The sequence below is a fragment of the Balaenoptera physalus genome (assembly GCF_965194825.1).
Source record: "Balaenoptera physalus genome assembly, chromosome: 9".
Classification (NCBI taxonomy): domain Eukaryota; kingdom Metazoa; phylum Chordata; class Mammalia; order Artiodactyla; family Balaenopteridae; genus Balaenoptera; species Balaenoptera physalus.
This window is the reverse complement of record NC_138888.1, coordinates 70,501,557-70,573,645: the sequence shown is the minus strand read 5'-3', so window position 1 is coordinate 70,573,645 and position 72,089 is coordinate 70,501,557. Positions and strand designations below refer to the sequence as shown.

Sequence of the window (72,089 nt, the reverse complement as noted above, 5' to 3'; positions counted from 1 at the left end):
TATCATTCCCATCTTTGTTCAAAAACTGCTAGGAATGCTTCCACATGGAAAGAAAATGGATTTCTCTCTCCACTGAATATATGAATGTCCTTTACTGGTTAGGATTCAAGCTAAGTTGCTCTCAAAGAAGAGACCCCCAAGTATAGTAGTTCAAACAAGCTATTTTCTTTCTGTCTCACATGACAGTCAAGAGGTAGGAGGGCAACCCAGAGTGAGCAGGAGACACTGCTCCACGATGTTCTACAGGGACTCAGGTCTTTCCATTTTGTGGCTCTGCCGTCCCCTCAAGGCTTGTCCTCATCTGCATGGCCAAAGCTGACTCACCATCACATCCACGTTCCAGTCCATAGAACAGAGGAGAGAGAAATGGAGAGCAATTTCCTTTTAAGGAAGTCATGTGTTAATTGTACACATTTACCTCTCCTTATCGTCCATTGACAATAACTTGGTCACATGGCCACACCAAGTGATAAAAGAGAATAAAGAGCGTGAATGTCTAGGTGGGCAACCATGTGCCCTGCTAAAAGTGAGAACTTTATAATAAAAGGAAGCAGGAGAGAATGGATACAAGGGGCTAATGAGCAGTCTTTTCCACAAGGGGATATTGGTTTCTGTATGTGCAGCTCAAATATTACAAGGCAAGTCAGACAGTTGTCCAGCTAATGGTGATCTATGTACCAGGATGTTGAGATTTAAATTACAGGTGATTTAACTGAGATTGTGCCTATGCTGAAAATCTAGTATTTATCATGACTGTAATATCTATAATATCTAAAAACTATATGGGCAACTCACTTGCTTTCTTATCACCCCCCATGTGTCATCATTGAAAATTCTTGGCGATTATAAGAGTTTAAAAATTTTAAGAGTCTAAAGAAATAAAAAACAAAGAAGCAGAAGCATAACTAATTTTCACTTACTCATTTTCACTAACTAGATAAATTTCATTTCTTATTTACTAGATAAATCCTAATTAAATACATTTTCTCATACCTACCCACCTCTGCCCTTAGCAAAGAATCTATATATGTTTCCTAGTATAAATCAAACCTGTTGAAAAAAATTCTGTTGTTTGGTTTACTCATTTAACTGATAGGGCTAGCTGCTATTGACCACTATTGCCCCTTTAAATTAAAGCTTGAGTGAAGTAACAGTACCTTCTGATATGGTCGGTGTTTCTAGGGTAAACATTAGCAGATTAAAAGTAAAACCCAGGGGTGACATTTCAATCACCTCCATTAACTAATAAATCAGGACTTCCTGGTTTGTGTACTTGGTAAAAGAATTCTTGGACATGTCACTCCCTTGGAGACCTGGTAGATGCTTTGGTTGTAACTGGTGTCGGTAAGTACCCCTAGTAGCACTGCTACTACTATCTGCTTTGAATAACTGTATAGACCTTCCACAGTTATGAACTTCAGTTTGCAAACTCTGATAATTGTGTACAAGGTCAGCTGCAGAGCAACATCCAGCAACTAACTCTGCTGGTTTCCTGCACAAGTCATTTTAGTTTCGACCATCACGTTGGTCTTAGTCTACTCATGTGTGTTTGCTTATTTGCTGTGTTTGCTTAATTTTTAAGGCCTTCTACACATAACTTCATTATGTACAGTATTTACAAAAACAGTGAGAACATTAGAAAAAAACAGCAAAAAGGAGTATATGACTACAATAGAAATACAAATAAAGGTAATTTTTAAATTAAAAGTGATGAGACAGTGACAACCATTGCATATGAGAATGGGATGAAATCTTTTTCGGTTTACAAGGGCCACCAAGAGCAACATGTGAAAAGGCACTGTGCCTAAAATTATCAACTATAATCAGCAGGAAATAAGGAAAAGTGATTAATGAGATGGGAACAAGTCTGAGCATCACACAGTGGTTCTAAGAGGTATTTGGGAATGTGTGTGAGCACATTTAGTTATCTCAGTAGAGAACACCAGTGGCGTTTTGTAGTAGGAGACAAGGAGGCTAAATCCTGCAATTAGAAAAAAGCCAGGACTTCCCTGGTGGTCCAGCGGTTAAGTCTCCACGCCCTCAGTGCAGGGGGCCTCGGTTCGATCCCTGGTCAGGGAACTAGATCCCGCATGCTGCAAATAAAGATCCTGTGTGCTGCAACTAAGACCCGGCGCAGCCAAATAAATAAATAAATATTTTTAAAAAAATAAAAGCCAGTCCCACTCAATAAAGAACTGCCCCACCCAGAATACCATTACCACCATTATCACCACCTGCGGAAAACCCCAGGTGTATCAGCATCAGCGTGGGGATGCTCAGGAGCCTAATGTTAATTCCGGTGTTGGCTTGGGGATATTTGAGAACTTAAAGACTACGCCTGGTGAAAGTGCTGCCTATGAACTTTTATTGTAAGCCATGGAGGGTTTCAGAGGCTCGAGACTAATTTGCATCTGCCAATATCAAAATGGGGGTCAGGCCAACACATACAGACACCACATTGGGTAAAGAGTTTCCTGGGACACTGGCAGAGATCACTAAGAAAAGGGACCCAATAAAACGTCTATCATCCAAGAGGAGATATTGATGCTTCAAAAGGACTAACTCATATCCTTACCTGCTGGAAATGTTTTTGAAAACTGAAGTCTCACCTAAGTCACCTCAGGCTTAGAATTAAAAGACAATCTCAGGGCTTCCCTGGTGGCGCAGTGGTTGAGAGTCTGCCTGCCAATGCAGGGAACACGGGTTCGAGCCCTGGTCTGGGGAGATCCCACATGCCACGGAGCAGCTAAGCCCGTGAGCCACAAGTACTGAGCCTGCGCATCTGGAGCCTGTGCTCTGCAACGGGAGAGGCCGCGACAGTGAGAGACCCGCGCACCGCGATGAAGAGTGGCCCCCGCTCGCCACAACTGGAGAAAGCCCTCACACAGAAATGAAGACCCAAAACAGCCAAAAATAAATTAATTAATTAATTAAAAAAAAAAAAAAAGACAATCTCAGACACCTGTCAGTAGGAAGAATAGCTATTTCAAATGGTAGAAAGGAAGATACTGGATGTTCCTGGGACCCTTAAATCATCCAGGATCCTTAAATTATCCTCCTTTTCGCCCCATAAACCCTGGGGAATTCACAGCAGGCTTCAGCCTTGCCATAAAAAAGGGTTGAAATTATTCCCTTCATAATAGAAGGGAATCACTCTGAGGGGAGAATTGCTTCAGGAAAGTAATCTGTTGGCTCCCTGGAAGCTCCCAGCACCCAGCACAGAGGGTGGTACGTAGTAGCATTCAATTTATATAATTTATATGTCTGTTGAATTTAATTGAAATGAACACATTGATTACAGACTTTAAGAAATTCAGAAGCAGAAGTATGTCCTGGGTAAGGAGGGTCCCTTCTCATGCAGAAGCGGAATTGTCAAATATTTATAAAGAAAAGAAGGCATCAGGACAGTGATGATACAAAAGAAACAGCAACAAGAGGAGCTGGAAAATAAGATCAGCAAAGTCTTAGGTACTCAAAGAATATTGACTGACCATCTGCTATGAGTGTGGGTAGATTATGGAAACTTTTAATTGAAAAAGAAAAAGGTATAACAGCAATGATATGAAGAAAGCAAGAATACAGCAATGGAAAGAGTAGAGGTCAGAAGATAATATTGGTGATGGTTTTGGGTCCACAGACACCAAGTGAGAATCTGGCATGAGTTTGACATCTACCTAAGCACTGGGATCTCTGTAAGGGGAAAATAAAAGGGAAAAGAGGGCAGAAAATCTAGGTGGAAGACTATGAGACCCTGGTCTTCAGGGCAGATTTGTAGAAAGCAGATTATATTTATTTTCTATTTGGATAAAATAGCATTTTAGAGGAATTTATAAACATTGCCTTTGCTAAGAGGATGAGGGAAAAATGAGGCAGAGGAGAGCATTTTGCAGATCTGATTCTTAGGGAAAGTGAAGGTGATACCAGAAGCTCTGAAGAATGGAGAAGAATGAATGGTTCTTCAAAGAAAATGTATGAACAACATGCAACATACATACAACATACACACAACAACATACAACAAGAAATAAGGTCATATGGACATGTTTTTCCAGTTCGTGTGGTATCAAATAGTCATATGTCAAGGGATGATTTAGGAAATGCCAATTTATGAAGACATCCAAAGGAATGGCGATGGAAACAGTTCTCTGAGGAAAATTTAGACTTGTAAGCAGCCTAATAATAAACAGACCAGTGACCCCAAGTGTTTCTGGTTCATGGTTAAGCACTCAATAAGAAATTGTCAAATGAATAAATCAATTACTCAGTTAAGCAATCAAGCCTGAGTTGGAATTTGGATAACAAAGGAGAACAAGTCGGGCAATATAACAAAAGTATTTATGCAGGTCAGTAAAAAAAAAAAAAAAGGATGCTGATAAAATACACATTCAGAGGCATGAAGCAGTGATATAAAAAAGCTAAGGCTGCAAGTTGAACCATCAGCCATCCTTTCTAGCTGTACTTTGAGGGTGGGGGAAAAAGAGGTGTTTTATAGAGAACAAGAAGAACATCCAGGGACTTCCCTGGTGGCGCAGTGGTTAAGAACCCACCTGCCAATGCAGGGGACACGGGTTCAAGCCCCGGTCCAGGAAGATCCCACATGCCGCGAAGCATCTAAGCCCGTGCGCCACAACTACTGAGACTGCGCTCGAGAGCCCACAAGCCACAACTACTGAGCCTGCGTGCCACAACTACTGAAGCCCGTATGCCACAGCTACTGAAGCCGACACGCCTAGAGCCTGTGCTCCGCAGCAAGAGAAGCCACTGCAATGAGAAGCCCGCACACTGCAACGGAGAGTAACCCCCGCTCACCACAACTAGAGAAAGCCCGCACACAGCAACAAAGACCCAATGCAGCCAAAAAATTAAATAAATAAATAAATAAATTTATTAAAAAAAGAACATCCATAAGGTAAATGGTGTTGACATAGACTATAAAACTTTTGAGGCAGCATGCGTCTTCTTACCTGACAACTTTACTTGAATACTTCTTATCAGTTTCTCACTAATGGAGAACTAAGGCCTGACTTCCCTTTCTAATCACACACACACACACATACCCGTAGAAACAAAAACAATGTCCTTTCCTTTCCACAGTAAGGAAAGCAAAGGTACGTTTGATACAGGCAAGTGTCCTTGATTGAATGAGTCCAATTAGAAATGCAACGTCAGGTGTACCATGTATGCACATGTCATTTCATGTACGATTGTTGGATACAGTACAAACTGGAACAGGAGCCTATGAGGATCTCAGCCTCACTGGGAATACCTAGGAGAAATCATGATCAGAGTTTCCAAAATATGTCTATACCCAAGACATCCTGCCTTAGAACACCTGACTTGCCCACAAACTCCTTCTAAATGTGTTAGGAGACACAGGCCCAGTTGAGTAAAGCAGCTCTAGGTGGTTCTTGAACCACAGTCCACCATGTGGTACCATGTGACACCCCCTCCCCTATCATCTGTCAGCTGATTGGTCAGGGCAGCAGGCACCGGCCCCAAGAACAACTGTGTCTACAGGCTGGCTGTGTGCTATGGGGTAGCCTGGTACAAAAGCTCCCCCCAGACAGAAAGTGATCAGTTGCAACGATGACATTCTTACCTCTCAGAAATTTGAACAAAAAATATATGAAGAGACATTCCGCTGTCAAGGGAAGCAGGAGTAGAAAGATAAGCAAAGGGAAGTTGAAAAAAAAGAGTAGCCACCTCGCATCCATGGCAAAGGGGTAGAATGAAGCTCAGTTAATTCCTGCTGCCAAGGAACTAACAGTGTCACCTGTCATCAAGAGCTGCTTCTTATAATTCCTGACAGCCTTCCGGTCCCCAAACTATGCTCCAGATCCTTGAGGTTTAGCTGTAAGAATGTTCCAGAGACTCCTGTCTCTCTTTTAACAGCAGTTACCATCACAGTCAATCACCACCACCTGCCATAACCTGCACTGTTCTCTCTTCCAACCACAGGAGCCCTGTCACACAGAGCTCCCAGGCCTCTGAGCCAAGAGCTTTTGGAACAGGCACGCTGGCTCCATTTGGACAGTAAGTGCCGTTGGACCAGGTTCAAGTCTTTTCTTTCCAGTGACCTTCCTAGGGTGAAAATGTACACTGTTTCCATTACTCCCTGATACCCTTCAGTTACCCTCACGAAACTAAATTAGTTTTTACTCCATGGATTTCAATTCTATCCATTATAGGTTTTTTTCAATTGTTGTTGTTATTTGTCTTTTGTTTTGGTTCCTAGGATAAAGTGACCTACTCTTTGCCCAAGGAGCAAGTGATGTTGATTTCCTTAAGTCTTAGCCTTGGGAATGGAAAGTAGTAAGGAAGGGCACGGTGGGAGGGCCAGTGGGCAGAGAGATCAAAGTAAAGTCTTAGTTCATCAGGGCTGCTACAACAGAAATGCCGTAGAAACAACAGAAATGGTTGACTTATAAACCACAGAAATTTACAGTTCTGGAGGATGGAAGTCTGGGATCAGCTGAGTGCCAGCATGGTCAGTTCTGGTGAGAGCCCTCTTCTGAGTTACAGACCGCAGACTTTTCCTTGAATCTTCATATGGCAGAGAGCAGAGGGAGAGACAGGAAGCAAGCTCTCTCATGACTCTCATAAGGGCACTAATCCCATTCGTGTGTGATCCATCCACCCTCTGATCTTCATCTAATCCAAATTACCTCCCAAAAGCCCCACCTCCCAATACCATTGCATTGTGGGGGAGAGGGTTTTGATATATGAATTTTGGGGAGATGCAATATTCAGTCCATGACAAGCACTAACAGGCATCTTTAAAGGGTTTGTGGACCAGGCTTCACTGATTCCACTTGTATCTTCTCCGAGTGTTTTGAGGGCTTTGGGGAGCAGAGTTATGACATTAACAACCACTATGTACTCAGCCAGGCTTAACAGTCACAACCATCCTAGGGGAATAGAATCACCTTCTTTCAACTTAAAAAATGTTGGAAGTCTGAATATACTCCAGCAAATGGGCATATTTCCAGTGAGATGAGCCATTTCTTAATAAAAATAACCAGGAGAAATTACTAAAGTCCAGCAAGGGTGGGTAGGGATTTAGTTTACTAAAAAAAATAATGTGAAGATTAAGTTTATTCAATCAACTAACTTTTATTAACATCTCTGTGTCAAGCTTTGCATCACATTGTGTTGTGAACAAGACACAGTCCAGCCATTAAGGAAAATATGATATATTGGAAGAGAAAGTGAAGTAAACAAGTAAGTGATTACAACAGAGCGTGATGCGTTGCATAATAGATACATGTACAGTGTGGTATGTGAGCAGAGAAAAGAAATAAACAGTTCTGTGGGAGATAGGGGAGGGGAGCCTTCCCTCCAGATTTGAACCAGAACATGATATGAGCTCACTAGGCTGACAATTTATTCAGAGAAGCAGCATGAACAAAAGCATGGAGATACAGAGATGCAGACGGTGTTTGGGGAATGAGATGTGGTGTGTGGTGGCCAGAGTGTGGGTTAGGAAGGAGAGTGACAGGAGAGGAGGCTGGCCGGGCAGCCAGGTCCATGAAGGGCCTCAAATCCCTCTCTGAGGACACTGGATCTCATCCTGCAAGCAGCAGAAAAATGCCTGAGGATTTTAACCAAAGGAGAACATGACCAGGCCTGCAGTTTGGAAAGCATCTTTGAACGAAAGGGGTTGGAAGAATGAAGACTAGGTAGACAGGTGTTGGAATAGCCAGAGAGTGGTAAGGGGGAGTCTGTACCAAAGAAGAAAAGAAAGTGAGGGGGAAGAGAGGGTGGGGAGATTTTCAATTTCAGAGATAAAATTGGAGGACAGACAAATCAGTAGATTTAACTGGAATATGACCGTTTTCAATCAAAAGAGAGCAAAGTTTCAGACTGCCAAGGGGCAGATCATCAATCTCACAATTTGAGGATACAGTAGTAGGAGAGAACAAGGGTCACTTTCTGTGCCAAATGGGCCAATCCTTTTCACACTTTGGAGGTTGTCTACCTTCGCTTAATCACAGTCAACTGGGCAGAAAATCTCTTCTGGGAAATAGCAACAGGATCAGAGGTGCTAATTACACACCTCATTTGTCTGCACTGTTAGCATTACTCCTCAATTGAGCCCTTCTAAACACACTGGTTACTTAACAACTAGGTTAAGCAAACAACCATTACTCTGCAGATATCCATTCATTTATCATTCAGCAAACATTTACTGAGAACCTACTATCTGCCAAGAACTATGCTAGGTCCTAGATATTCAGCAGGTGAGCTAGACAATACAGATTCCTTCCCTAGCTGAAATTTAAGTCTAATGGAAGAGAGAGACTTTAAGTAGCATTTTCAATACCGTGTGTTAAAATGCAGTAAAAGCCCGTTTTTCTCATATTTCTGATTTGGCAGGTCTGGAGTGAGTCCTGAGATTGTGCATTGCTAACAAATTCCCAGGTGATACTGATGTCACTGGTCTAGGGACCACCCTCTGCATGATGCAGAATCATGTAACTCAGTCCAGAACATTCTCAACCAAAACCATCTGAAGAGAAACTGGCAGGAGGATGAAATCTCCTGCATTTCATACTTTGAGCAACAGCAGGTAATAACATAAAAAAGAAATAACAAGCACAGTACCAGCATACATGCAGAACTCTGATGACACTGAAGCAGAAAATCTGAGCTCATCCTCGAGCAAGTTGGAACAGAAAGACAGTGGAGATGAGTGTCCACACTTGGGACCTCAAGCAGACGTGGAACCAGTGCCATGAAAGTTTAGAGAACAAGGAACAAGGGCCAGGACAGAGCACTCACCTCATCGCTCAGGCTCTCTCTGTCTTTTTTGTTTGTTTGGTTTTTGTTTTTTGCCCACAGCACGGTGTAGAGGGATTCGATGGCCCCAAATTGTGACAACAGTATTTTCAAAATAATTTCTCTGTGTGTAGTTATGCTTGAGTTAACTCTTCTATCAATAGATGCACTTTATCCCATGGGTTCATATCTTTTCAACTAATCCTTTTGTTGTCCTAATAAAATCTGTAGATCTTAAAGATCCCCCTCAGGCAACAGTAAAGAGAGTGCCTGAGCATGGAGAATTTAACTAACCTGGATCCTGAGACCATGTAAACCATTGGGCCCTTTGTCTTTTCTTGTTTGGTTGTTCTTTTTGTTTTGTTTTTGGCCGTGCGACATGTGGGATCTTAGTTCCCTGACCAGGGATCGAACCCACGCCCCCCGCATTGGAAGCGCAGAGTGTTAACCACTGGATGGCTGGGGAAGTCCAGGCACTTTGTCTTTTTAAAGGAAATGAAAAGGACAAGAGAAATGGAAAGGAAATGGGAAAAGGCAGAAAGTTGCTCCTGTTAATTTAGTCAGCTTCTTTCCCACCTGCCTGCACTGGACATTGCAAACCCAGAGTCCAACAGCAAGACACAGAAACATAAAGCAGGCCATAAGGAGACATTGAGAAAAGAGGATTTTCCAAGGAAATGCTTTTTACTTTGCATTTTAATCTACAAAACGTGCTTAAGTTCCAAAACTGACACCACCATTAACACAAGAGATTTAAATGTGCACCTAAGTCATCATTCTGAGAAACGGCTCACCTGACTCCCTGAGCACCACCAGACCATGTTCTGTGAGTTTGGTACCCTCCAGGAAGCTGTGATTCCCAGCCCTGTGTGTCCTGTAAAAGCCTCAATACAGGGAGTAAGCCCCAGATGCGGAGGCACATCATCCCTCCTCACCGAGAGGACTGGCCCTACACTGTCAAGAAAAGCCAAGAATCTTAGTTTTGCTTGGTTTTGTTACATTGGTAGCCAAAAAGTATCTGATGGGATATTTCTGCAGTTCTACCCTTAACACGCCTAGACTCTTTGGGTCTTTCCTATACTTGCTCTTGGTTACATTCATTGACTGGCCCCAGGAGAGGAGTTAGATAAGTGAAGTTTGTTTTCTGTGTTCCTCACTCCTTTGATAACCATCAGACACCCAGGTCCTCCTGTTGTTCCCGGGCTGCCCACAGACCTGCCCTGAGGCACCCACCCTGGGCCAGCAGCCCGTGCTCAGAAACCATTTTACTTCTCTTTTCTTCTGGAAACAGTTCCCTCAAGAGCATGGAGAATTTCCCCTGGAACCCACTTCCTGTGGCTCCAGGGAGGCTTTCAACTACAGCAAGCACTGTAATACCACCCCCAGAGAGCAGCAGGCACGTGACCAAGGCCTGGCCAAAGTCCTTCCCTGGGATTCATGCATGGTCCCTGGGGACTGTAAAAAGAGGAAGCCGGTGACCATATGTTCTGCTATTTGAAGGAGCCTGAGCCAATGAGACCAACACAGGAGATGAGATGAAATAAAAGCTGGAGAGGTGGGAAAAGCCCTAAGTGTTTTTGTTAATGGGGAATTAGAACAGCTAATTCCTCCCACCTCTAAAGGCTTATGATTCTTGAAAATATATCCATGAATAGTTACAGCTTAATAAATTACTCCTCTCAAGTAACATACTGGGAACTGAGTCAAGATTTACTCTGGTGGACTGAAAAGAGAATGTGGAGTAACAACCTAGATTTAAATTCCCACTCCAAAATTACTGCACGACATCGGGAAAAGCTGCTTAGTCTCTCAGAGCCTCAGTTTCTTCATCCGTTAAAAAAAAAAAAAAAAATATATATATATACATACATATATATATATATATATATATATATATATATATATATATATATATATATATGTATATATTTACTCCCCAGGTTGTTGTCAGACTTAAATGACATAAAACTCAAAAAGGTGCCTTGGTAAACTACAAAGCCAGAGAAAGAAAGAGATTGGAGCGGGTAGGAAGTGAAATTAGAAAAATCTCTAAAACTGTGTAAGATAATGCAATGCAAATAAGGGTTCTATTTCGATAAATAATGCTAAGAAATCAGTCATGCAAGGTCCAGAAACTGCATGGCACGTTCAATCCAAGTTCTGGTTTGATCGAGGGAGCCCTCCAGTGGCTGATAGATAGGACGGCTCTAAATTCTCTTCGCGGTGGTGTTCCCAGATGAAGAGACTCATTGTCACATTATGATACTGTGTAACTAGAAAAGACCTTGGAGAGCACTTCCTCTATCTTCCACATTTGAGATGAGGAGACAGAGATGCTAGGAGGCTGTATATACATATTTTGAAAGTTAGAAATCATACCATTTTAAAAAATATTTAACCCTTTATATTTTTCCTAAGAATGTCAAAATTCAACAATTTCCATTTCAACATAAGAGCTACTCTTATTTTCAAAATGTATACCTAAGGCATGTCTATAGTGACCAAGACACAAAATGATCACTCGGTAATGTAACCATGGTGCTTTAAACACATTTACATCATGGAATTATTTCAGTACAGATGCTTCGGCTGAAATTGTCCTGCAATTAGAACACCAATATTTCTACCTCTTCAAAACCTGTACTTGTGACCATTACTTGACGCCCTCTACTGGCCATAATGTTATTATCCAATGTTCAATACGAATTCTTTCTGCGTGCTCTACTAATCTACTTCATAATATGCCAGAACATTAGAAAAGTTAACTTTGGGGATAAACAAGTAAATAAAGGAACAAGGGAATATACAAATTGCAAGAATATATCAAAAAAATAGGTAATGAAATAAACCCAAAACAAATCATTACTGGAGTAAATTTTTGGAATGTTAAACAATTATGACATCAACTAGTTTCACCTAATGTTTGAGCTTCAAAATATAACTAGGCTGTCAATTTTGTTCTCAGTGTAAAATTTTCCTATTCTGCCATTTTCTATAAGGATGTTCTATTGAACGATTTATTACTGAATTTGACACAGAGCAACAGAATTGTTTAAAATTCAGTTGTTAACTGTTGAGACATGCCATGTTTAGAAGTGCAGGCAGGTCTTTTGTCTCCTTAGGTAGGTTTATTCCTAGGTATTTTATTCTTTTTGTTGCAATGGTAAATGGGAGTGTTTTCTTAATTTCACTTTCAGATTTTTCATCATTAGTGTACAGGAAAGCAAGAGATTTCTGTGCATTAATTTTGTATCCTGCTACTTTACCAAATTCATTGATTAGCTCTAGTAGTTTTCTGGTAGCATCTTCAGGAGACAAAAGACCTGTATGCAGAAAATTATAAGACACTGATGAAAGAAATTAAAGATGATACAGATAGATGGAGACATATACCATGTTCTTGGATTGGAAGAATCAACATTGTGAAAATGACTCTACTACCCAAAGCAATCTACACATTCAATGCAATCCCTATCAAACTACCATTAGCATTTTTCACAGAACTAGAACAAAAAATTTCACAATTTGTATGGAAACACAAAAGACCCCGAATAGCCAAAGCAATCTTGAGAAAGAAAAACGGAGCTGGAGGAATCAGGCTCCCTGACTTCAGACTATACTACAAAGCTACAGTAATCAAGACAGCATGGTACTGGCACAAAAACAGAAATATAGATCAATGGGACAGGATAGAAAGTCCAGAGATAAACCCATACACATATGGTCATCTTATCTTTGATAAAGGAGGCAAGCATATACAGTGGAGAAAAGACAGTCTCTTCAATAAGTAGTGCTGGGGAAACTGGACAGCTACATGTAAAAGAAGGAAATTAGAACACTCCCTAACACCAGACACAAAAATAAACTCAAAATGGATTAAAGACCTAAATGTAAGGCCAGACACTATCAAACTCTTAGAGGAAAACATAGGCAGAACACGCTATGACATAAATCACAGCAAGATCCTTTTTGACCCAACTCCTAGAAAAATGTAAATAAAAACAAAAATAAACAAATGGGACCTAATGAAACGTAAAAGCTTTTGCACAGCAAAGGAAACCATAAACAAGAGCAAAAGACAACCCTCAGAATGGGAGAATATATTTGCAAACGAAGCAACTGACAAAGGATTAATCTCCAAAATTTACAAGCCACTCATGCAGCTCAGTATCAAAAAAACAAACAACCCAATCCAAAAATGGGCAGAAGACCTAAATAGACATTTCTCCAAAGAAGATATACAGATTCCCAACAAACACATGAAAGAATGCTCAACATCATTAATCATTAGAGAAATGCAAATCAAAACTACAATGAGATATCATCTCACACCGGTCAGAATGGCCATCATCAAAAAATCTACAAACAATAAATGCTGGAGAGGGTGTGGAGAAAAGGGAACCCTCTTGCACTGTTGGTGGGAATGTAAGTTGATACAGCCACTATGGAGAACAGTATGGAGCTTCCTTAAAAAACTAAAAATAGAACTACCATATGACCTAGCAATCCCACTACTGGCCATATACCCTGAGAAAACCATAATTCAAAAAGAGTCATGTACCAAAATGTTCATTGCAGCTCTATTTACAATAGCCAGGACATGGAAGCAACCTAAGTGTCCATCAACAGATGAATGGATAAAGAAGATGTGGCACATATATACAATGGAATATTACTCAGCCATAAAAAGGAATGAAACTGAGTTATTTGTAGTGAGGTGGATGGACCTAGAGTCTGTCATACAGAGTGAAGTAAGTCAGAAAGAGAAAAACAAATACCATATGCTAACACATATATATGGAATCTAAAAAAAAAAAAATGCTCATGAAGAACCTAGGGGCAAGACAGGAATAAAGACACAGACCTACTAGAGAATGGACTTGAGGACGTGGGGAGGGGAAGGGTAAGCTGGGACAAAGTGGGAGAGTGGCATGGACATATATACACTACCAAATGTAAAACAGATAGCTAGTGGGAAGCAGCCACATAGCACGGGGAGATCAGTTCGGTGCTTTGTGACCACCTAGAGGGGTGGGATAGGAGGGTGGGAGGGAGAGGCAAGAGGGAGGAGATATGGGGACATATGTATATGTATAGCTGATTCACTTTGTTATAAAGCAGAAACTAACACACCATTGTAAAGCAATTATACTCCAATAAAGATGTTAAAAAAAAAAAAGTGCAGGCAACAGAAAAACATGAGTGAATGCCCTATCTACTCAGATAGCCTTAAGACTACAATAAACTTAACTAAAATATATTCCTTAAAGATACAGTTTTATGCACACTCCACACAGCATAAAATCATACTTTGATCCAAAGAAAAATCACAACCCCTAATAATAAACCAAATTATGCCATAAGCAGTTAAATCACTGATGATCCACTCCTACCTTCACCACCTCATCATCTGTGGGGTCTCTGCCTTCCTTCTCCAGTCCCTCAGAGGTGAATCTATCAATACATTTCCCACATAGAGGCGCACCGGGCTCTACCTCTACCTCCTAAATAACTATTTTTGACCCCTCCCCAGTCCTGTTGCATATCCTAAGGGGGGCTGTGTTGCTCCCTGGGTCATCTTTGCTGTCTATGCTCCCAGCTCTTCTTGGCCCTGTGCACCCCAACTCCTAGCCCAGCCTCTTCTTTGGTTCTTACCTGCCAACCTTATTCTACTGTCCCCCTATCCCAGCTCAATGTCTGTATTTGTTTCCAGGGCTGCCATAACAAAGTGCCAAAGACTGGGTGGCTTAAACTACAGAAATTTATCTTCTCACAATTCTGGAGGCTGGAAGTCCAAGATCAAAGTGTCAGCAGACTTGGTTTCTCCTGCAGCCCCCCACCTTGGCTTGCAGATGGACACCTTATTGCTGTGTCCTCACATGGTCTTTCCCCTGGTGTCCCTGCGTGTGCTCAAATTTCCTCTTCTTGTAAGGACACAGTCAAATTGAACTAGGGCCCATCCCAATTGCCTCATTTTAAGTTAATCTTCTCTTCAAAGGCCCTATCACCAAATACAGTCACATTCTGGGGTACTGGGAGTTAGGGCTTTAACATATGAATATTAAGAATGTACTGTATAGCACAGGGAGCTCTACTTAATACTCTGTAATGCCTATATGGGAAGAGAGTCTAAAAAAGAGTGGATATATGTATATGTATAACTGATTCACCTTGCTGTACACCTGAAACTAATACAACATTGTAAATCAACTATATTCCAATAAAATTTTTTTAAAAAATATGAATCTTGGAGGTGGGACACAATTTAGCCCATAACACGGATGGATGCTTAATAAGCCACAGGGAGCAAGATCTCATGCCCATGTGTGATTGAGGATCCCCAGCTCTGATGCTCTGCCCATAGACTGAGCCCTTCCTATCTGCCCACAGAAGCCAAGGTTCGGACTCTTGTTTGACTCTACCCAAGGAGTCTTATCAACCTTGGCAACATCTCCACAGTTCATGTTGACCATTATCTCAGTTACTCTAAACTACTGTGTGGGTCTCAGACGAATCACAGGTTCATCTACCTCCTCATCTATATCATGTTGCCAGAATATTACTACTACCACTTATAATAATAGTAGTTAAAACATTTATTGAGTTCTAGCCATGTTTCAGGCACTTCTCATGCTTAATTCTCACTATAATCCTGTAAATTTGGTACAGAATACATGGGAACTAACTGTATTATCTTTGCAACTCTTTTGTGAATCTAAAGCTACTCTAAAATAAAAATTTATTTTAAGAGAATAAAAAGAATAACTGCTAACGGTTCTACCAAATTTTCACTGTTATTTACAAAGTTTTGGTGCATTTCCTTCACTCACTTATATATATACATATTTAAAGGTAAACTCAATTAACAATCTCATTATCTTAGATGTGACACAATAAACCCAAGAATCAAATGCTACTTGATGGATGTGAATGCTTTGCTAAGCTGTACTCTTTAATATGTTCCCTGTAATTTGTCACTTCATGTACATGTCCTATAAAAAGCTCTCAAAATAGGGGCCTAGGTAGCATATGGTGTATTTATTATCTATGCTTAGCTGTCCCTAGCATCATGCATTGCAATGCTCACAATTATAAAACATATTTTTCTGTCCTGCTTTTCTACCTTGATTATAAGTTGCTGATGGCTTATATTTAGATTTCATCGTGATTAATCTTATGTCAATTCCCTCCCCTTCTCAATTCCACTCATTAAATGGGACTTTTCCTAATCTCAGCTGAAATGAATAGGTGTCATATGTCCCTACACTCTAAAGAGAAGTGCCAAATACACATTCAGGACTGGCTAAGAAGCATCCAAAGAACTGAAAACTATAATCCTTTACACCTCAGCAATCGCCAGGATATTGGAAAGGAAACTAAGAAATCACTTGAGGTTATTGGTGAGGTAACTGAACAGAATTGTCAGTGTTATATTCCCACCCCAACCTGTTAGAGGAGCCCCCACTCCCACCCCCAGCCAAAGGACAGGGCTTCCAGAGAACTACTCAGACAGAACGGAGGATGAAGGGTGGACCTCAGAGGAGGGCGCCCCAGGGGGATGTTTGCTGAGAGGCAGGTGTGTGTTAGTCTGCCTGGCGCCTGGGAAAGAGTTTAACCCATGTCCTCTGGGGATGGAGAGTGCAGACACTGGGGCCTGCTCTTATCTGGAAGATCTTACAGAGAGAAGCTGGCTGGAATGCCTTTGGACTGCAGGGCAAGAAGAGAAGGCTGGGATGAAGAAACCTGCGCTTGCACCCACAGTGGGTGGAGGAGACATGTTTTCTAAGGGCCAGAGTGGGCACAGCAGAAGATAGGCTTGAGTGACCTCTGAGGGACCCTGTCCCAGGGGATGGCTGGAGAGATGGGGTGAGCCATGCAGAAACAGGCCGAAAGGGGTCAGCCAGGGCACACATAGCCAACTTCAGGAAATGTTGAAGGCTCTCAGCCAGAGAGCAGGAAGGCTGTCTGAAAAATCCATAAAATGCGCCATGAGATAAAGAACCAGCATTTAGGCATAATCTGGTTATGACAGAGAACACCAATTCCAGGCTGCAAGCACACCTGGTGAGGCAGAATTGCTTCGGTTCCAAATGACCAGAACTGATCTTGAAACTACAGTAAGTATCCTACTAAAACAACATTTTTTATTTATTTATATTTGGCTGCGTTGGGTCTTCGTTGCTGCGCACAGGCTTTCTCTAGTTGCCGTGAGCGGGGGCTACTCTTCGTTGTGGTGCGCGGGTTTCTCATTGCGGTGGCTTCTCTTGTTGCAGAGCACGGGCTCTAGGTGTGCGGGCTTCAGTAGTTGTGGCACGAAGGCTCAGTAGTTGTGGCGCACGGGCTTAGTTGCTCTGTGGCATGTGGGATCTTCCCAGTCCAGGGCTCGAACCTGTGTCCCCTGCATTGGCAGGCAGATTCTTAACTACTGCGCCACCCGGGAAGCCCCTAAAACAACATTTTTTAAAAACCTGAAAACAAAACATCTTAATAGGTTCTGCTTGAATTAATAGATTTTTTTTCTATTACCAAGAGATTAAAACAGGTAGCAGTTTGAAAGGGAGGGAGGGAGGCAATATTATTATTATGCCTCCTGTGGCACAAATAGTTTCTGGCAGAAAAACTTTAACCTTAGAATCACACAAATTGAATTTTTAAGGGAATGGAAAACCTGAAAGACTGCTAGGAAACGTAGGTGAGAATCACCTTTCAAAATCATATTGATTCTCCCTGGAAACCAACTATTATACAAAATGCAAACTGCAACACAGGTCTGTTCAGGAGAAAGGGCTTGTTGGCATAGTATCAAATAACGCCCATCAGCCAAATGGCAATCTACTCACTACACAAATAGATGTGTCAGTCCTGTATTGTCAAGAGATAAGTCACTCACCAACTTAAATTAGAACCCGTGAATCAATACTGTTTTAGGAAACAGAACTACTCTCATCTGCACAAAAGTGCAGGCTTCCTCAGAGAAATTTTCTCATGAATTTCTCACCCATGATCAAAATTTACAATAGCCCTTGCTAAGGTTTTGTCAAGAAATGATCCCCTGACACTTGAGAACTGTATGTACACGAGGATGACAAAGTCAAGATCTGGAACCTCATTCTTTAAAGTAATTCTAATAGAAACCTGCAACCCCAGATGCTTACTATGCCTAGAAATCAGTTACGGACAGCAAGGCATATTAAGCAGCTGTAAGCCCCAGCACACGTGCCTAATGTCCTTCATTTTGAGGGTTACTGTCTGTATTAGTCTGCTCAGGGTGCCATAACAAAGAACCACAGACTGGGTGGCTTAAACAACAGAAATTTATTTTCCCACAGTTCTGGAAGCTAGAGGTCCAAGACCAGGCATTGAAAAATTCAGTTTCTGGTGAGCTCTCTCTCCCCAACCTGTAGATGGCCCCCTTCTCACCGTGTCCTCAATGGCTTTCCTCTCTGCTCACACAGAGAGAGTTCTTAGGTGTCTCTTTCTCTTCTTATAAAGACATCGATGCTATCGGATCACGGTCCCACCCCTATGACCTCTTTTAACTTTAATTATCTCCCAAAAAGCCCTCCAAAATACAGTCACTTTAAGGGTTAGGGCTTCAACATATGAATTTGGGGGAGAGGAAAACATAGTTCTGTCTATAACACTACCTTTTTGGTAATAACAGCACATTGATTAATGTTAAGACAGCCTGAGATAAAAATGCATAATTTCTACTGTCTAGCTCTTCAGAGTTCTAAGATAACCATTCAACATACGTAACACTTTATTGAGTTAGATACCACTAATTTGAAGTTGGCGTTGTTTGAACTGGGGAATCTGAAGCTTCCAGTGGTACCATATATGCAAAAGGTATTACTGAGGCAATTGCAAGTATTAACAAGATTGCAGAATTGGGGAACCAATAGAGAAAAAATTTCAACTGCTGTCATTGATACATAAATAATGAGCTGGTTACTAATTACCGTTATCTGGTCGTAAAAGCAGTTTGTGGGCTCCCCCTTCAGGTACTCCTTGCCCATCTTCAGTCAAATAACTATAAGTTCAGTGCTCTAATACTAAATATATATTTAACATTAAATATATATATATATATATTTCTTTTCAAACATTTCTGAGTCTCTAATGTATACAAATCACACTCAAGATCCTCATGGATAATCAAGGCCCTCCTTAATCCAGCTCTATTTATGTACCCAGCACTGGCTCCAATTATTCCCCAGTATAACCTCTTCTTCAGTCAGGCTACTCTTCCTCCGGCCCTTGGACATCCCATGCTAGTTTGACCCTGGCTTGCAGGGCTGGTTTGCCCCTTCTGTCCTTGGTGCTTCAGGACCTTGGAATGAATTCTAAAAGCAGAATCTAGGAAACAGATGCTTCCCAACCTTAGGGCTCCAACAGCTATGATTTAGGGTCTCAATGCCTCAGTCACTTTCATGTTGAGAATTTCCACTTCCTATAAGTTTCACTCAAGTCCCACTTCCTTGAAGAAAGACTAATTTTCCTAGTAATTTTTATGGAGTTGCTCATCTCTGAATTTCAAGATCCATTCCACCCACTCTAGCTATGCAGTACAGCTTTTCTTCCTAGTCTCTTTTTTTTTCTTTTCATAAGCAGTTCTTGAAATGGAGCTTCAATTCCTTCAAGTCAGGTACCGCTGACTTTCACTGTTTTTTTAAACATCCAAAGAGCTCAACAGAGTGTGGAAACATCATTCGATAATTTTTTTTTTCTTCAGAGTAGCTTGGGTTCAAACCTTTCACTGCTTCAAATCAATCCTCCGAAGTAATGCTAATTACTGAGGCTGTGCTGCATCTAGCATTCTATTCATGCTTGACATCACAAACCAATTCTGGAGCAACAGGTATGTGACAGCAAGAAAGAAACATAAAAAGAGGGTTGAAAATTGACAAATTCCTTAAAAGAGATGGAAAGAGTCACTGCGCAGTAGTCAAAGAGAGAGTCACTTAGGGAAGTTTTAATGCAGAAAAGAAAGCTCTTATTTGACATACTAAGTGGGAAAACAATTTAGTTTATGTACATTGGTGCTAATTATTTAGATGATAAGAACTAAATTAGTTCATTTTCTTAAAACCAAATAAATTCAAACCTCTTGAACTTCCTGAAATACTAAAGCAAAGTTTTGGGTAGAGTGGGCTAGAATAGATGGGGTGGGGAATATAATTGTATTTTATTTTTTAGATGAATCCTATCACCTAGGAGCAGTTTCTGCCCCTTTCCAAAAGTGAGTGATAGGGGTCACACTCTGGCCTCACCCTAATATTAGGCAGTGATGGAAAAATGCCTTTTTCAGCTCTCTGAATCAATAATTCTCAACCTTTTAGAACTGCAATATTGTATTCTAACTTGCCTTTACGACTACCGCTTCACTAAAAGTCATCCGTGCTATAATTATACACACGTTAAGCATATAAGCTAAAAATACATACTTTACTAAAATTCTAGACACAAAAGGATAGGATGGGTTGCACTGAATTATCTAAGATAGCCATTCTAGAACCCAAGCAACAATTCTCAGCATTTTCTAATACAGACTACAGTGATTCTGAGCAGAGAGAGCTCATAATCCCTTCTGACTGAATTTCATGATGTCTGATCAGCCAAATGACGTTCCCAAAAGTTTTTGGACAAAGTATTAATTTTAGCTGAACATATCCTGTCTTTGACCAAATCTCCAAAATATTTTTTTTACATGACAGATTTTGAGTTGTGCCAAAATTATACAATCAGGATTCCCCACGTAATTCAATGGTTGATCTTACTCAATAAACCATATGTGGTAGGTTGGGAAAAGCTGGCCACACATGCTTCATCTCTTTGTATTCATACCCCCTTTGTCATGGAGGTTTGAGCGCCCTCAAACTTGACTCTGAACTTGGCCATGGGACATGTTTAACCAATGGGATGCTAGCAAACATGATGCAAGGACTGAAAAACACTTGTGCTTTGGGGCTTCCCCTCAGACCACCACCACCACCACCACCACCACCACCATATGAAGAAGCCCAAACGAGCCTATTGATGATGAAAGGCATGTGGTCCAGTCAGCCTTGCCACCCAAGCCAAGAGCTACCCCCACCCCCAGAAACAGAGCTGACCAACAGCTAACTGCAGTCTTTTATCTGCTGGTAAATGAGAGCCAGCCTAAACCAGAAGAATCACCCTGTGCATTCCAACTCCCGATGCAAAGAAACAAGAATCAATTAAATGGCTGTTGTCTTAAACCACTAAGTTTTGGGGTGATTTGTTATTCAGTAAGAGCTAACTGACACACCATGAGATTTCAAATAATAGCCTACCATTTTCCTCACCCCTTGCCTTCAACTCCAATGATCCCTTTTTTAAATTGGCCATTGCTAGATCTTTCATTTTTTCCTAAACACAATGGGATTATGGGATTGCAGTCTGGAAACCAATTCAGAGATTTAAGAGATTGTCTCATAAATGGGAGAATGGGAGTGCAATAATTTTCACCAGCTGGGTTTTACTAATATTCAGCTGTCCTATCTCTGAAATGTATTCCAAATGGCTGAAATACACTGATGGCTGAAATACAAGCACCAAAGTCCAGCATCTTTTACTCACAAAGTTACTTGAAATGTAGTGAAACAATGAAAGCTTTCAAGCAGAACAACAGTTTTTCTCTTTTTTTTTTTAATACACCAAGCAAGTGGCATACTATAGCCACAAAACCGGTATTCAAATTTCAATCCATCTCAACAGAAATTGGACAGTTATTTGGCTTCATCATGGATCAAAGCCCCCAGATATCTGTAGTTTTTGTACTAGAGATTCCAAAATTGAACAAGGGAGAACCATAAAACTAAGTTGTAGCCCATCCAAAATAAACCGTTGGTTTATGTCACTGATAAAAATCATTGTTTTAATGCTATTATAGCTACAATTATTATGGCATCTATTTTTTTCTGATTCCTATCATATGATATTTTTATTTTTGCATATTTAATGACTATTCTTGCTTAACTTTAGGACATTTGGATAGGCTTCCCCATAAATTTCCAGACTGAAATCCACCTTCATACCAAAACTCGTACTGAATTATTTTTCTCATCAATCAGTGAGGAGGCAAAAACTGACAACTGATCAATTATACTTCAATTTAAAAAATGGTTAAAACCAAAAAAAACCGGTTAAAATTAAAAAAAAAACAAACAATAAGATTCTTGGATGTTAAAAACACTGACAACTAAAGTGGAGACTCATTGCAAACAAACAGGCTGGGGGAGGAATCCTTTTAACATTTTCAGAGTGAAATCTTCAGATGGTGTTATTTCTAAGTTTTCTTTCCTGCCGTTTTTATGCTTGTTGCATTTGGGGCAATTAAAAGACAAAAGAGCTTTAAGAGACTAGGCTTGGAGACCCTTTAGAGGCTTTCCCAGTGTTCGAGAAATATGATGGGAATGGGTTAAATGTCTTCATTGAATGTAAGCGAGTGTCTGGCCTGGAGCCAGTCACTGTTTGGTTCGACCTGACCAACACGTAAACCATGTATGAGCGACGCGACTGGGGCTGCAAGGACCGAGAGAAACACGAGGAAATGATGGATTACCTCTCATCGCTGAGGAACAACAGCTCAGTCCATGTCGCCTTTCCTCTCTTCCGGTTTGACGTGGTGTGCAGGGACGAAGTCCTGTACCACTACGAAGTCCAGATGGAGAGCAAGGTGCGGCGGAAAAGCCTGGGCAAGCTCCTCATACAATCCAGCAGATCACGGCCAGCAGCACACAGAGGAAGAGAGTTATGTTAGCTGTATGTAAGCACAATCGTGGCGCCTACAGGTTCTTCAGAGAAGCGCTGCAATGTGAAATCGACGACTCTCCCCCAAGCGTGTCCGGGTGCTGCTCCAATGGGGTCCTGAGCCGGAGGACGAAGTGTGGGGACAGCCAGCACTCCCACGCGGGCGGTCACTCTGGTGGCTGCTGTCCCTGCACTCCCAAGCCAGAACACTTCTCTCAGGCCTGTCCTCTCCCTGGTCTCACGCCGCTTACCAGGTGCCCTCAGAGCTGTGGCCTCCTCAGCCCTCCCCGTGCCAGGCTGCACCCTGAGAGCACAGAACCTTGGGAAGGAGAGGGCCACGCTGCCCCTCCCGCTCTCTCCTAGAAGAGCAGGAGGCCAGGACGGAACAACGGGAATAAGATGCTGTGGGAAGCCCTGGCGGATGTCTGGGCACAGGGCGCATGCTCTCATAGTTGCCGCCCGCTCATTCGGCTCTCGGCTCTCGCGAGAGTGAGAACCCTTCCGCGTAGCGTTCCTTGACTTTCCTCCAGCGGAATGCCAGAGGCGCTCACCGGCACCACTATCACCACCACACGCTCACAGTTGGACAATGGAGTGTTTATACCCACCTTTCTGAAAGTTCTGGAGCCCTGGGTCAGGGTCTGGCTGCTTCCCAAAGAGAAATGGACTCGGTGTAGATTTGGGCGTTTGGGCGTGGAGAGAGGCTTCGGAAAGCCTCCCGTTTCGTGGATGGGATGCTCGGATGGAGACCTTGGGAAGGTCTTTGGTGCCGCGACACAAAGAAGCGAGGGAGCTCCTTATGGCTGTGCTTTTATGGATCCACAGTTAGAGCAGAGCTGTGGCAGGGGACCAGACGACTCTGGGAGGAAGGCTATCTCCCTCACTCCATTGCTGCCAGTGAGGGGCTGAGAGGACCAGGAACAGGTGTGAATGGGGCCTACCACGAGGACTCTGGCTTCTCCGGGCTTTTGGACTTGGCTACATCCTGACCTTAATCTCTTGATCTCATGGCAGAGACTCGAGTTTTTCTTTCATAGAAAAAAGCCGGAGGCTCTGCCTGCTCTTCTCCGTCACCTCTCACCACTGTTTCTGCTCCTGCCTCTCACGCCACCCCAGATACCCAAGTTCTTACTCTCAAGGGGAGAATAACATCAGGGAGCCCCTCGTCTTCCCCCAAAATGGCCCCTCTTTCCTGGCATATTTAGTGCTGTTTCCTCTCCTATCTTGGCGCTGATAGCTCTCTGAAGGTGGGTATCCCTCCCCACTGCCCTGCCCATCCCCCCGCCTGCTTAGAGAGCCCCCAGTCAGCAGCGGGCCCCTCTGCCTGCACTCCCCAGCCTGGCCCCTCGCTGCCACACAGAGCCACCAGTGCCACTGCCCTGGCCGGCAGCGCAGGGTGCAGCGGGAACGCCTCTCAGTGGCCAAACAGCTGCTTTTCTCTCCAGTATCACCTGTGGCAGCAGGTGGCAGCCAGGAGAAGGTCTTCCTCTCCTCTCGTGGGATAGAGAGAGTTCAAACTCACCCTGATCTCTAGGGCGATCTCTTCCCTTGTTCCCCTTCCAGGGAAGAAAATGACCAAATCCTTATCCAGGAAGAAGCACCTAACGCTTTCCCTTGGACAACCTTGAGCTCTGCTTTAGGGAGTGTCCCAAAGGTTCTGCCTTCGTGAGGTTGCTCGCGAGGAGGCCTGTCCGTCCTTCTGACCGCTGTCTGCTCACGTCCCACCCTCTGCCCTGACTCGGGCCGCCCGTGCTGGCAGATCTCTCGGGAGCTGTTCCTGCTTCTCCCCCCCGCCTCGCCTCCTCCACACCCACCCCCGTTCCCGCCTGTGCAGGGGGGCCTGTATACACGGCCTCCTTCCCCCGGCCCAGCCCTGCGCTGTGCGTTGCTCTTGACTAGCCAGCAGTGGACGTGGCCTTGCAGCTTTACACAGGAATAAGCCCACCTTTGCCCCTACCCTGCTGGCTCCCAGGGGATTTTACCCAAGGGGGAGAGTTTTAATGGCTGGGAGGGGATTGGAGGGCTCATTCCAAGAATGACAGAAGCATATTTAGGAAAAGATTTTCCTCTGATCCCTGCTGTGTCTCAAAGGACACAGGATGATAAATATTTACTGTATTAGATCATGGATTTCTTTTTTTTATTTTCCTTTAAAAACCAAAACAAGTTTATTAAAGTAAACTTTTTTTTTTTAGAGATCATGGATTTCTGATGCCTCCCACTAAAGGTGTCCGAAAGGGACCCCAGCGTAAATCCCACATAAGGTGAGTTCAGTGTACGTTCTCTCTTTCTGCTCCCTGGATACCTGGCAGCGAGCCCGCTGGTAGATGGGCGCTTTGTGCTGGGCCCTGCTGGTCCAGCTGCCTCCAAGGGCTGCTGTCGGGGGAGGGGCTGCCTGAGACCTGCGGGTCACCCTGTTGTTGGTTTTGAGCCCATTCAGTTCTCAACTATCAATCTTTCTCCATTTCCCCAATGTCTTGGTTTTGAGAAACATAGCAGGCCTTTTGTACCAGGCTTTTTTGTTTGTTTCTTTGAGGGATGTTAAAATATTAATTTTGAGGTTTTTTTTTAGTTGTATCTACCGTATTTCAGGTTATTTTCGTTGATGTCAGATAGATGTGTGTATGACATGTTTATGGTTTTTTTTTTAACCCTTCCTGGTTTGTTTTTTTTAGAGGAAACTTTGAAGATAAACTCCTTCTTGATATATATATTTTTTTCTTTAGCAACTTGTTATCACTGGAAGCAAAGGGGAAAAGTGACCTCTTTTTGCATTGGTTATATTTGTTTTTTGTTTGTTTGTTTGTTTTCATCTATTTATTTATTTATTTTTGGCTGCATTGGGTCTTCGTTGCTGCTCGCGGGCTTTCTCTAGTTGCGGTGAGCAGGGGCTACTCTTCTATGCTGTGCGCGGGCTTCTCATTGCGGTGGCTTTTATTGTTGCGGAGCACGGGCTCTAGAGCGCACGCTCAATAGTTGTGGCTCACGGGCTTAGTTGCTCCGTGGCATGTGGGATCTTCCCGGACCAGGCCTTGAACCCGTGTCCCCTGCATTGGTAGGCGGATTCGTAACCACTGTGCCACTAGGGAAGTCCTGTATTTGGTTTTTGGGGGTTTTCGTTTTTGTTTTCCTGGGTTTTTTTTTTTTTTCTTTGTTTGTTTGTTTGTTTTGGCTGCGCCGTGTGGCTTGTGGGATTTTAGTTAGTTCCCTGACCAGGGATTGAACCCGAGCTCTCAGCAGTGAGAGCGTGGAGTCCTAACCACTGGATTGCCAGGAATTCCCTCATTGGTTGTACTTGTATGTCACAAATAAAAGATACTTTGTTCAGCTGAAAAAAAAAATTTAATATTCTCTGTGGAATCTGGAGTGAAGTACTGGACCTCTCCTCTGAAGGATATATTTCCACCAGGGTTTCAGAAACTGTTCATGTAATGCCAAAATGAACTGAAGTAAGAAACACTCCCTTTAAAAAGCAGGTGTCTGATAGGCAGGTCACTTAGCTATAAGAAGTTTCTGACTACAAGCCAGTCATTTGTTTTTTTTGAAAACTAGAAGCTTGGTGGAGTAAATACAGAATTAACATTCTCAAGTTGAACAGACTCAAATCTTTATATTAAAACAGTAATTATCTTGCTTGTGTGCTGGATGATGAAAGGTCATTGAGGAAAAAATAGAGGGAATATTGAAGGGCATGTGCTTAATAAAAATGCTCACCCCATCATCTAATGATTAGATATTATTTAATAGCTTATTAGATCCTGGGAGAGAACAGACTAAGATTAATTTCATGATTATAAGAAACCAGTACCGAGACTTGCAAGAGGAAGTTTGTTGAAAATTATGCTCTAGCTTTTCTACGGTTGAAACACTATAACTTCCTGTCATTTAGATAGTGAACTGGGCCTTACATGATCACAGGCTTGGGTTCACATGATAAAAATAAATAATCCAATGAACCTCCTTCCTGAGAGAAAATCTTTCAGAGCTAGAGGAAAAAGAGAAGGCTTAGTCTGTGCAGCCTGGGGTTTCTGTGGTTTACATTGTACATATGCAAACACAATCCCTCAGGACACTTAACAAGTAATAAGTAATTATAACCCCTTTATTCAGAATCCAGTAACTAGGCTGACAGTAAAGCAGCTCTGTGGGGCTTTCTTTTTGGTGGGTGTGAGTTTATGACAGCAAGCATAACCTTTTCCAAACTTTGAATCGCTATTGACCCTGTATTATATATTCCACATGCCTTACCTAACTTAATCTTCACAAACAACTGTGCAAGATAGATGAGAAAATTGAAGTTAAGGAGGGACTTCCCGGTGGTCCAGTGGTAAACAATCAGCCTTCCAATGCAGGGGACGTAGGTTCAATCCCAGGACAGGGAACTAAGATGCCACATACCACAGGGCAACTAAGACCTCGCACCACAACTACTGAGCCCGCGTGCCTCAACTAGAGAGCCCACGTGCTGCAAACTACAGAGCCAATGCACCCTGGAGCCTGCGCACCACAACTAGAGAGAAAAATCCCACACGCCTCAACTAGAGAGAAGCCCACGCGCTGCAACGAAGAGCCCGCACGCCGCAACAAAGATCCTGCATGCCACAATGAAGAACCGATGCAGCCAAAAAAATAAAAATAAAAAATGAAGTTAAGGAGAAAAGATAACTTGCCTGTGATTGTGTAGTTTATAAATAATGAAGACAGGATTTGGACCAAAGAAGGGTTTTGCCAATGACTTCATTTTTAGCCAGTACCTTCCTCTTAACAAAAGAAGTAGCAATGAGGAAACTAGAAGATCCTAGGTTTTGTGGCTGTAACTCACTTTTTTTAAAAATATGGAACACTTCACAAATTTGCATATTCGTGGAGTGCATTGTGTATGGTCAGGGGCCATGCTAACCTTCTCTGTATCGTTTCAATTTTAGTGTACGTGCTACAGAAGTGAGCACTGTAATTCACACTTGGCCGATAAAGAGAGACCAAAAACGGTTGATTGGCACTACAAATAAACCCATGCAATATATTAGACCTGACCCCTAGCAATATTTTCTTTACCTGCCTTCAGTCATTAAGCTTCAACACTCTTAATCAATGGATACGTATGTCAGCTGGGTTTATTGCATATGAAAAATGCCCAGGAACAAACAAAAAATAATATGTTGTTCCCAGGAGCAAGTAAGAGATTATTGATCATGATACATGAGAGTTCACTCGGGTGCTTTGACGTAGTTGAGTGAGCAAGAGAAAAGAAGAACAGGTTGGTGAAATAGAGCTCATATAAAGAGGTGGATATTCTCCATGCTTTTGACAAACTTAGTTTATGAGTAGAAATCTGTGCCACAGAGCTTGCCACCCAGCAACCACACAAAACCTAGTAACGCTTACCTGGTAAGCAGAATAACTTAATTCTCCTGTTTTCAAAGCTAGTAATATGAGACACAAAAGGAAAACATAGGGAATCTAAAGAAATTACAGGGAGATGGAATCTTTGCCAAGGCTGGACTTAGTATTCTGGCAAAGCTTTCTCTAATTAGGATAGGATAGGATATTTTAATCTATAGGATAGGATATTTTCCAGGATAATTTTGAATACACTATTATTGTTAATAATCATTGCTTATGAATTCATTAAGTAAAGAAATTTATGTGTGTTCTGCTCATAGAATTTCATACAAAGTCTTCATGGCAATATCCCAATATCTCTACTCCTTCTCAGCATTCTTCACTGGTTCCTCTGCCTCTGCTCACATCTTACAATTGGGACCTCTGAAGTATTTGTCCTTCACTCACCTTTCTTTTTCTCTCTCCCTATTCTCTTGGCTTCAGCCATCATGTCTATGGATTTGATCCCTCATCTGTATTACCAGCTCACATTTCGCTCGAATTCTAGGCAGTTTTTTCCATCACTGTGTCTGACATCTTCATTTATCAATGTGTTTACTAGTTTCTTTTCAAAGTCATTAGAATGGCCTAGACTAGTCTCGTCGTTGCCCTTTGAGTATGCCAGGCACATTCCCACCTGCAGGCCTTTGCATCCGCCGTTTCCTCTGGCTGGAACACTGTTCCCCTGCATAGGCATGGCTTGCTCCCTTACTTCCTTCATGTCTTTATCTAGTGTCAATGAGAGCTTCCTGACCACCCTCTTTAAAACTGCAACACAAACTACGCTGGACCCCTGTATTCCCTGTTCCCTCTCCCTGCCTTACTCTTCTCCATAGCAATTAGCACTTCTAAAATTTATGTGTTGCTTATTTGTCTATTGTCTATCTCTCCATGCTAGCTTCCGAGGGCAGGAATTTTTTTGTCTAATGTGTTCAATTCTACATCCCTGGTGCTTACAACAGTGATGCAAAGTAGGCACCCAATATTACCTGTTGAATGGAATGAATGAAAGAATGAATGAATGATTACCCCACTGGCACCTCACATAAAACTTCTTTTTTGTAAATCTGCTCCTCTTCCTTCCCATAAATAGTAACATCAGCCTCCTTCCACTCACTCAGACCAAAAATCTCAATCACTTTCAACAATACCTCTCTTTATCCCTTTGTTCAGTAACATGTCAAATTATTTTAAGTCATCTTGAAATCCCACTTACCCACCTCTTACTACCTATTCCATTTCTATTTCCCCAGCCCTGGTCCAGGGTCTCATCACCTCTCCTGCCCTTCACAGAGACTGCTGCGTAAGTTCAAGCCTCACTTGCCTCCAGCCTCTATTCTTCCTAAAATGCCATGTCAGGTCATATCATGCCCTGTTCTAAATCCTTAGCATGGAATTGAAGACTGTCCATGACCTGATCTCAAACCATTCTGCAATCCTCACCTGTCCACATGCTCTGTACCCAGACACATTAGACAGCTTCTAGTATCCCAAAGCCATGAGGTACTGTGATGTCTCCAAGCCTTGCCCGTGTTGTTCCCTCAGCTGCCCTCGTTCTGAAAGTGTTCCCTGATCTCTCTCTCTCCTCCACTTCCCACCACTTTGTTGATGCCTCTGTTTTAGCACTTACCCATTTAATCTTAAATGTTAAATGTTCGTCTCTCACCACAAACCACAATCGCTTTGAGAACTGCCAGCAGGCATCATTTATCTTTATACAAATCATAGTGCCTAGCCCAGTGTTTGATGGAGTAGGGGCTAAGGAAATGTGTATCAACTTGCTGAGTGAAATGTGAGTACATACTGAAAGTTCCATGTAGTGTGATGGGATAGAAATTCTCTAATAGGATTCAGAAAAAAAGGCACCTGTTTAATAAGGGCACGATTTAGGCTAATTTTTACTCATTATTCAGACCAGATTATAGGACCACTGAGGAAAACCTACCACATGGCCCTAGTCTAAACCAGCACAGACTATGCTTTATTCATAACGCTGGTCTCAATCATATGTGACAGATGAATTCCCCCAGCCCCACGCCCAGCATCACAACTACCACTCCCATTTCCGGGCTGGGCAACTACCAAGCTATGAAATAGAATCATTACTTACATAAGCAAATCAAAATGAAGATAATTGGTGGGAGAAGGGGGAAGGGTGTGAGAGGGATAATTCCATACATTTCATCTTATTTTATTCATCATATTTGATTTCATTTTATTTCACATTTAAAAATAAATATATAGAAATGTGCTTAAATGCACAAATGTGACTGTATCAACATACTTTTATTGTATATTCATGTTTTTCTTCTTTGCTAGCTCCCCCTCCCTCACCTTCCCCCTTTTTCGCCTTAGCCCATGTTAACAACAGTCTACCATAATTTTCTTCCTTCTCACACAAGCATATGAGAAATCTATTAATCATATACACATGTAGGAGTTTGTAATTGTTTGTTTTATAAAAACTGGATTATTTTCTGCACTCTTTGCTCAATCATGTTACCTCTTGATAATCCCTCCAAATCAACTGGAATAGGTAGGTCCTAGTAGGTAGATTCTTTGTACTGGCTGCATAAAATTCCCCCATCTTATTTATACAGGATAGATTCCTGGGAGTGAAATTTCTGGGTCAGAGTGTATTTGTATTTATAATTTTAATATTGTTGCCAGATGTTATATTACCAAAAGGCTATAACAACGCATATTTTCACCTGCAGTAAATGAGGGAACCCTTTGCCCTGCATTCCCACCAGCAATTGGTATTGTTGGGCTTTTCAATTTCCATCTGTCTGAGAGTTATAAAATGACATCTTGGGGTTACTTAAATTTGCATCTCCAGATCACTAGTGAGTTTGAGAATATTCATATGTTTGCTACCTATCTGAATTTTCTCTTCTGTGAATTGTTTGTTCATGCTTTTTGATTATATCTCTACTGGAGTCTTTTGGCAACTTGTCTCAATTTGCAAGAGGTCTTTGAATATTATAAATATTAAACATTTGTCTGTTCTCTGTATTGCATATATTTTCCCATGGCTTTCATTTGCATTTTGACTTAGTTTATAATATCTTCTGCCATATGTACATAATCAAACTTTTCTTTAACAGTTTCTAGATTTGCAGTCATGGGTAAGGTGTCTCCAGCCCCTAGATATTCCATATAGACACCTAGATTTTGTTATAATATATTAATATTTTTACATTAAAATTTTAACCCATTTGAAATTTTTTTCTTTTGATTTAAGATGCAGATAAAGGTAGGAGTACAAGTTTATTTTTAGTATTTCTTTATTTGGCTGCCCTGAGTCTTAGTTGTGTCACGCGGGATCTTTAGTTGCATCATGCGAGCTCTTTTAGTTGTGGCATGTGGGCTCTTAGCTGTGTCATGCGGGATCTAGTTCCCTAACCAGGGATCGAACCCTGGTCCCCTGCATCAGGAGCACAGAGTCTTAACCACTGGACCACGAGGGAAGTCCCACAAGCTTATTTTTTATGTTAATAGACAGTTGTGCCAGCAACATTTATTAAATAATTCATCCTTTCTCACTGAATTGAGGTATCTGCCAGTTTTGCATTTATTAGTTCTCACATATAATGGGATATATATTTTTATTTTTTTTAAGTTATTATCTTAAAAAATTTATCGAGGTATAATTGACATAAAACATTATATTAATTTCAGGTGTACAACACAATGATATAATATCTGTATATATTTCGAAATGATCACCATAAGTGTAGTCAACATCTGTCACTACACATAGTTAAAATTTTCTTTCTTCACAAGAGGACTATTAGGATCTCCTCTCTTAGCAACCTTCAAATATGCTACACAGAATTTTTTTTTTTACTATTTTTTTAATAGATCTTTATTGGAGTATAATTGCTTTGCAATACTATGCTAGTTTCTGTTGCACAACAAGGCAAATCAGCCATATGCATACACATGTCCCCATATCCCCTCCCTCTTGAGCCTCCCTCCCATCCTCCCTATCCCACCCCTCTAGGTCATCACAAAGCACCAAGCTGATCTCCCTGTGCTATGCTGCTGCTTCCCACCAGCCAACTATTTTACATTCGTTAGTGTATATATGTCAGTGCTACTCTCATTTGCCCCAGCTTTGCCCTCCCACCCCATGTCATCAAGTCCATTCTCTATGTCTACCTCTTTATTCCTGCCCTGCAAATAGGCTCATCAGTACCATATTTTTTCTTTAGATTCCATATATATGCGTTAGCATACAGTATTTGTTTTTCTCTTTCTGACTTACTTCACTCTGTATGATAGACTCTAGGTCCATCCACCTCACTACAAATAACTCAATTTCATTTCTTTTTATGGCTGAGTAATATTCCATTGTATATATGTGCCACATCTTTATCCATTCATCTATCGACGAACACTTAGGTTGCTTCCATGTCCTGGCTATTGTAAACAGTGCTGAAAGGAACATTGTGGTGCATGTCTCTTTTTGAATTATGGTTTTCTCGGGGTATATGCCCAATAGTGGGATTGCTGGGTCATATGGCAGTTCTATTTTTAGTTTTATAAGGAACCTCCATACTGTTTTCCATAGTGGTTGTATCAATTTACATTCCCACCAACAGTGCAAGATGGTTCCCTTTTCTCCACACCCTCTCCAGCATTTCTTGTTTCTACATTTTTTGATAATGGCCATTCTGACCAGCGTGAGGTGATATCTCATTGTAGTTTTGATTTGCATTTCTCTAATAATTAGTGATGTTGAGCATCTTTTCATGTGCCTCTTGGCCATCTGTATGTCTTCCTTGGTGAAATGTCTATGTAGGTTTTCCACCCATTTTTTAACTGGATTGTTTGTATTTTTGATATTGAGCTCCATAAGCACTTTGTATATTTTGGAGATTAATCCTTTTTCTGTTTTTTCATTTGCAAATACTTTCTCCCATTCTGAGGGTTGTCTTTTTGTCTTGTTTATGGTTTCCTTTGCTGTTGAAAAGCTTTTAAGTTTAATTACGTCCCATTTGTTTATTTTTGTTTTTATTTCTGTTGCTCTAGGAGGTGGGTCATAAAAGATCTTCCTGAGGTTTATGTCAAAGAGTGTTTTCCTATGTTTTCCTCTAAAAGTTTTATAGTGTTTGGTATTACATTTAAGTCTAATCCATTTGGAGTTTATTTTTGTGTATGGTGTTAAGTAGTGTTCTTTTTTTTTTTTTTGTCTCATGTTTGCTTGGCATAAATTATTTAATGTACTTCTGGGTGCAATTTACACCATGTTAACACTTTTTTTAAAAAAATATATTTATTTATTTTTTAATATCTTTATTACAGTATAATTGCTCCACGATGGTGTTTCAGCCTCTGCTCTATAACAAAGTGAATCAGCTACACACAGACACATGTCCCCACATCTCCTCCCTCCCGCGTCTCCCTCCCTCCCACCCTCCATATCCCACACCTCTAGGTGGTCACAAAGCACTGAGCTGATCTCCCTGTGCTATGCAGCTGCTTCCCACTAGCTATCTATTTTACGTTTGGTAATGTATATATGTCCATGCCACTCTCTCACTTTGTCCCAGCTTACCCTTCCCCCTCCCTGTATCCTCAAGTGCATTCTCTCGTAGGTCTGCATCTTTGTTCCTGCCTTGCCCCTAGGTTCTTCTGACCATTTTCTTTTTCTTTTTTTTGATTCCCTATATATGTGTTAGCATACGATAGTTGTTTTTCTCTTTCTGACTTACTTCACTCTGTATGACAGACTCTAGGTCCATCCACCTCACTACAAATAACTCAGTTTCATTCCTTTTTATGGCTGAGTAATATTCCATTGTATATATGTGCCACATCTTCTTTATCCATTCATCTGTTGATGGACACTTAGGTTGCTTCCATGTCCTGGCTATTGTAAATAGAGCTGCAATGAACATTTTGGTACATGACTCTTTTTGAATTATGGTTTTCTCAGGGTATATGGCCAGTAGTGGGATTGCTGGGTCGTATGGTAGTTCTATTTTTAGTTTTTTAAGGAACCTCCATACTGTTCTTCATAGTGGCTGTATCAATTTACATTCCCACCAAGAGTGCAAGAGGGTTCCCTTTTCTCCAAACCCTCTCCAGCATTTATTGTTTCTAGATTTTTTGATGATGGCCATTCTGACCGGTGTGAGATGATATCTCATTGTAGTTTTGATTTGCATTTATCTAATGATTAATGATGTTGAGCATTCTTTCATGTGTTTGTTGGCAATCTGTATATCTTCTTTGGAGAAATGTCTATTTAGGTCTTCTGCCCATTTTTGGATTGGGTTTGTTTTCTTGATATTGAGCTGCATGAGTTGCTTGTATGTTTTGGAGATTAATCCTTTGTCAGTTGCTTCGTTTGCAAATATATTCTCCCATTCTGAGGGTTGCCTTTTGGTCTTGTTTATGGTTTCCTTTGCTGTGCAAAAGCTTTTAAGCTTCATTAGGTCTCATTTGTTTATTTTTGTTTTTATTCCCATTTCTCTAGGAGGTGGGTCAAAAAGGATCTTGCTGTGATTTATGTCATAGAGTGTTCTACCTATGTTTTCCTCTAAGAGTTTGATGGTGTCTGGCCTTACATTTAGGTCTTTAATCCATTTTGAGTTTATTTTTGTGTATGGTGTCTTTTACATGTAGCTGTCCAGTTTTCCCAGCACTACTTATTGAAGAGGCTGTCTTTTCTCCATTGTATACTCTTGCCTCCTTTATAAAAGATAAGGTGACAGTATGTGTGTGGGTTTTTCTCTGGGCTTTCTATCCTGTTCCATTGATCCATATTTCTGTTTTTGTGCCAGTGCCATACTGTCATGATTACTGTAGCTTCGTAGTATAGTCTGAAGGCAGGGAGCCTGATTCCTCCAGCTCCGTTTTTCTTTCTCAAGATTGCTTTGGCTATTCGGGGTCTTTTGTGTTTCCATACAAATTGTGAATTTTTTTGTTCTAGTTCTGTGAAAAATGCCAGTGGTAGTTTGATAGGGATTGCACTGAATGTGTAGATTGCTTTGGGTAGTAGAGTCATTTTTCACAATGTTGATTCTTCCAATCCAAGAACATGGTATATCTCTCCATCTGTTTGTATCATCTTTAATTTCTTTCATCAGTGTCTTATAATTTTCTGCATACAGGTCTTTTGTCTCCTTAGGTAGGTTTATTCCTAGATACATTATTGTTTTGGTTGCAGTGGTAAATGAGAGTGTGTCCTTAATTTCACTTTCAGATTTTTCATCATTAGTGTATAGGAATGCAAGAGATTTCTGTGCATTAATTTTGTATCCTGCTACTTTACCAAATTCATTGATTAGCTCTAGTAGTTTTCTGGTAGCATCTTTAGGATTCTCTATGTATAGTATCATGTCATCCACAAACAGTGACAGCTTTACTTCTTCTTTTCCAATTTGGATTCCTTTTATTTCTTTTTCTTCTCTGATTGCTGTGGCTAAAACTTCCAAAACTATGTTGAATAATAGTGGTGAGAGTGGACAACCTTGTCTTGTTCCTGATCTTAGTGGAAATGGTTTCAGTTTTTCACCCTTGAGGACGATGTTGGCTGTGGGTTTGTCATATATGGCCTTTATTATGTTGAGGAAAGTTCCCTCTATGCCTACTTTCTGGAGAGTTTTTATCATAAATGGGTGTTATTTTTGTCGAAAGCTTTCTCTGCATCTATTGAGATGATCATATGGTTTTTCTCCTTCAATTTGTTAATATGGTGTATCACGTTGATTGATTTGCATATATTGAAGAATCCTTGCATTCCTGGAGTAAACCCCACTTGATCAAAATGTATGATCCTTTTAATGTGCTGTTGGATTCTGTTTGCTAGTATGTTGTTGAGGATTTTTGCATCTATGTTCATCAGTGATATTGGCCTCTAGTTTTCTTTCTTTGTGACATCTTTGTCTGGTTTTGGTATCAGGGTGATGGTGGCCTCATAGAATGAGTTTGGGAGTGTTCCTCCCTCTGCTATATTTTGGAAGAGTTTGAGAAAGATAGGTGTTAGCTCTTCTCTAAATGTTTGACAGAATTCGCCTGTGAATCCATCTGGTCCTGGGCTTTTGTTTGTTGGAAGATTTTTAATAACAGTTTCATTTTCAGTGCTTGTGATTGGTCTGTTCATATTTTCTATTTCTTCCTGGTTCAGTCTTGGAAAGTTGTGAATTTCTAAGAATTTGGCCATTTCTTCCAGGTTGTCCATTTTATTGGCCTATAGTTGCTTGTAGTAATCTCTCATGATCCTTTGTATTTCTGCAGTGTCAGTGGTTCTCCTTTTTCATTTCTAATTCTGTTGATTTGAGTCTTCTCCCTTTTTTCCTTGATAAGTCTGGCTAATGGTCTATCAATTTTGTTTATCTTCTCAAAGAACCAGCTTTTAGTTTTATTGATCTTTGCTATTGTTTCCTTCATTTCTTTTTCATTTATTTCTGATCTGATCTTTATGATTTCTTTCCTTCTGCTAACTTTGGGGTTTTTTTGTTCTTCTTTCTCTAATTGCTTTAGGTTTAAGGTTAGGTTGTTTATTTGAGATGTTTCTTGTTTCTTAAGGTAGGCTGGTATAGCTATAATCTTCCCTCTTAGAACTGCTTTTGCTGCATCCCATAGGTTTTAGGTCGTTGTGTTTTCATTGTCATTTGCTTCTAGGTATTTTTTGATTTCCTCTTTGATTCCTTCAGTGATCTCTTGGTTATTAAGTGCTGTGTTGTTTAGCCTCCATGTGTTTGTACTTCTTACAGATGTTTTTCTGTAATTGATATCTAGTCTCATAGCGTTGTGGTCAGAAAAGACACTTGATACAATTTCAGTTTTCTTAAATTTACCAAGCCTTGATTTGTGACCCAAGATATGATCTATCCTGGAGAATGTTCCATGAGCACTTGAGAAGAATGTGTATTCTATTGTTTTTGGATGGAATGTCCTATAAATATCAATTAATTCCATCTTGTTTAATGTATCATTTAAAGCTTGTGTTTCCTTATTTATTTTCATTTTGGATGATCTGTCCATTGGTGAAAGTGGGGTGTTAAAGTCCCCTACTATGATTGTGTTACTGTCGATTTCCCCTTTTATGGCTGTTAGCATTTGCCTTATGTATTGAGGTGCTTCTATGTTGGGTGCATAAATATTTACAATTGTAATATCTTCTTGGATTGATCCCTTGATCATTATGTAGTGTCCTTCTTTGTCTTTTGTAATAGTCTTTGTTTTAAAGTCTATTTTGTCTGATATGAGAATTGCTACTCCAGCTTTCTTTTCATTTCCATTTGCATGGAATGTCTTTTTCCATCCCCTCACTTTCAGTCTGTATGTGTCCCTAGGTCTGAAGTGGGTCTCTTGTAGACAGCATATATACAGGTCTTGTTTTTGTATCCATTCAGCCAGTCTGTGTCTTTTGGTTGGAGCATTTAATCCATTTACATTTAAGGTAATTATCGATATGTATGTTCCTATTACCATTTTCTTAATTGTTTTGGGTTTATTATTGTAGGTCTTTTCCTTCTCTTGTGTTTCCTGCCTAGAAAAGTTCCTTTAGCATTTGTTGTAATGCTGGTTTGGTGATGCTGAATTCTCTTAGCTTTTGCTTGTCTGTAAAGCTTTTAATTTCTCCGTCAAATCTGAATGAGATCCTTGCTGGGTAGAGTAATCTTGGTTGTAGGTTTTTCTCTTTCATCACTTTAAATATTTCCTGCTACTCCCTTCTGGCTTGCAGAGTTTCTGCTGAAAGATCAGCTGTTAACCTTATGGGGATTCCCTTATGTGTTACTTGTTGTTTTTCCCTTGCTGCTTTTAATATTTGTTCTTTGTATTTAATTTTTGATAGTTTGATTAATATGTGTCTTGGCGTGTTTCTCCTTGGATTTATCCTGTATGCGACTCTCTGTGCTTCCTGGACTTGATTAACTATTTCCTTTCCCATATTAGGGAAGTTTTCCACTATAATCTCTTCAAATATTTTCTCAGTCCCTTTCTTTTTCTCTTCTTCGTCTGGGACCCCTATAATTCGAATGTTGGTGCGTTTAATGTTGTCCCAGAGGTCCCTGAGACTGTCCTCAGTTCTTTTCATTCTTTTTTCTTTATTCTGCTCTGCAGTAGTTATTGCCACTATTTTATCTTCCAGGTCACTTATCCGTTCTTCTGCCTCAGTTATTCTGCTATTGATCCCTTCTAGAGAATTTTTAATTTCATTTATCGTGTTGTTCATCTCTGTTTGTTTGCTCTTTAGTTCTTCTAGGTCCTTGTTAAACGTTTCTTGTATTTTCTCCATTCTATTTCCAAGATTCTGGATCATCTTTACTATCATTACTCTGAATTCTTTTTCAGGTAGACTGCCTATTTCCTCTTCATTTGTTAGGTCTGGTGGGTTTTTGCCTTGCTCCTTCGTCTGCTGTGTGTTTCTCTGTCTTCTCATTTTTGCTTAACTTACTGTGTTTGGGGTCTCCTTTTCGCAGGCTGCAGGTTCGTAGTTTCCATTGTTTTTGGTGTCTGTCCCCAGTGGCTAAGGTTGGTTCAGTGGGTTGTGTAGGCTTCCTGGTGGAGGGGACTAGTGCCTGTGTTCTGGTGGAGGAGGCTGGATCTTGTCTTTCTGGTGGGCAGGTCTACGTCTGGTGGTGTGTTTTGGGGTGTCTGTGGCTTTATTATGATTTTAGGCAGCCTCTGTGCTAATGGATGGGTTTTTTTTTCCTGTCTTGCTAGTTGTTTGGCATAGGGTGTCCTGCACTGTAGCTTGCTGGTCATTGAGTGGAGCTGGGTCTTGGCATTGAGATGGACATCTCTGGGAGATTTTCTCCATTTGATATTACATGGAGCTGGGAGGTCTCTTGTCGACCAGTGTCCTGAACTTGGCTCTCCCACCTCAGTGGCACAGCCCTGATGCCTGGCTGGAGCACCAAGAGCCTGTCCTCCACACGGCTCAGAATAAAAGGGAGAAAAAAAAGAAAGAAAGAAGAAGATAAAATAAAATAAAATAAAGTTATTAAAATAAAAAATAATTAAGAAAAAAAAATTTTTTAAGTAATAAAAAAAAAACAGATAGACAGAACTCTAGGACAAATGGTAAAAGCAAAGCTATACAGGCAAAACCACACACAGAAGCATAAACATACACACTCACAAAAAGAGAAAAAGGGGAAAAATATATATATATATCGTTGCTCCCAAAGTCCACCTCCTAAATTTGGGATAATTCATTGTCTATTCAGGTATTCCACAGATGCAGGGTACATCAAGTTGACTGTGGAGATTTAATCCACTGCTCCTGAGGCTGCTGGGAGAGATTTCCCTTTCTCTTCTTTGTTCACACAGCTCCCGGGGTTCAGCTTTGGATTTGGCCCCGCCTCTGCATGTAGGTCGCCTGAGGGCATCTTTTCCCGCCCAGACAGGATGGGGTTAAAGGAGCAGGTGATTCGGGGGCTCTGGCTCACTCAGGCCGGGGGGAGGGAGGGGTACGGATGCGGGGTGAGCCTGCGGTGGCAGAGGCCAGCGTGACGTTGCAGCAGCCTGAGGCGCGCCGTGCGTTCTCCTGGGGAAGTTGTCCCTAGATCACGGGTCCCTGGCAGTGGCGGGCTGCACAGGCTCCCGGGAAGGGAGGTGTGGAGAGTGACCTGTGCTTGCACACAGGCTTCTTGGTGGCTGCAGCAGCAGCCTTAGCATCCCATGCCTGTCTCTGGGGTCTGCGCTGATAGCTGCGGCTCACGCCTGTCTCTGGAGCTCCTTTAAGTGGCGCTCTTAATCCCCTCTCCTCGCGCACCAGGAAACAAAGAGACAAGAAAAAGTCTCTTGTCTCTTCGGCACCTCCAGACTTTTTCCCAGACTCCCTCCCGCCTAGCCGTGGTGCACTGGCCCCTTCAGGCTGTGTTCACGAAGCCAACCCCAGTCTTCTCCCTGGGATCCGACCTCCAAAGCCCGAGCCTCAGCTCCCAGCCCCCACCCGTCCTGGAGGATGAGCAGACAAACCTCTCAGGCTGGTGAGTGCTGGTTGGTGCCTATCCTCTGTGCGGGAACCTCTCCGCTTTGCCCTCTGCACCCCTGTTGCTGCGCTCTCCTCGTGGCTCCGAAGCTTCCCCCCTCCGCCACCAGTAGTCTCCACCTGCAAAGGGGCTTCCAGTGTGTGGAAACGTTTCCTCCTTCATAGCTCCTTCCCACTGGTGCAGGTCCCGTCCCTATTCTTTGTCTCTGTTTTTTCTTTTTTCTTTTACCCTACCCAGGTACGTGGGGAGTTTCTTGCTTTTGGGGAGGTCTGAGGTCTTCTGCCAGCGTTCAGTAGGTATTCTGTAGGAGTTTTTCCACGTGTAGATGTATTTCTGATGTATTTGTGGGGAGGAAGGTGATCTCCGTGTCTTACTCTTCCGCCATCTTGAAGCTCCTCCCATTAGGTAGTGTTCTAATTGCATTCTTTTACATGTAGCTGTCCAGTTTTCCCAGCACCACTTATTGAAGAGGCTGTCTTTTCTCCATTGTATGTTCTTGCCTCCTTTGTCATTAATTAGGTGCCCATATGTGTGTGGGTTTATCTCTGGGCATTGTATCCTATAACATTGATCTGTGTTTCTGTTTTTGTGCCAGTACCATACTGTCTTGATTACTGTAGGTTTGTGGTATAGTTTGAAGTCGGGGAGCCTGATTCCTCCAACTCCGTTTTTCTTTCTCAAGATTGCTTTGGCTATTTGGGGTCTTTTGTGTTTCCAAACAAATTGTAAAATTTTTTGTTCTAATTCTGTGAAGAATGCCATTGGTAATTTGATAGGGATTGCATTGAATGTGTAGATTGCTTTGGGTAGTATAGTCATTTTCACAATATTGATTCTTCCAATCCAAGAACATGGTATATTTTTCCATCTGTTTATGTCATCGTCGATATCTTTCATCAGTGTTTTATAGTTTTCTGAGTACAAGTCTTTTGCCTCCTTAGGCAGGTTTATTCCTAGGTATTTTATTGTTTTTGTTGTGATGGTAAATGGGATTGTTTCCTTAATTTCTCTTTCTGATTTTTCGTTGTTGGTGTATAGGAATGCCAGAGATTTCTGTGCATTAATTTTGTATCCTGCAACCTTACCAAATTCATTGATTAGTTCTAGTAGCTTTCTGGTGGCATCTTTAGGATTTTCTATGTATAGTATCATGTCATCTGCAAACAGTGACAGTTTTACTTCTTCTTTTCTGATCTGGATTCCTTTTATTTCTTTTTCTTCTCTGATTGCTGTGGCTAGGACTTCCAAAACTATGTTGAATAAGAATGGTGGGAGTGGACATCCTTGTCTTGTCCCTGATCTTAGTGGAAATGCTTTCAGTTTTTCACCATTGAGTATGATGCTTGCTGTGGGTTTGTCATATATGGCCTTTATTATGTCAAGGTAGGTTCCCTCTATGCCCATTTTCTGGAGAGTTTTTTGTCATAAATCGGTGTTGAATTTTGTCAAAAGCTTTTTCTGCATCTACTGAGAAGATCATATGGTTTTTATTCTTCAGTTTGTTAGTATGGTGTATCACATTGTTGATTTGTGTATATTGAAGAATCCTTGCATCCCTGGGATAAATCCTACTTGATCATGGTGTATGATCCTTTTAATGTGCTGTTGGATTCTGTCTGCTAGTATTTTATTCAGGATTTTTGCATCTATGTTCATCAGTGATATTGGTCTATAATGTCTTTTTTTTGTGATATCTTTTTCTGGTTTTGGTATCAGGTGATGGTGGCTTCGTAGAATGAATTTGGGATTGTTTCTCCCTCTGCAATATTTTGGAAGAGTTTGAGAAGGATTGGTGTTAGTTCTTCTCTAAATGTTTGATATAATTCGCCTGTGAAGGCATCTGGTCCTGGACTTTTGTTTGTTGGAAGATTTTTAATTACGGTTTCAATTTCATTACTTGTGATAGGTCTGTTTATATTTTCTAATTCTTCCTGGTTCAGTATTGGAAAATTGTACCTTTCCAAGAATTTGTCCATTTCTTCGTAGTTGTCCATTTTATTGGCATGTAGTTGTTTGTATTAGTCTCTTGTAATCCTTTGTATTTCTGCAGTGTCAGATGTGATTTCTCCTTTTTCGTTTCTAATTTTTTTGATTTGCCTCCTTTCCCTTTTTTTTCTTGGTGAGTCTGGCTAAGGGTTTATTAATTTTGTTTATCTTCTCAAAGAACCAGCTTTTAGTTTTATTGAGCTTTGCTACTGTTTCTTTGTTTCTATTTCATTTATTTCTGCTCTGATCTTTATGATTTCTTTCCTTCTACTGACTTCGGGTTTTCTTTGTTCTTCTTTCTCTAGTTGTTTTAAGTGTAGGCTTAGATTGTTTATTTGAGATTTTTCTTGTTTCTTGAGGTGAGATTGAATTGCTATAAACTTCCCTCTTAGAACTGCTTTTGCTGCGTCCCGTAGGTTTTGGGTTGTCGTGTTTTTGTTGTCATTTGTTTCTATGTATTTTTTAATTTCTTTCTTCAGTGATCTCTTGGTTATTTAGTAGCACACTGTTTAGCCTCCGTGTATTTGTGTTTTTTACAGTTTTTTTCCTGTAATTGATTTCCAATCTCATAGCATCATGATCGGAAAAGATCCTTAATATGATTTCAATTTTCTTAAGTTTTCCGAGGCTTGATTTGTGACCCAAGATGTGATCTATCCTGGAGAATGCTGCATGTGCACTTGAGAAGAAAGTGTATTCTGCCACTTTTGGGTGGAATGTTCTATAAATATCAATCAAATCTCTCTGATCTATTGTGTCATTTAAAGCTTGTGTTTTCTTATTTATTTTCTGTTTGGATGATCTGTCCATTGGTATAAGTGGGGTGTTAAAGTCCCCTACTATTATTGTGTTAACCTCGATTTCTTCTTTCATGGTTGTTAACATTTGCCTTATGTACTGAGGTGCTCTTATGTTGGGTGCATAAACATTTATAATTGTTATATCTTCTTCTTGGGTTGATCCTTTGATCATTATGTAGTGTCCCTCCTTATCTCTTGTAACAGTCTTTATTTTAACGTCTATTTTATCTGATATGAGTATTGCTACTCCAGCTTTCTTTTGATTTCTATTTTCATGGAATATCTTTTTCCATCCCTTCACTTTCAGTCTGTATGTGTCCCTAGGTCTGAAGTGGGTCTCTTGTGGACAGCGTATATATGGGTCTTGTTTTTGTATCCATTCAGCTAGTCTGTGTCTTTTGGTTGTGACATTTAATCCATTTACAGTAAAGGTTATTATCGATATGTATGTTCCTATTACCATTTTCTTAATTGTTTTGAGTTTGTTTTTGTGGGTCTTTTTCTTCTCTTGTGTTTCCCGCTTAGAGAAGTTTCTTTAGCATTTGTAAAGCTGGTTTGGTGGTGCTGAATTCTCTTAGCTTTTGCTTGTCTGAAAAGCTTTTCACTTCTCCATCGAATCTGAATGAGATCCTTGCTGGGTAGAGTAATCTTGGTTGTAGGTTTTTCTCTTTCATCACTTTAGGTATGTCCTGCCACTCCCTTTTGGCCTGCAGAGTTTCCACTGAAAAATCATCTGATAACCTTATGGGGATTCCTTTGTATGTTATTTTTTGTTTTTCCCTGGCTGCTTTTAGTATTTTTTCTTTGAATTTAATTTTTGTTAGTTTGATTAATATGTATCTTGGTGTGTTTTTCCTAGGGTTTATCCTGTATGGGACTCTCTGTGCTTCCTGGACTTGGGTGACTATTTCCTTTCCCATGTTAGGGAAGTTTTCCACTATAATCTCTTCAAATATTTTCTCAGACCCTTTCTTTTTCTCTGCTTCTTCTGGGACCCCTGTGATTCAAATGTTGGTGCGTTTAGTGTTGTCCCAGAGGTCTCTGAGATTGTCTTCAGTTCTCTTCATTCTTTTTTCTTTATTCTGCTCCTTGGCAGTTATTTCTACCATATTGTCTTCCAGCTCACTTATTCGTTCTTCTGCCTCAGTTATTCTGTTATTGATTCCTTCTAGTGTATTTTTCATTTCAGTTATTGTGTTGTTCATCTCTGTTTGTTTGTTCTTTAGTTCTTCTAGATCTTTGTTAAACATTTCTTGTATTTTCTTGTATTTTCTCAATCTGTGCTTCCATTCTATTTCTGAGATTCATCTTTATTATCATTACTCTGAATTGTTTTTCAGGTAGATTGCCTATTTCCTCTTCATTTATTTGGTCTTTTAGGTTTTTACCTTGCTCCTTCATCTGTAACATATATTTTTGCCGTTTCATTTTTTTTCTTTTTTTATGAGTGGGTTTGTGTTCCTGTTTTACTGGTTGTTTGGCTTGAGGCTTCCAGCACTGGAGTCTGTAGGCTATTGGGTAGAGCTGGGTCTTGGTTCTGAGATGAGGACCTTCATGAGACCTCACTCTGATGAATATTCCCTGGGGTCTGAGGTTCTCTGTTAGTCCAGTGGTTTGGACTCAGAGCTCCCACCGCAGGACCTTCAGCCTGACCCCGGGTTCACGAACCCAGATCCTGCAAGCCATGTAGGGTGGCAAAAAAAAAAAAAAGAACAAAGCAAAGTAAAAAATAAAATTAGACTAGGAAACTAGCAGATATGTTAGAAAGAATGTAAAATTAAAAATATAGATGAATCAACAACTGTAAGGTACATCAGTACTACAATAGTAAAAAAAAGGAGGAGGAAAAAGAAAAAAAAAAGGGGGGGGAGGCCATGGCTGTGGAGGGCAGGACCTAAGCAAGGGCAAGGTTTGGGCAGTGGGCAGGGCCAATGCTCAAGACCCACAGGGCTGGAAAAGGCCCTGGGGACTGTGGGAGGTGGGGCTTAGGCTCAAGGAACATAAGTGGCCCAGGCGTGACTCTCACCCCTGGTCTCAGAGGGCAGGGGACCTCACCTGGGAGCCCAGCAGGCTTCCTGGGCTTGAGTGGGCAGGGCAAACACCCTCCTGTCCTCTCCTGCTCCTACAGTCTGTGGTCTGGGAGGGCCCCTCCCACCTGCCTCTCCTCATCTCCCCGACCTCCCTCCTGTGCCCCCAGGACCAATGCGGCCGGCAGGGAGGGGTGGGCCTTGGTGGACAGGGGACCGGCCTGGGAGCTCAGCAGGCTCCCTGTGCCTGAGTGGGCAGGGCAGTCACCCTCCACTCCTCTCCTGCTCCTCCTGGATGGTCCCTCCTACTTGCCTCTCCTGATCTCCCCGGCCTCAGGAGCACCAATCCTGTCTGGCCTCCACTTCTCCCCCCTGCTCAGTCCCCCTACATCCTACTGGTTCACTTTGGGGTTCCTCCCATCTCCTTGGGCATCAGAGTCCCCCACCAGTGGCAGGCAGATGCCCTAGTTGTGGGGAGACGCTAACTCCACATCTTCCCACACCGCCATCTTGACTCCGCCGAGATATATATTTTTAGATTCTGTTCTGCTCTATTCTGTTCCATGAGTCTATTTGTGTATCTCTAGGTCAATAGCATTTGATATCTATTAGGTCAAGTCCTCCCTTACTAGTCTCTCTTTTTTTTCCAAAATATTATTTTTTTGTTTTGGAGCATTTATTCTTTCATTAAAATGTTTAAATCATTTTATCCAATTTTCCAATTCTCCCTTACCATAAAATTCCTTTGGAATTCTATTTAGGATTGCATCAAATGCATTTATTAATTTTGTGAGAATTGACATTTTCTGATATTGTTTTTCAAGCCAATAAAAAGGTATTCATTTCCATTTTTTCCAACGTTATTTAACTCCCTGACCCCTGACTTCTGCCAGTAAGATGAGACCTTTAAAATACTTTTGCTTCCTCGTTCAGTTCATCCTCAACCCTAGATGACACCTTGGAATATGTTTTAATTTTTCTAAAAAAAAATATATTTTTATTTTTAGACTATTATTAGCACTTACCTTGCCGTATTCATTCATACATTCAACTAAACATTTACTGAGAACCTATGCTATGCACAGTTTGAGGCACTAGGGGTATATCAAGCCAAAAAACCCACAAAACTCTGCTGTCAGAATTTATATATGGGGAGACAGATACTAGACAAAATAAATGAGTAAGTTATATACTATACAGCATAGTATTTAACACTTTTAATAGATGATAAATGCTATGGAGAAAACCAGAGCATGAACGTAGGATGGAAGGTCACAGCACTGAGCAGAGAGTGCATTAAAATGTTAAATAGTGTCATCAGGGAAGGCCTGAAGGAGAATGTGGCACTGGAGAAAAAACTTGAAAGATGTGAGAGAGAGAGCCATGTGGATGTCTGAAGAAAGCCAATCCAGGAAGAGGAACAAATAAGAATGCACTGAGGAGGGATCATGCCCAACCTATTCAGGAACAACAGAGAGACGAGAGTGATGGAGATGGAATAGAGGAGTGGGGCAGTCAGAATATTAGGAGATGAGGTCTTAGAGATTACAGGAGTTAGGTCACATAGGGCCTTGATGCCTATTACAAAGACTTCAGCTTGTTTATGGCTGAGCAGTGTTACTCAACCATAAAGAAGAGTGAAGTATTGCCATTTGCAGCAACATGGATGGACCTAGAGACTACCATATTAAGTGAAGTAAGTCAGACAGAAAAAAACAAATACCATATGATATCACTTATATGTGGAGTCTAAAATATGACACAAATGAACTTATCTACGAAACAGAAACAGACTCACAGACATAGAGAACATATTTGTGGTTGCCAAGGGAGAGGGGGCTGGGGGAGGATGAATTGGGAGTTTCAGATTAGCAGATGCAAACTATTATATATAGGATGGCTAAACAATAAGGTCCTACTATATAGCACAGGGAAATATATTCAATATACTGTGATAAATCATAATGGAAAAGAATATAAAAAGAATGTATATATGTGGAATCTAGAAAAATGGTGTAGATGATCTTATTTGCAAAGCAGAAATAGAGACACAGACATAGAGAACAAATTTATGGATACCAAGGGGGAAGGGGTGGGAGGATGAGATGAATTGGGGGATTGGGATTGACATATATACACTACTATGTATACAATGGATAACTAATGAGAACCTACTGTATAGCACAGGGAACTCTACTCAGCGATCTGTGGTGACCTAAATGGGAAGGAAATCCAAAAAAGAGGGAATATATGTATACATATGGCTGATTCGCTTTGCTGTACAGCAGAAACTGACACAGCAGTGTAAAGAAACTATACCCCAATTTAAAAAAAGAATATATATATATATAACTGAATCACTTTGCTCTACAGTAGAAATGAACACAACATTGTAAATCAACTATACTTCAATAAAATAAATTTTTAAAAAAAGAAAACCCATTTAAAAAAAAGACTTCAACTTTCACTCTCAGAGAAATGGAATAAACCCTTGGACAGTTCTTAAAAAGAGCACCATGTTCTGAGTTAATGCATCAACAGAATGATCAGTCTGACTGCTTTGTTAAGAGTAAAGTGGAATAGAACAAGATGAGTTAGGAAACTATAGGAATAATCTAAGCAAGAAATAATAGTCTTATGGACCAGGGGACTAGTGGTGACAAGTGGTCAAAAAAGGTTATATTTTTAAGATAGTAGAGCCAATAGGAGTTGCTGAGGGATTAGATGTGGGGTGTATGAGAAAGAAAGAGGTCAAGGATAACTCTAAGGATTTTTGCCTGAGCAACTGGAAAGATGGAATTCCATTAACTGAGACAGAATACCACCAGAGGAACCAGGTGGGGTGGGGAGTAGAGGTAGTGAATCAGGAGTTTGATTTTTTTTTTTTAAAGGAAGATTTTCTGCATGAATCTGTGATTCTTTCTTTTTTTTTTTAATTTTAATTTATTTATTTATTTATGTCTGTGTTGGGTCTTCATTTCTGTGCGAGGGCTTTCTCTAGTTGTGGCAAGTGGGGGCCACTCTTCATCGCGGTGCACGGGCCTCTCACTATCGTGGCCTCTCTTGTTGCGGAGCACAGGCTCCAGACGCGCAGGCTCAGTAGTTGTTGCTCACGGGCCTAGTTGCTCCGTGGCATGTGGGATCTTCCCAGACCAGGGCTCGAACCCGTGTCCCCTGCATTGGCAGGCAGATTCTCAACCACTGCGCCACCAGGGAAGCCCAGAAGTTTGATTTTTGACATGGCTATTAGACTTCCAAGTAGCTGAGATAGAGTTGGATGCACCAGATTGGTATTCAGGAGAGAGAGCCAGACTGGAGATCTACATTTAGGAGGCGTTAGTGTATGATTGGTATTTGAAAGTATGTACCTGGATAATATTATCAATGAAGAGATAATGAAAAGAAGAAACCCAAGAATTTTACCAAAGTGAAAAAATGAACATAGGAGGAGCCAGCAAAAGAAAACAGAGAAAAAATGGCTAGTGAGGTAGGAAGAAAACCAGGAGAATGTGGTATCTTGTAAGCCAAATGAAGAAAGTATTTCTAGAATAGGGGATGATCAACTCTGCCAAATGCTGCTGATGAGACAAGATGAAGGTTTATCAATAGAACTGCCCAGTGAAGTAAGCAACATGTGGAGGTCATTGCTGACCTCAAGAAGAGAAGCTTTTGTCACGTGGATGACGTAAAAGAAGGTTTAAAAATTTAAATAGCACAAACTTTTGGATAGCATCTAAAAAAGGAAGTGATAAATTTATTAAAATTGGCATTATATTTACACTTGGATTGTTAACTATAATTTTATTTGTTTACATCTATTTTTTTCATTGTCAATTAGCAAGAGATCATTTTATTTCTTTATCTCAATTTTTTTCATTGTCAATTAGCCAGAGATAAAAGGCATCTTCATCTCATATTGAACACTTTGTGGTTCTCAGTAGGTGTTTGTTGAATAAGTAGGTATGCATTTCTCATTCTAACACTAACTAGCAAGGGATACCCTCATTGAGTCAACATACTAACAGAATGACAGGAGTCAAGACCACCAATGGTCTCCTTAAATGAAAAAAGTATTCTTTTACAATAGTACCTACAAGATCTCAGTTGATGGCTGTGCTAAATGGTAAAGTGAAATAACAATAATTCTAGTCCAGAGTCCTAACCCCAACTTAAATAATATTTGAAAGTTCCTACTTAGGCGGCAAAGGGGAAAAAAAATGTCACCTATAACAGATGGCTCTACTATATGCCATTTAATCAAAGAACCAACTGTCCTTTAAAGCTTGGTTTTCAAAATTGATCTATATATTTAAAAGATCAGTAGCAGGAGAAATACTAGCCCAGGGAAACAATGCAATCCATTTTTTTTTTAAACTGGCTTCATTCACTTTATTTTTCTCATAGAAAACTATGTGGTGGTTATAGCTGGAGTCTGGGTCCCCTGCACGGAAACTCTGGTGTGGGTCTTTACAAGATGGTCGATGAATTCCTGATACAGAGACTTGGTGAACACCATCTCTTTCCAGAGATCAGGAGTGAGATAACTCTAGGTCTTGGAAATGGCACCAAAAGTGGTCATGGCGAAGTTGCCCAGGATGTCAGTGCAGCCCCTGGCAGAGGTGTAGCAGTTGTCAATTCCAGCCATCGTCAGTAGCTTCTTGGGCACATGGACTGAGATGATTCCAGTGCCCCTGGGGGCAGGGATGAGGCACACCAGCATAGAGCCAGTGGCCAGTCACCTTGCAAGGGACAGTATGGGGCTTGCCGATCTTGTTCCCCCAGTATACTTGCCGCACGGGGAAAATGGAGAGCTTGGCCAGAATGATGGCCCCACAGATAGCAATGACTACCTCCTTAGAACACTTGACACCCAAACCAACATGTCCGTTGTAATCCCTGATGGTGACAAATGCCTTGAACCTGGTCTGCTGGCCAACACGTGTCTGCTTTTGCACAGACATGATCTTCAAAATCTCATCCTTGAGGGACGCCCCTAAGAAAATGTCAATGATCTCAGATCCCTTGATGGGCAGAGAGAAGAGATAGATCTCCTCCAGGGATTTGATCTTCATGTCCTTGACCAGGCGGCCTAGCTTGGTGACAGGGAGCCACTCCTTGTCCTTGGCCTTGCCTCCGTGAGCTCCGTGGCCTCGGCCCTGACCACAACCCTGGCCCTGGCCCCGGACACCACTGCCGAAGCCTCTGTGGAAGCCACCACGGCCTCCCATTCCAGGGCCCCTGGGGCCTCTGGGCCCTCCAACAGCACTGGTGTCATCCGCCATTTGGTGTTTTTACAGAAAAGGTTTTGGTAAAAAGTGTCTTCATGTGAGAATTGCATATTAGATGGAGATCAAACATTAAAGAAAAAGAGGCAGAAGAAAATATTGTAAGAGATAATATTCATAGTTCCACTTCAGTGGACTTGGTGAATAAAGAAACAACTGTGGGGGTGGAGTCAAGATGGCGGACTAGGAGGACATGGAATTCACATCTCCTCACAACGAGGGCACCTACCAGGCACCGGTGGGGGACCACAGACACCTAAGGGGACGGGAGGAACCCCCAGTGACTGGGTAGGGCGTGGGGCATGAGGGGAGTGAGGGGGGAGGAGAAGTGGAGGTGGGATGGGACTGGCACCCCTGACGGGCAGCTGGGGGAGGGGAAGGGATCCCATGCCCAAAGGGGGAAATTGAGGGACCATTGGGAGGGCAGAGGATCAAAAGGGAGCGTGGCCAGGTTTCCCCTGCTCACTTGGGCCCCCGGGAACCAGCTGAGATCCCAGGCCTGATCCTCTGCCCACCGAGGCACCCTCCAGCCACGTGGGTCCTGGGGGAGTGGGAGGGAGGGAAGGGGGAGCAAAAGTAAAGGCCGGACCTCCGGGACCGGCACCCCTGAGGGATGCCTGGGGGAGGGGAGGAGTTCCTACACCCAGCGGGACCCACCCATGGTTACGGGTCCAGCGGCGATGGGGGAGACCCAGGGGGACATGGTGGGGAGGGGCATGAAGGAACGGAAGGGAATGCAGCCAGTGCTTTCCCTGTCCACTTAGGCATGGGGGAGCCTGTTGGGCTCCCAGGCCTAATCCGCTGCCCTCAGAGCCTCCCTCCTGCTGCACAGAGCCCAAGCCCCGCCCCTGCACTCCCACCCAGGGCCACACCCCTACACTTGGAGACCCCCTCCAACGCGCTGGGCCTAAACACCACCCACACAGCCTCACTCAGGGCGTTACCTCCAAACTCCAGAACTCCACACTCCAGAGGCCCTCCTTTCAAGTGCTGCCTCGCCCCTTCTATGCAGGTCCTAAGCAGAGGCCCTGCCCATGCTTGAACATCGCCCTGCCTAAGCCCCGCCCCATGCTCAAACGTCACCCCCCCACCTGCCTAGGTCCCACCCCACCCTAAACCCTGCCCCTGCCTAAGTTCCACCCCCCACCTAAACTCCTCCCCCATAGCCAAGCCTATTTTTTTCTTTTTTCCTCTTTTAGATTGGGGTTCTGTTTTGCCTTGTTTATTCATTGTTGTTGATTCTTTTATATTTTTATTTTTCCTAATAAATCTTTTATTTTTCTAATTTTATTTTATTCTTTATACTTTGTTCTTGTTCTGTCCTTTTGGCTTGTTCCCCCCTGCCCTTTTCTTTCTTTTCTTTTTTCTGTTGTGGTTTTATTTTACTTTGTTGTAGTTCTTTCAATTATAGTTTTATTTTTCCTAATATATTTTTTAATCTTTCTTTTTTTTTAGTTAATTAATTAATTTATTTATTTTTGGCTGTGTTGGGTCTTCGTTTCTATGTGAGGGCTTTCTCTAGTTGCGGCAAGCGGGGGCCACTCTTCATCGCGGTGCACGGGCCTCTCACTATTGCGGCCTCTCTTGTCGCAGAGCACAGGCTCCAGACGCTCAGGCTCAGTAGTTGTGGCTCACGGGCCTAGTTGCTCCGCGGCATGTGGGATCTTCCTAGACCAGGGCTCGAACCTCTGTCCCCTGCATTAGCAGGCAGATTCTCAACCACTGTGCCACCAGGGAAGCCCCTATTTTTTGTCTTTCTAATTTTATTTTGTTTTTTATTCTTTGATATTGTACTGCTCCTTTTTTTCTTTCTTTCTTTCTTTTTTTTTTTCACTGCACCACAAAGCTTGCGGGACCTTGGTTCCCAGGCCAGAGGTCAGCCCCAAGCTCCTGTGGTGGGAGCTCCAAGTCCAAACCGCTGGACTAAAAGAGAACCTCAGACCCCAGGGAATATTAATTGGAGTGAGGCCTCCTGGAGGTCCTCATCTCAGCACCAAGACCTGGCTCTATCCAACTGCCTGCAAACACCAGTACTGGACATCTCATGCCAAACAACCAGCAAGACAGGAATACAGCACCATCCATCAAAAAAAAAAATTAAATGATAAAAATGTGTTACAGACGAAGGAGCAAGGTAAAAACCTACAAGACCAAATAAATGAAGATGAAATAGGTAACCTACCTGAAAAAGAACTCAGAGTAATGATAGTAAAGATGATCCCAAATCTTGGAAACAGAATGGAGAAAATACAGGAAACATTTAACAAGGATCTAGAAGAACTAAGGAGCAAACAAACAGTGATGAACAACACAATTACTGAAAATAAAAACACTCTAGAAGGAGTCAATACCAGAATAACTGAGGCAGAAGAAAGAATAAGTGAGCTGGAAGATAAAATGGTGGAAATAACTGCCAGGGAGCAGAATAAAGAAAAAGGAATAAGAGAATTGAGGACAGTCTCAGAGACCTTTGGGACAACATTAAATGCACCAACATTCGAATTATAGGGGTCCCAGAAGAAGAAGAGAAAAAGAAAGGGACTGAGAAAATATTTGAAGAGATTATAGTTGAAAACTTCCCTAACATGGGAAAGAAAATAGTCAAGTCCAAGAAGCACAGAGAGTACCATACAGGATAAACCCAAACTGAAACATGCCAAGACACATATTAATCAAACTATCAAAAATTAAATACAAAGAAAAAATATTAAAAGCAGCAAGGAAAAAGCAAGAAATAACATACAAGGGAATCCCCATAAGGTTAACAGCTGATTTTTCAGCAGAAACTCTGCAAGCCAGAAGGGAGTGGCAGGACATATTTAAAGTGATGAAAGGGAAAAACCTACAGCCAAGATTACCCAGCAAGGATCTCATTCAGATTCGATGGAGATATTAAAACCTTTCCAGATAAACAAAAGCTGAGAGAATTCACCACCAAACCAGCTTTACAACAAATGCTAAAGGACCTTCTCTAGGCAGGAAACACAAGAGAAGGAAAAGACCTACAAAAACAAGCCCAAAACAATTAAGAATATGGTAATAGGAACATACATATTGATAATTACCTTAAATGTAAATGGATTAAATGCTCCAACCAAAAGACATAGACTGACTGAATGGATACAAAAACAAGAACTGTATATATGCTGTCTACAAGAGACCCACTTCAGACCTAGGGACACATACAGACTGAAAGTGAGGGGATGGAAAAAGACATTCCATGCAAATGGAAATGAAAAGAAAGCTGGAGTAGCAATTCTCATATCAGACAAAGTAGACTTTAAAATAAAGACTATTACAAGGGACAAAGAAGGACACTACATAATGATCAAGGGATCAATCCAAGAAGAAGATATAACAATTGTAAATATTTATACACCCAACAAAGGAGCACCTCAATACATAAGGCAAATGCTAACAGCCATAAAAGGGGAAATCGACAGTGACACAATAATAGTAGAGGACTTTAACACCCCACTTTCACCAATGGACAGATCATCCAAAATGAAAATAAATAAGGGAACACAGGCTTTAAATGACACATTAAACAAGATGGACTTAATTGATATTTGTAGGACATTCCATCCAAAAACAATAGAATACACTTTCTTCTCGAGTGCTCTTGGAAAATTCTCCAGGATAGACCATATCTTGGGTCACAAATCAAGCCTTGGTAAATTTAAGAAAATTGAAATCATATCAAGTGTCTTTTCTGACCGCAACGATATGAGACTAGGTATCAATTACAGGAAAAAAACTGTAAAAAATACAAACACATGGAGGCTAAACAATACGCTACTAAATAACCAAGAGATCACTGAAGAAATCAAAGAGGAAATCAAAAAATACCTAGAAGTAAATAACAATGAAAACACGACGCCCCAAAGCCTATGGGATGCAGCAAAAGCAGTTGTAAGAGGAAAGTTTATAGCAATACAATCCTACCTCAAGAAACAAGAAACAAGAAACATCTCAAACAACCTAACCTTACACCTAAAGCTATTAGAGAAAGAAGAACAAAAAAATCCCAAGGTAGCAAAAGGAAAGAAATCATAAAGATCAAATCAGAAATAAATGAAAAAGAAATTAAGAAAACAATACCAAAGATCAATAAAACTAAAAGCTGGTTCTTTGAGAAGATAAACAAAATTGATAAACCTTTAGCCAGACTCATCAAGAAAAAGTGGGAGAGGCCTCAAATCAATGAAATTAGAAATGAAAGAGGAGGAGTTACAACAGACACTGCAGAAATACAAAGCATCCTAAGAGACTACTACAAGCAACTCTATGCCAATAAAATGGACAACCTGGAAGAAATGGACAAATTCTTAAAAAGGTATAACCTTCCAAGACTGAACCAGGAAGAAATAGAAAATATGACCAGACCTATCACAAGTAGTGAAATTGAAACTGTGATTAAAAGTCTTCCAATTAACAAAAGCCCAGGACCAGATGGCTTCACAGGCGAATTCTATCAAACATTTAGAGAAGAGCTAACATCTATCCTTCTCAAACTCTTCCAAAATATAGCAAGAGGGAGGAACACTCCCAAACACATTCTACAAGGCCACCATCACCCTGATACCAAAACCAGACAAAGATGTCACAAAAAAAGAAAACTACAGCCCAATATCTCTGATGAACATAGGAGCAAAAACCCTCAACAGAATGCTAGCAAACAGAATCCAACAGCACATTAAAAGGATCCTACACCATGATCAAATGGGGTTTATCCCAAGAATGCAAGAATTTTTCAGTATACGCAAATCAATCAATGTGATACACCATATTAACAAATTGAAGGTTAAAAACCATATGATAGGGGCTTCCCTGGTGGCGCAGTGGTTGGGAGTCCGCCTGCCAATGCAGGGGACTCGGGTTCGAGCCCTGGTCTGGGAGGATCCCACATGCCGTGGAGCAACTGGGCCTGTGCACCACGGTGGCTGAGCCTGCGCTCTGGAGCCCGCGAGCCACAACTGCTGAGCCCGCGTGCCTGGAGTCTGTGCTCTGCAACGGGAGAGGCCACCGCAGTGAGAAGCCCACGCACCACGGCAGGGAGTGGCCCCCGCTCGCCGCAACTGGAGAGAGCCCGCATGCAGCAATGAAGACCCAAAGCAGCCAAGAATAGATAAATAAAATAAATAAATTTATTTAAAAAAAAAAACCGTATGATAATCTCAGTAGATGCAGAAAAAGCTTTTGACAGAATTCAACACCCATTTATGATAAAAACTCTCCAGAAAGTAGGCATAGAGGGAACCTACCTCAACATAATAAAGACCATATATGACAAACCCACAGCCAACATCATTCTCAATGGTGAAAAACTGAAACCATTTCCTCTAAGATCAGGAACAAGATAAGGTTGCCCACTCTCACCACTGTTATTCAACCTAGTTTTGGAAGTTTTAGTCACAGCAATCAGAGAAGAAAAAGAAATAAAAGGCATCCAAATTGGAAAAGAAGAAGTAAAACTGTCACTGTTTGCAGATGACATGATACTATACATAGTGAATCCTAAAGATGTTACCAGAGAACTACTAGAGCTAATCAATGAATTTGGTAGAGTAGCAGAATACAAAATTAATGCACAGAAATCTCTGCATTCCTATGCGCTAATGATGAAAAATCTGAAAGAGAAATTAAGGAAACACTCCCATTTACCACTGCAACAAAAAGTGTAAAATACCTAGGCATAAAACCTACCAAAGGAGACAGAAGACCTCTATGCAGAAAACTATAAGACATTGATGAAAGAAATTAAAGATGATACAAACAGATGGAAAGGTATACCATGTTCTTGGATTGGAAGAATCAACATTGTGAAAATGTCTATACTACCCAAAGCAATCTACAGATTCAGTGTAATCCCTATCAAACTACCAATGGCATTTTTCACAGAACTAGAACAAAAAATTTCACAATTTGTATGGAAACACAAAAAACCCCAAATAGCCAAAGCAATCTTGAGAAAGAAAAACGTAGCTGGAGGAATCAGGCTCCCTGACTTCAGACTATACTACAAAGCTACAGTAATCAAGACAGTATGGTACTGGCACAAAAACAGATCAGTGGAATAGGATAGAAAGCCCAGAGATAAACCCACGCACCTATGGTCACCTTATCTTTGATAAAGGAGGCAAGAATATACAATGGAGAAAAGACAGCCTCTTCAATAAGTGGCGCTGGGAAAACTGGACAGCTACAGGAAAAAGAAGGAAATTAGAGCACTCCCTAACACCATACACAAAAATAAACTCAAAATGGATTAAAGACCTAAATGTAAGGCCAGACACTATCAAACTCTTAGAGGAAAACATAGGCAGAACACTCTATGACATAAATCACAGCAAGATCCTTTCTGACCCACCTCTTAGAGGAATGGAAATAAAAACAAAAATAAAGGGGCTTCCCTGGTGGCGCAGTGGTTGAGAATCTGCCTGCCGATGCCGTGGACACGGGTTCGAGCCCTGGTCTGGGAAGATCCCACATGCCACGGAGCAACTAGGCCCGTGAGCCACAACTACTGAGCCTGCGCGTCTGGAGCCTGTGCTCCGCAACAAGAGAGGCCACGATAGTGAGAGACCTGCACACCGCGATGAAGAGTGGCCCCCGCTTGCCACAACTAGAGAAAGCCCTAGCACAGAAACGAAGACCCAACATAGCAATCAATCAATCAATCAATCAATCTTTAAAAAAAAAGAAAGAAACTGCAGCAGATAACGTTAAAAAAATAATAAAATAAAATAAACAAATGGGACCTAATGAAACATAAAAGCTTTTGCACAGCAAAGGAAACCATAAACAAGATGAAAAGACAACCAACGGGAGAAAATATTTGCAAATGAAGCAGCTGACAGAGGATTAATCTCCAAAATATACAAGCCACTCATGCAGCTCAATATCAAAAAAACAAACAACCCAATCCAAAAATGGGCAGAAGACCTAAATAGACATTTCTCCAAAGAAGATTTACAGATTGCCAACAAACACATGAAAATATGCTCAACATGACTAATCATTAGAGAAATGCAAATCAAAACTGCAATGAGGTATCACCTCACACTGGTCAGAATGGCCATCATCAAAAAATCTATAAACAATAAATGCTGGAGAGAGTGTGGAGAAAAGGGAACCCTCTTGCACTGTTGGTGGGAATGTAAATTGATACAGCCACTATGGAGAACAGTATGGAGGTTCCTTAAAGAACTAAAAATAGAACTACCATATGACCCAGCAATCCCATTACTGGGCATATACCCTGAGAAAACTATAATTCAAAAAGAGACATGCACTACAATGTTCATTTCAGCACTATTTACAATAGCCAGGACATGGAAGCAACCTATGTGTCCATCAACAGGTGAATGGATAAAGAAGATGTGGCACATTTATACAATGGAATATTACTCAGCCATAAAAAGAAACGAAATTGAGTTATTTGTAGTGAGGTGGATGGAACTAGAGTCTGTCATACAGAGTGAAGTAAGTCAGAAAGAGAAAAACAAATACCATATGTGAACACATATATATGGAATCTAAAAAAAAAAACAATGGTTCTGAAGAATCTAAGGGCAGGACAGGAATAAAGACACAGACGTAGAGAATGGAGTTGAGGACAAGGGGAGGTGGAAGGGTAAGCTGGGATGAAGTGGTAGAGTAACATTGACATATATACACTACCAAATGTAAAACAGATAGCTAGTGGGAAGCAGCCACATAGCACAGGGAGATCAGCTCTGTGCTTTGCGACCACCTAGAAGGCTGGGATAAGGAGGGTGGGAGGGAGACACAGGAGGGAGGGGATATGGGGTATACGTATGCATGTAGCTGATTCACTTTGTTATACAGCAGAAACTAACACACCGTTGTAAAGCAATTACACTCCAATAAAGATGTTAAAAAAATGAAAAAGAAACAATTGTGAATTCTCTTGAAGCATCTCATGCCTCAAGCCATTGTGAAGGACTTGCACTATTCCTTTTGCAAAAAGGAGAATTAAGTTAGATTCTCAAAGCTTCACCAATCTTGCCTCACATATAGTTCCTTGATTACAGATTTAAACACTTCTAAAATTCAGGGTAGCGCTTCCCTGGTGGCACAGTGGTTGAGAATCTGCCTGCCAATGCAGTGGACACGGGTTCGAGCCCTGGTCTGGGAAGATCCCACATGCCGCGGAGCAACTAGTCCCATGAGCCACAACTACTGAGCCTGCGTGTCTGGAGCCTGTGCTCCGCAACAAGAGAGGCCACGATAGTGAGGAGCCCATGCACCGCGATGAAGAGTGGCCCCCACTTGCCGCAACTGGAGAAAGCCCTCGCACAGAAACGAAGACCCAGCACAGCCAAAAATAAATAAATAAATAAATAAATAATTAAAATTCAGGGTAAACATTCTCACCCACTTAGAAAAAAACACATCAGAATGAAATTTCACAGCAAAACATTAGCTTGAAACTCACATTGTAAAGTGTGTATGAGGAGAGAATATTCTAATGACTAAGGTGAGGAATACAGTCAAGGTGGTGCCTTTATCCTTAAGGAAATGAAGAAATATGATAAATGAGGGTGAAAAAACAGATATCATTTATAAAACTGTGAATCATTTGCTTTGATTTTCTGTGAATCAAGTAACTAAAAATATAGGCTACTGTTATCCAGGCACTGGATGTCTTTGAATCTTGGAGGAAAATTGACATTAAAAATAACAGGTTAAACTATTGATATGTTATTCTACTCAGTTTTTCAGCTAATGTATCAGATAGGTGTTGTTAAAAATGTCTCTCAAACAACTAATGATAATAATGATAAGTTACACACCAAGCCAATGTTAATATTCCTCCTTCCATATAGAAACAGACATTGTTCCAGAATTACAGCAAATAGGCTGGACTGAGTCAGTGTTTCTCAAACTGGAATTTACAGATGTATTCTCAAGGGGATACACAAGTTCTGTTGTTACTGAAAGTGGAGGTCCGGATGCTCGCTGCTCTAAAGCCAGTAAAGAAGCAAGTTGGTGGAAAGGAAAGTTTGCTTTATTTTGGATGCTGGCAACCGGGGCTGTGCGGGAAGGGGGGAGGGCTGTCCAAAGGCTGACTTCCTTTGACTCCTGTCCAAAGGCTGACTTCCCCCCACTGACAATCAGTGGGCAAGAGCCTTTATCAGCGGAGGGAGGGGCTACATGCAGAAACAGCACAGTCGGCTCTGACAGTCATCTCTGACAGTCATCTTGAAATTGATCATGTAGTGGTCTGATCGCATCATCTTGTTTTAAGTACAGTTAATCTTCAATTCCAGGGTCCGTTCCCATTTCTTTAAGGCCAGTTCTCAGAATTGTGGCAGCTGATGTCACGGCTACAGGCTGGTCATCATGTATCAATAGTTCTTCCACCTGGTGGGGTTTCAGTATCTACAAGACAGCTCAAAGGACACGCCTCAGAATATTCTCTATAGCCCTTGAGGAGGAACCAAAGATCCTTGACTTTGCGTAATGACTGAAGTATTATTATTTTGTCCTGTTTGACTGCTTTCCTTTGCTTCTGCATTTTCTCACTTCTCTGATTAAACATATTCTTTGGCTAAAATTTTTCTGCAGACAAAAGGCAGGCGGAGGACATGGTGGGGTTGGGGGAAGGGCCATAGGGTCCTGCTCTGTTTCACTATGAGAAAGTTAACATTGTCTTTCAGTTTTAGTGATGATCATTTTTAAAAAGTATATTCTGAGTTATCTGGATAACTACCTCATTACCAAGACTGCCCTATAATTTAATACTTGCATTTGTGTTTGCCCTTACCATCGTGTGATGCCCAAGGATCACCTGTAATCATGGTATTTATCTAACGCATATGTTGGATAACAAGTGTGACCACCGTTCTGTTGGCATATTCTAACATGAAAATGACTACATTTGCTTTTGTTTACCAGTGGTAGATAAAAATATTTTTCTCCTTTACAATTTAAAGACATTTTTATAAAATAAGACGTTATTTCCTTAATTTACTTATTAAATTGAAATTGATTTAATATTATAAAAACAATGTAGTAAAGCAGAATGATGTGTTCCTTGCCACAGGCTAATGAGAATAAAATAGATATAAAAGTAATAGTAAATGATTCAATTTATACAAGGTAAGTTACATGGTACCCTAGTGGCACTGGGCAATGAAGGGTTTAGAGTGGTCTGAATAGAGAATAGAGGTGCTAGAGTTCAAGTATCACAAAGCAGATTGAACACACTGAACTAAAAACAAAACAAACAAACAACAACAAAAAAGAAATAAATAATATCGTGGCAGTCAGAGTCAAACGCACTTTGCTAACAAACATATTGCTTACACGTATCAACTGTTAGGATAAATGCAGCAACCAAAACTCAGAGAAGTTTTTTGGTTGAAAGAAACTTTCTAAATCTCCGATATTGGAATATACCATAAATTTACAGGTCTATTCAATAGATTGGTGCTGTCATATGAATTCTTTTTTTTTTTTTTTTTTCCGGCCGTGCCTTGTGGCTTGCAGGATCTTAGTTCCCTGACCAGGGATTGAACCCAGGCCCCCAGCAGTGAAAGCGCGAGTCCTAACCACTGGATCAGGGAAGTTCCTGAATTCATTTTCTAAAAGGCAAAATCAATATCAATAATAACAAGGACCCCAATGATGATCCACTGTGTTGAAGATCAAAAGAATCCAATCTACAGCTGACTTATAAAACCCAAACATTTTTTATATTTTTTTATTAAATTCAATGTTATAAATTTTGTTTTAGCAAAATAGCATGTCATACTAAATTGATAATTAGTCCTTGCCTTGGTTTTATAAATGTATTTAACTATTACCGTAATACAGTTTAAGTCAACACTGAAAGCCCAAAGAATTTTGCCTCTAAAGGAGGCCTGTGCTTTAATACAGTTTGAGAAACCCTGAACAGATAATACCTAAAATGTTTTCCAGCTATACTTGTCTACATCTCTGACCTTTTATCATCACGTGGACCACATTGCCAGCCGAGTATCTTGCACAAGCATGCTGATGGTGACCATAAGCTAAAAAGGGAATGAGGCTGAAAAACATCAATCTGTCATCACCACTGAGATACTATCACAAAGAAATTGAGGCTGAGACACTCAGGTCACTTTTAGAAAAGAGAACATGCATACATACTGCATGGCATCTAATTCATCCACTTCATTCAAAATGTATTATCGTAAAAAGAACTATTTTATAAATAAAAGTAAACAAAAAGCATTTCCCTAAAATGAGACTGAGTGTAAATTAATGAATACAGCCTGTTCATAATTCCAAACTGTTTACCAAAGACCCACCCTTGAAAAAAAAATAATTGTCCAGATCTATCTTATCTAAAATTTTCAGGGCGCACGAGAAAGTGGCAGGCAGCATTCAGGCCTTGCTGGGCAGGATTGCTCATGCCAGCGCTATTCTTTTCTTGCTATCAGAGCTAGCAGTCTGTCTAAATGAAATTCACGTTGCCAGTACTTCTAAGCTGATCCTCTTTGAGGAGAGTTGAAATTTGTATTGCTTATTGCTTGTGTCTCAATGTATGACTATCTTTGGTGATTCCTATTAGGTTTTTTTTTTTTAATTTTTGACTCCTATTAATGCCAGTAAATAAATAAACGTATCAAGTTTTTAGTGGTGAGGAAGCACTTGCAGGAAGCTGCTGTCCTATTGAAGTTAAATGGAAACGTGTAGAGAAAGAGATATTTACTAGCAACATGACTGAATTCAGGGTGAATTGGCTTGTTTGCAACTTCTAGATTTTACTAAACAAAAACAAAAAACAAAAGCTTTGTGAACTTTTGAGGTTGGGTTTGCTGTCTGGCTGTGTGCTGAGGATAAGAAGCACTAAATACAGAAACAAATGAAAAGGAAAACAGACCTAGATTCTACAACCATCTTAGTCTTAGTTTCCTCTACAGCAAAGTGAGGTTTTCTGTTTCTCCAGAGGGATTTTGAGAAAATTATAATGCGTGATATATATGAAATATCTGCTACAGACAAAGCACTCAATATAAGTTATCTTTATTTTTTGATACTATTATTATTACTATAATAATTGTTATGATTATTATCAACACAATACCTGGCACTGAGTCATCCCTGAATAAATTTTAATTCTCATCCCTTTGACTCTGGGTACAAGAATCACTCTTTTGAAATTTAGTACATGGCACCCAGTAGGTTCAAAGGTGAGCTGAGGCATTTCTAACCCTTCCCCCCATCCCTTCTGCCTAACCTGGACCCACTCAGTGCAAGTTAAACTCATATTGTCTAGAAATATCAGTTCCCCTAAAAGTCCTTGAAGACCTTGTGTCTCCCCCGCCACTCATCCGCCTCCCTGCATGAAGATTAATATAATTTAATTTGCATAACTCTTTACAATTATGCAAACTCTTTACAAAATTTTCAAACTCTTTACTCTTTAAAAAGTACATTCACCTACATTATTACATTTAATTCTTATAATATGTTATTTTTTTTTAATTAATTAATTAATTAATTATTTATTTTTGGCTGTGTTGGGTCTTCGTTTCTGTGCGAGGGCTTTCTCTAGTTGTGGCACGTGGGGGCCACTCTTCATCGCAGTGCACGGGCCTCTCACTATCACGGCCTCTCTTGTTGCGGAGCACAGGCTCCAGTCGCGCAGGCTCAGTAGTTGTGGCTCACGGGGTCAGTTGCTCCGCGGCATGTGGGATCCTCCCAGACCAGGGCTCAAACCCGTGTCCCCTGCATTGGCAGGCAGATTCTCAACCACTGCGCCACCAGGGAAGCCCTATCTCTGTTATTTTTATCTCCATTTCACAGATGAGACAATTAAGGCTCAAAGAAATTAGTAACTTAATAAAATAACAAAAGATAACATTTGTTTCAGGCACTGTGCCAAGTACTTTGTACTCATGACTCAGCACATCCTCAAAACAAGTCTAGCGGTGGGGTAGGCACAATTCTGGGATGGCCAGCAAGACCCCTGGCCCTGCCCTTCTCGCCCATCCCTTGTGCATACCCTGTACAATCCTTGCTGCTGTGAATCTGGTAGTTTTCTCACTGAGGTAACTAAAAGCAGAGCTGATAACGTCTTTTCATAAGTAGCCGTTGCCCTAGCCCTTTCCTCTGGTCCCCCTCCCATCTCCTCAAAACCTAAAAACTGAAGAATTCGCAGCTGGCACAGCACATGTAGAAGATGCCCCGATGGGCTGGTGCCTGTGCCTTTTCTATCATGAAATGTTTTTGATATTAACCCTGACTAAAAAGACTCACTGACTGTCCCTGATGTCCACTGGTGTTGTTTGCGTGAAGTGTATCTTTTGGGTTTATCTCAGTAAAACGTAACTTGTATATGATTCACAGGCCAGCGGGCTCATATTTGCCAGGCCTCTCTGGGATTACAGCAGGCACGTGACTAGGTGACTGTAAGCGTCAGAATGCGGCAGGCTGAGTTTAATGCCCTGGCTTTTTTTTTTTTTTTTAAACTTTGGATTTATTTATTTATTTATGTATTTATTTATGGCTGTGTTGGGTCTTCGTTTCTGTGCGAGGGCTTTCTCTAGTTGCGGCAAGCAGGGGCCACTCTTAATCGCGGTGCACGGGCCTCTCATTATCGCGGCCTCTCTTGTTGCGGAGCACAGGCTCCAGACGCGCAGGCTCAGTAATTGTGGCTCACGGGCCTAGTTGCTCCGCGGCATGTGGGATCTTCCCAGACCAGGGCTCGAACCCGTGTCCACTGCATTGGCAGGCAGATTCTCAACCACTGCGCCACCAGGGAAGCCCCAATGCCCTGGCTTTTGACAGAGCACCTTACTGTTTTCAGACGAGCGGGCTTCCGATTTGTATGTTTCTCCCCATGATGTCAAACTGTTGTCTGCTGTTCCTTGTGGAAGTTAGTGTCCTACAGCAGAGGGAATGACAGGTTCAACCTGTAGTGACACTTTTCCAGGCTGGGCTGAACATGAACAGCGGAACTGAAAACAGCAGTTCAGGACAGAGTAATGCATCACATACTCCACACATAGCTAAGAACTAGGAAATAAACAAAACAGTGACTGAGCAGCCAATATCCATGTATCATCGATCGTCTGCTGTAGCTTATGCACCTTCTCAGAGAAGAGGCCCCTGCTCTTTTCTGGATCCACTTACTCTTATGCAGAACTCTAGCAAGTGTAAGATCTACATTCTTAAGCCCTCAACAGGTTAGAAGCAGGAGAAAGGCTGACACACTAAATTCCACAAGAATAGCAGTCAGCAGATTGATATCGTGAGGAGAAGCATAAAAATCAGAAGCACAGTTGTCTGAAAACATTTACTCTAAAGGTAGAAAACTTGCACATCTCAATAGCCCCCATGACATCATTAAATTAGGACAAAGAAGAATTCCGTAATTTATTCATTTATATACTCAAGAATAGTCATTCAGCATCTAGTATGTGTTAGGAGGTGGGCTAGTTGTTTGAGACACAGCCGTGAATGAGACAAAGTTCCTTCATCAGGAAGGTTTCATCTAAATGAGGACACATAGCATTTTAATACAATACAGTTGATTGCAATAGAATGATAAAGGCAAAGAATGCTATAGCATCACAGAGGAAGGGCACAGAACCTAGTAGAGGAAGCTCACGAGAAGCTTTCCAGAGAAACTGGGGTCTACACCAGGGCCTGAGGGATAAGTAGGAGTTAGCAGGGAAAGTGGAGGCTTGAGGGAGAATATTCCAAGCATCGAGAATCGTATGTGCAAAGGTCCAGAGTTAAATAATAGCCCAGGGCCAGCTTTGTGGGCATGCGACCTGTCCACAGGTCCCTATGCTCAGAAGCCACCCCACACACACACCAGACTTGTATAATATTCTGCTCTAATTGTCTTGAAATTCCAAATGATTTTATCTTTGAACCTGTGTTTTTGTAAGTGAAGTCCAATAGGACAATGGAGCATGTGTGTGAGCAGAGGAGATACTTACAACCCATACCACCACCACCCCTAGCTGCTCTCTTTGCCTATAGCATTCATCTGACACACAGAATTCCAGCTGATCCACCATATGTGAAAGTTCAGGGAGATGCAAAAGAAGTACAAAATAAGCATGTTGCATCTTTGATTGAGTGAGATCAACATGCTCTGACAGCCCCAAGACACTTCATTTTCTATTCCAACCAGAACTTACTTCAAACGCAGAAAGGAGGCGATAGCGTTCTAAGAAACAGCATCACCAGAGACCCCTACGATATAGTTTCTTATTGTTGCCACTCTGTGTTAGTCAACCACTTACACTGGAAATGATAACTTAGAAAGAAAGGGGGGAAAAAAAGAATAACTCTTAGTTCTTTTTCATTTCAGTCGTTCCTTACTGATGAGTAATTGTTGGTAGAATGTGAGTGTATCAAAAAGTGAAAGAGAAACAGTTGAGTTAGTTTTGTGAAATGTTTTCCACTGTACTGAAGAGAAACAAATACATATGGATGTACAAGCTCTGAAATACAAATTGTGTAATTTCAGTGATTCAGCATACAAAATAAATGCTCTCATATTTAAAAACTGGCATCGCACAATATAAAGATGAAAAATAACATCCATGATGATTTAAATTTTTAATTTTTCTTTACTTAGAATGACATTAAGTAACAAATTAAAAAAAAAACAGCTACTATAACAACTGGAAAGAGAGACTGGGAGAAAGAGAAATGCTTTATTTTTTTTTTCTGCTTTTTGAAAATAAGAGTCCCACATTTTCATTTTATACTGAGTCCAGCAAATTATGTAGCATGCTGTATGACAGCATAAAAGGTTTGTGTGATGTAAAAAGTTCAGAATTGGAGGAATACAAGGTATTATATCTGTGGAAGGTGGGAAGGGAGGAGGGAGGGACTTGAGTCAGGAAAAACCATCTGGCCATCTGGTTATAAGGGGAGTAGAGTAGCTTTGTGTATCAATGAGAAAATATCAATTTTCAGACTCAAATAATGGAGAAAGACTGACAGAGATTCTAGAAGAGGTAAGGCCCTGCCAAAAGCCACTCCTGGTGCTGCCACGTCAGGCTAAAAAATGTAGAGCCCCACCTAGGAGTAAAGGAGAGTCAAGGAAGAGAAACAACCCAACAGATTGATCATTAAAGAAAGATCATTCAGTGTGGAGGATGTACTAAAAGCATGATAGCCAGTGGGGTGCTGGTAAACTGGTTCTCAAAAAACAAAGAAGCATCCAGTCACAAGATAAGGGATACATACTATGTATACAGACACACACACAGAATCTTAGCCTTCGATGTGGAAAATCATCCTCTTTGGCAAAAGAATACATTTTTGTCGAATTTAAAGAAGCTAGAGGGCTTCCCTGGTGGCTCAGTGGTTACGAATCCACCTGCCAATGCAGGGGACACGGGTTCGAGCCCTGGTCTGGGAAGATCCCACATGCTGCAGAGCAGCTAAGTCCGTGCGCCACGACTACTGAGCCTGTGCTCTAGAGCCCACGAGCCACAACTACTGAGCCTGCATGCCTCAACTACTGAAGCCCACACGCCTAGAGCCCGTGCTCCACAACAAGAGAAGCCACCGCAATGAGAAGCTCGCACACCGCAATGAGAAGCTCACACACCACAATGAAGAGTAGACCCCTCTCGCCGCAACTAGAGAAAGCCCGTGCGCAGCAACAAAGACCCAACTCAGCCAAAAATTAATTAATTAACTAATTAATTTTTTAAATAAATAAATAAGCTAGAAATAAAAAATATTTGTTTTTCTGGAATAAATTTAAAAAAAATTTTTTTAAACCCAAACCAACCCAAAACAATAAACTTTCATTTTTAGCATTTGCTGAATCCTAGTGTAAATGGCTGATTTCAAGCTACTACTAGTTTAACAATCAGCTTGCAAAATTTCTGAATATTTAACTGACTTCAGCTCTCCTAAGTCTTTAAAAGCCAGCTCCTGCTCCCCACTGCAAGTAATGGTTACATGGTTGTCCACGTCTTGTATTTAAAAACTGAGAGATACGTTTAACAATTTATTCATATTTCCATCAAAATACCAATATTTCTTAGAGAAGTCAGTTCTCTCAAATCTGAACACTGGTTGTCTATGCTGATTTATTCCCCCAAGTTGTCAAAAGGAAAGACATATGGAGCACAAGTAATATTTGAAGAGATTAATCGCTAAGAAGATTTCAGAACTGATGGAATACAGCAATCCACAAATTTAAGAAACCAGCACATCCCAAGAATTTAAAAAATAAATGAAAACTACACACAGATGTACCACACTGAAATTACAGATCTTAAAAGCAGCCTAAGGAGCTAGAATTTTAAAAACTGACTTCTCGACACAACTGTGGAAGCCAAGAATCAGTGAAATAATTTCTTGAAATATGTAGATCAAAACTGAGAAGTAACCTAGCATATCCAATCCAAGAATAAAAGGAAGGAGGGAAGGAAGGAAGGAAGGGAGGGAGGGAGGGAGGGAGGGGAGAGAGAGAAGAAAGGAAAAACTTCTAAGAATTAGGGCAAAATAAGACATTTCAGACAAACAAAAACTGAGAAACTGCCACCAACAGATGCTCATTAAAGAAAATTCTAATGTTTGTACTTTACTGAGAAGGAAAACTACCTCAGATGAAAGCTCTAAGATGCAAAAGGAAAGAAGTGCCCATTGGGAAGATTTTTCAAGGCCATCCCTAACGCAGCTGTTGTCTGTTTTTGGCTTGCACACATGTAAAAACACCCGCAAATCAAATGGACATAGGGACCACCATCCCTGGATCCTTTCTATACCGATGGTTCCAGACCCTGGGATTCAATATGATTTTTGTCTTACTATCTTGACTAGTGGCCGGAGTGAGGCAGGGGAGCAGTTCCAGATGTTTCCGTCTGGCTTTCCCGTGATATCTCTTAACTTACTCGCCAAGGTTCTAATTGGGGACAGGGTGACGGAGGTGGGGAAGATTGGATGGGAAGAGCCTTGGACTGCAACGCAATTCTGAGAAATCTCAGCCAGGCTGATGGTAAGGCCCTGAGCTGAAATTCTTCCTCAGAGCATTTCTTTGTGGGACAGTTATGATTCCTACACTGCACTCAGTCATTGACTGGGGCCACTGGGTGGAGGAGGCATGGCCTGCTGTGGTTGACCCAAAGGTGTCATCATGGGGACTGTCAATCAGCCACACTCGTCCAGGCAAATTCTCTTGAAGGACTTCTGAGCAGAGCACTTCCATGGCCTCCACGGGGAAGAGACGGCGTATGTGTTCTAAGAGATAAGTACAAGAATATTTGTAGCGCAGTATTTATAATAACCCCAAAACGGAAACAACTCAGATGTCCATCAACAGGAGGGTGGATGAATACACAGTGTCGCAGGCATGCAGTGGAACGCTCTTCAGCCCTGAGTGGACTGCAGCTACAGGGCATCCACAAGGCTGCATCTCACAAACAATGTTGGACCAAAAAGAAGTCAGAGGAAAAATGGAATACAGTATTTCCGTTTATCAAGTTCAAGTAAAATTAAATGAAATATTCTTAATGATACGTACATGGGTGGTGAAACCGTAAAGAAAAGCAACCATTAACACAAGTGTAAGGATAATATTTACCTCTGGGGAGAAGGAAGAGGAATCTCAGTGGGCTTCTAAGGGACTGACAACACTGTATTTCTTTACCTGACAAATGGGTTCATGCAAGGGTATTTATTTTAATATTGTTCTTTGGATGGCACATATATGTTTTATAGACTTTTCCCAAATGTATGATATATTTTACAATTTAATGTTTAATATGACTCTTTCATTAGATATGTAAAAAATATTTGCTTTTTAAAAACTCCTTTCAGCAAGCTAGATGTAAAAAGAAACTTCTTCATCTCAGTGAAAGCTAGCAAACAGAAACCTGCATGAAGCATCACAAGTAAGAGTAGAGGGACTTCCCTGGCAGTCCAGTGGTTAAGACTCCGCCCTTCCAATGCAGGGGGCCTGGGTTCGATCCCACATGCTGTGCGGTTTTGGCCAAAGAATAAAAAAATAAATAAAAATTTAAAAATTAAAATAAACAAGAGCAGAGCATTAAAAGCATCCCCATGAGTGTCAGGAGGGGTCAAGGATGCACTGTCATTGCTAGTCTTCATCCTGTATGAGAGGCATTCTTGTTTTATGAATTTGAAATTATTTAACTCACTAATGAATAATTGGTATTTACTCCATGTATCCTATTGACAAGAGCTAGACTGACATTCTCATTACAGTGTGACTTTGTCATATTCCCAGGAACAATTACGAATATGCAGTCCCAACTTCTCTTAATAATGAATTAACTGTGCCACCACTACCAATTGTTTTGAACTAAATTTCATGGACTTGCAATTCTATTTCTGTGCTTCTTTTGATCACGGGTCACCTTTTAGAGATCCATGCCTTCAGAAGATGAGACATTGAGGACAGCTGTATAGTGAAAAGAGTGTAGAGCTTGAAGTCACTCAGGTGTATGTTCACATCCAACTCAATCACTTCCAAGTTGGGTATGACTTCAGGCATATTGCTTAATCCCTTCATTCTTCTGTTTGATATCTTCAAAAATGAGGATAATAATGCCTACTTTGCAGAAACGTCATGAAACTTCAAAACAACATATGTCAATGTCCTAGCTCAAGGCCTAGGTATAAAAGACGGTCCAAAATGGTGTAGTTATGATTATTTTCTTAATTTCATGATAGCCAGCTAAATTCCTGAAACCAACCCCCACAATGTTGATGAAGGATTCTGGAGTGCTGCCATGGCCTTTGTTGGCCCTGTCCTATTCACCATGTTTATCAATAGCTTGAGACATAGATGAAATGACTACATGGCACAAAACTAGACCAGATGACTAAAACACTTCAGTGGACCCCAACAACACTGGGACCAAAACCAATAAGAAGAAATTTGATGTGACTTAAAGAAAGGTCCAGGCTTGATCTTCCTGACATTTGGAGTTGATACTCCATGAGCAGTGAGCCGTGTCTAAATGACCCAGGTGGCTTTGAGTTTGATATGAACTAACAGTGCATGAGAGCCCTATCACCAATGGGAATTCAGGTGACTTGACAAAAAGCAGTGGAGAAGAATGACATGGCAGGCCCCAGCTGCAGTAGGCAGGAAAGGCAGCTAGTTCTCTCCTCATTAGAGTCTCATTACCATCTCAAAGGCCCTCAGGAAGTGGTGGTGGGAATGTGCAGATGTGGATTTAATTGGTCTCAATGCAATTTTTAAACTACTAAAATCTCTATTTCCATAACAGCCTCAGGGAATGTTCCTGAACTCAGGTCCGGCTGCTTGCCACTCAGAAGCCAACACTGGAGAGGCAAGTGTTGGCAGAAAGGAAAGTTTGCTTTATTCAGAAGGTTGGCAACCAGAGGAGAAGGTGGACTCATGTCCAAAAGCAAACTCTCTCCTGTTGATCAGTGGACAAGAGCTTTTAAACGGGAGTTTCAGGGGTGCATAGGTAAAAGGAGGGGGCTACATGCAGAACAGCGCAATCAGCTCTGACAGTCTCTTGAAACTGGTCATGTGGTGGTGTGATCAGCATCATCTTGATTATTTTGACTACAGTTAGTCTTCAGTTCCAGGATCAGTTTGTTCCCATTTCTTTGAGGCCAGTTCTCGAAATTGTCACAGCTTACGTCATGGCTACAGTCAGGCCATCATGCAGTTAACTTCTTCCACCTGGTGTGGGTTTCAGTATCTACAAAACAGCTCAAAGGACATGGCTCAGAATGTTCTCTATAGCCCTTGAGGAGGAACTAAATGTCCTTGACTTTGCTTAATGACTACACTATTATTACTGTGTCCTGTTTGACTGCTTTCCTTTGCTTCCGCATTTTCTCACTTCTCTGATTAAGTTTATTCCGTGACTACAGTTTTTCTACAGGCAAAAGGCAGGCAGAGGACATGATGGGGGGTGGGATCTGTCCTGGGAAGACCCCATAGGGTCCTGCTCTGTTTCACGAAGAGGTACTACAAACCATCACAGACAAAAAAAATTTTTTAAACACATGGCAGCAGTGATATATTAAAATGGCATGAAATAACCGAAGGAACAAAAGCAAGAAGAAAGAAAAGGTCAGGATAACAGTCATAGTGATTGCAGTGACCTAGTCATATTCCTGCTTTTGAAACACCCATTCCTCTAGTTCATTTCAAAGAAAACTAATCAATGGCTTCTGATATTTTCTTCCAGCTTCAAATTCTTTCATTTTTTTTTAAGGTTTTGGTTACACATTGCCACTGGGTGGTGCTCCAAGTCCACACAATCGTCTTGGAACTGCAGGGAGCAAGTAAATAAAAAGCAGGCAACCACTGACTAGTTTTCAGACATATGAACAAAACATTTAAAATATATTCTCTCTTGTATTGACGCAGAAAGACGCACAAACACCGAAGGAAAGGAAGTGGCCATCTTTAAAAAGAAAGAAAGCATCTCTGCAACTGAAAACAAAACAACACAAAACAAAACCAGCCAGCTAGGAAAGACACTACTGAGGCAAGTTTTCAGAGATCGATAATGTGCAATCTCCTTTGGCTGAGGGTGTGATTGGTAGCTTACACTAATGCACAGAGGTTTGTTTTGTTTTGTTTTTTAATCAGTTTTTCTAGTTGCACAGAGACCTCTTCTGCAGCTACATTTTGCCTGTGTGCACTGTGTGGATGTGTGCATCTTAGGAGTACACGTTAAACACATTCCTACAAAGAAGGCCAGGGACTGCCCTTGGGGCCCAGACAGTCTGTGTGGCTCCAGCGACTATCCCCTTGGGAAAATCAAATACAAAATGCCATTCAAACAACCAATTATTGCACTGCTTTAGATAAGGCAACTTGCACTTTCCCCCTTTGTAAGACTCCTTAAAGGAAGGGTTGCAAACCAGAAGAGGAAAGAATAATGAGCTTTTCATTATCTATAGAGCCTGTGCCGAAAGGTCCTTTGACAAAGGGAAGATGGGAATCAAGTGTGTCTTGACTGGCTCTAGAATTTTCTTTTGTAGCTATACTAACATTTTTCCAATGTTCAATTTCCTTTTATTGTACTGCTTTACCTAATACATGTTTAACAAAATGTAGTTGGGCAATAATAAAATAGC

The 72,089-nt window shown here is 41.2% G+C and overlaps 2 pseudogenes across 2 annotated transcripts; one reads left to right on the top strand and one right to left on the bottom strand.

The window, feature by feature from the left end:
- The first annotated feature begins 22,159 nt into the window (after positions 1–22,159).
- Positions 22,160–23,777, top strand: LOC309667359 (N-alpha-acetyltransferase 40 pseudogene; annotated as a pseudogene). Its single transcript has one exon. The product of its transcript is annotated as an N-alpha-acetyltransferase 40 pseudogene (transcript).
- Positions 23,778–40,856: 17,079 nt separating this feature from the next.
- On the bottom strand, positions 40,857–51,065 carry LOC309666514 (small ribosomal subunit protein uS5 pseudogene; annotated as a pseudogene). Its single transcript has one exon. The product of its transcript is annotated as a small ribosomal subunit protein uS5 pseudogene (transcript).
- Positions 51,066–72,089: the final 21,024 nt, after the last annotated feature.